This window comes from Dermacentor andersoni, chromosome 9 (genome assembly GCF_023375885.2).
Source record: "Dermacentor andersoni chromosome 9, qqDerAnde1_hic_scaffold, whole genome shotgun sequence".
NCBI lineage: Eukaryota > Metazoa > Arthropoda > Arachnida > Ixodida > Ixodidae > Dermacentor > Dermacentor andersoni.
In genome coordinates, this window is record NC_092822.1 from 85,543,815 (window position 1) to 85,615,752 (window position 71,938).

The window sequence follows — 71,938 nt, forward strand, 5'->3', positions numbered from 1 at the left end:
TGCACACGCGCTCCTGCATGAAAGGGAGGAAGAAGACGAAGTGGTTTTGCACGAGGCGGCATAGAACGCGCGAAACGCGCTCGTGTCACCGCCATCGTTACGACGGAACGGTAGCAGGGCTCTCGGCTTGGAGAAGAACTGCGCACAAGTCCGTTGCTGTAGGCGCCTTTGCCGCGTGTACCCGGTCGTCGCGGCATCAGCCTATACGCCGCGATGAGCCGTCATACCTCCAAGCGACAGCTGACGGGCTTCGGCGAGCTCCTGGACTGGCGGCCGCTGGACTTCGCCGACACGGTGCCCAACGTGTTCTGCTGCACCTTGTGCGGAGTCCTGCCGGCGTTTCCCAAGCGGCTGAAGCCCTGTTGTCACGTGTTCTGCCAGCAGTGCTTCGAGAAGCTCGCCGAACGAGAACGCCGCTGTCCCCTAGACCAAGCCCCTTTCGCGGACGACGGGGTCGAGACGCTGGACTCTGTCCACGGCGGCGTCAATCGACTGCGGGCTCGCTGCCCGAACGCGTCCATCGGATGCCCGTTCGTCGGCGCCCTGCCAGAGCTCAAGGAGCACTTCGCCGGTCGCTGCGACCACAACGAGGTGCAGTGCCCGCGGTGCGGAGCGACCGTCCTCCAGAGCGCGGCACTCCACCACTACCTCGAGAACTGCGCCGGCGGCGCGCGTATGGGTGCATCGCCGGTCACGTCGGAGACTTCTAGTGTGGCATCGGCCGACCTATCCGAGGAGGACAGCTCTCGTAGGTCCCGCCGCAGGTCTCAATCGGCAAAGAATCTGGACAAAATCAAGCGTTCGGGAGGCGTCTCCAGCGGAGCCCGCAAGTCCACTTCGGTGGAGAACGCGGCGGCGGACAAGCAAATCGTGGCCGCCATCAGGTCGTTGCTCCAGGAAAGCCACGGAGGTTCCATTCGCTCGGCGACCCGCAGTGCCAGCCGGTCGCCCTCGGTGGAAACCTCGCTCATAAAAAGCGGCCACAAAGGCGGCGCCTCGTCAAAACGTGACCTCCAGAGCTCAAAGAGCACGACCGAAAAAGTGTCGAAAAGCGCCGAGGGTGTCCAGGAGATTGATAAGGCGCCCCCGGAGAGGCAGCTGCTGGAGAAGGTTGACTCGATGCTCGCGAAGGCGATGGAGACCGCAGATGCGGCAGCGGCAGCATCGACGTCGGCAGCCGAAGGGGAGGCGTCGAAGTCGTCCTCCGGTTCCGATTCCAGCAAGAAGTCGGCGCCATCGCCGTCGGCTCGACACCGCGCGCGCAAGCACGACGGCTCCAGGAGGGCCAAGGGCGTCGCCCGCGTCGGCGCCTCCTCGCCGCCCGGCTTCGCCTGCTGCTACATCACGGGCATCGTCGGGGCCGAGTCGCGGATCGCGTGCGGCGAGGAGCTGGTGCTTCGCAGCGACAGCTCGACGCTGGCCGACTGCACGTTCCGGGTGCACGCCAGGCTGCGGCGCGACGCCGAAGGCAGCGTGCTGGTGTGCTTCACGCTGTGCCTGTGCGGAGGCACGTGGCACCAGGTGGCCGACTGGGCGCTGGCCAACAAGATCAGCCTGCTGCTGGTGCACCCGTGGGACCAGGCGCTGAACAGGCGGCTGCCGCTCTGCCTGAACCCCGACGCCGTGCCCGTGACCAAGGGGGCGGCACAGCAGCCGGGGCGCTGGGACTTCTGGTCGCCCACGACCGAGCTCCAGCTGAAGGAGCTCGCGGCCCGCGGGTTCGTCTCCAGCGGGACCATCTGCATCGCGCTCGAGATCGAGTGACGCTGGCTCGCTGATACCGTTTTTTTCTTTTTCTTATAAAATCACGCCGCTGCATTTAGCGGGTTGCAACGTAATTATGGCACGGAGTCATTTCTTCGCGCAGTATTCTGGGAATCGGAGCGAGCGTTAACGCAATAGTCGTAGTAGTAGTGCTGCCGAAAAGAGGTATAGTATCGGGCAGTGTCTCTTAACGCGAAACCAGGAGTTTGATGGCGCACGGTTACGTAATGAAGCACTGGTGGTTTATCGGGAATAACTGGCACGTGCTGGATGTGTAGGTTATGCAGTATTATTTGATTTTTTTTATCTTTTGCTATAACCATCCTCTCTTTCTATTCGTAGGTTTCCGCGTAATTGTTTTATCTGATAAATGGGCTTAGTTTAGAAGGGACATAGGTGTTTATTTTTTTGTGTACTTGCTCTATTCCAAAATCGTTATAGGTTTATGCATTCGACTCGCACATAGCCGTCCTATACAGACTTGCCGTGATAACAAATACGCATATTTGTATTGTTACATTGTTTCGCCTCATTGCTTTTGTTTCTCGGCGTTTTTTCTTGAGAACTTTCTTTCTTATCGATTTTGTCAGCGACTGACGGGCGCTTGTTGTTTGCTGATGTCAATAAACTGATACGCTTTGAAAAAAAAAAAAAAGCTGAATTCCGTGCCCGGGAATTTTTATCGTATTCTTCGCACGGGCTTCTCTTTTCGAAATGTCCGTGAAAATTTCGGAACTTTTTGCGTTCTTCAGCTGTTATTGGCCCTCTGGCCGGCCAATTGGGCGGGGGGGGGGGGGGGGGGGTGTGACTACGGACGGCGTCTTTGAAAGCGAAGCTATAGGTACCCTAGAGTTACTGTATATAGCAAAAGGGAGCAATATACTCCTCTAAGCCTAATGAAGCTCTTTTGTGGCGTCCGGTGGGAAGGGTTGCCATGTGGCTATGGAAAGCAAAGAAATTGTAAGTAGCGAAAAAGGTCAACGAGAGCTGCAAAGTTATTTTTGCGTCAAAGAAGTATCAGTGACATAGCTGAGACAGTTTCGCGTTAAAAGGAAAGGTCGAAAAAAAAAAGCGCTATGGTTCGACAAGGCCGTTGCCGGTTGGCTATACCATGCGTTTGAAAGGAAAACTGGAATGTAAGAAAAAAGGAAATAATAATAATAATAATAATAATAATAATAACAATAATAATAATAATAATAATAGTAATAATAATAATAATAGAGAGAGAGAGAGAGAGAGAGAGAGAGAGAGAGAGAGAGAACAACTTTAGTGAAAATGCCTGCAGAGTCGGTTAGGCTCCCTCCACGCAGGGAGGACAAGCTTTTACCGCGACGCGGCCACTACGTCAGTCTCGTGCATTGTGCTCCTCGAGTTCTTGGTTCCTCGCTACTTCCGCGGGTCCGAGAGGGCCGCCGCCCCCTTCCTGGGGGTGCTGCCCCCCGTCTCCACGGTTTCGCGCGGTCGCTGCCTCTCTAGAGCTGCCGAGACCTGCTGGACGGCCTTGAGTTGTGTCTCTTTGTCATTAGCTCCTCGTTGCAGCCTCTAGCTGCGGCGGCATCGTCGTCTTCTCGCTGGCTTCTCGCCGATTTATGCTACAGTCCCAAAGGATGTGAGCCGCGGTGGCTCTCTCCTTAGCGCACAGTCTACACACGTCACTCGCGTACACGCTCGGACACACGTGCTTAGCTAGCACCGGGGTGATCAGGGATCCCGTCTGTAATTGCCTATATAACACTGCCTCCTTCCGGGTAAGCCCCGGGTGAGGTGGCGGCATAGTCTGTCTGTTAAGTCTGTACCACTTCACTATTTCGTTGAAGGTGGTCATCTTGTCCTTGGCACTGCACCGCGACCAACACTCCGAGTCGGCCGTGCTTGCAGCTGCGCGGTTGGTTAGTCCTCGCGCGGCCGAGTTGGCCGTCTCGTTGTGGTTCACGTTCCCGCGTTCCGACACGTCACTGCCCATGTGGGCTGGAAACCACTTGATCACCACAGCACTTTTGCGTGCGATGTCTTCGGCCTTGCGCAGTATGCGCGCGGCCTCACTACATACCCTACCCTTGGCGTAGTCCTTCACTGCCGTTCTAGAGTCACACAACACTGTAGTGCATCCTGGGTCGGAGACGGCCAAGGCGATGGCCACCTCCTCCGCCCGGTGCGCCTCTCGAGTCCGGACGCTCGCCGCGGTCTACGTTGCACTCGTCGATGCCCCGACAGCCACCACCGCGTATGCGTCGCTGCTCCCTCGATACTCCGCCGCGTCCACGTAGACGGCGCCTTCTTCTCTGGCGTGGAGGTCCACGAGAGCCCTGGCCCTCGCCAACCTCCGCTCCTTATTGTGCTCCGGGTTCACGTTCCTCGGAATCGGGCAGACCCTGAGCTTTCTGCTGATGCTATCCGGTATAGGTACGTCTTTCTGCTGCTTGCCTTCTCTCGGCTCGAGGCCAAGGTCCCGCAGTATCTGTTTTCCGGTTCTCGTGTCAGAGAGACGCTCGAGTTGCGCCGTTCTCTGTGCTTCGGCTATTTCGTCCAGCGTGTTGTGGACTCCCAGCACCATAAATTTTTCGGTGCTCGTGCTCCCGAGGAGACCGAGTGCCGCCTTATACGCCTTGCGTATGGTGGCGTCTATCTTGTTACGTTCGCTCGGCCTCCAGTTGTGGAAGGCGGCCACGTACGTTATGTGGCTAACTGCGAAGGATTGAACGAGCCTAGTCAGGCTCTCCTCTTCATCCCCGCTCTGCTGTTGGACACCCACTTGATGAGTCTCATTGCCGCGGCCGCTTTGCCCGCGAGCTTGTTGACCGTTTCACCGTTGACTCGGTTTCGCTGGATGAGCAGCCAGAGCACTCGAATCTTCTCGACCTCCGGTATTACTTGTCCTCCAGCTGTCTTGACCGTGATCTTGGGACGCTCGTACTTGACTTCCATATTCTTTCTTTTCCTGCCCGCTCCTGTCGGTGGAATCACCAGCAGTTCTGATTTGGCCGGAGAGCAAACGAGTCCAGACCCGCCCAGCTGCTCCTCGATGGCGTTGACCGCTTCTTGCAGCGTTGTCTCGATGTGTCCGTCGCTACCTCCCGGTACCCATAGCGTAACGTCGTCAGCGTAGATGGTGTGCTGGACTCCCACTACTCTTTCTAGCCGGTTGGGCACCCCGATCATCACGAGGTTGAAGAGTAGCGGGGAGATCACCGAGCCCTGCGGAGTTCCGACGCTGCCCAGCTTCTTCTCTTCGAGCTGCCGGTCTCCCGCGCAGATTTCGGTGGTCCGTTCCGTCAAGAAGTCTTTGATGTACTGGTATATGTCCTTCTGCCCATGTTTAGCCTGGATACATAGCCGAGTGCCTCACTTTATCGAAGGCGCTCTGCAAGTCCAGCCCGAGTATGGCCCTGTTGTCCTTGGTGCCCCTCGTATCGTCGATGATCTAGTTCTTCAGTAAGATCATGGCGTCTTGCGTCCCGAGCTTCTTCCGAAACCCGGTGATGGAATTTGGGTAAAGCTTCGATTCTTCTAGGTAACGCTGCCACCTGTCCATGAGAACATGCTCGAGGACCTTTCCCACGCACGAAATGAGCGAGATCGGCCTGAGGTTCTCTATGTTGGGTGGCTTGCCAGGCTTGGGGATGAGGATCGTCTTGGCTGCTTTCCATTGCTTGGGCAGCCTTCCTTCTTGCCAGCACTTGTAGAAGTTCGTGAGCGTTTCTATGGCCGCTTCGTTGAGGTTCTTGAGCGCTCTGTTGGTCACTCGATCGGGACCCGCGGCGGACCTGCCATTGAGATAATAATAATAATAATAATAATAATAATAATAATAATAATAATAATAATAATAATAATAAAGGTGCCCAATCCATGCTGTGAAGGTAGCTGGACAGAGAATCTGCAGGCGACAACTAGAACGATTACTCATTTCGACGTAGGTTGAAATTATTCACGTGGCGACATTCACATCCACTTTACTTATTAGCCTTAGACGTTTCGACTTCCTGCGACTTGGGCACCTCTACTTCGTGCCCCGACAAATAGTGGACCAGGGAGAAGATAAATTCGGTGCACCTCGTATGCACGCTGCTCTTCAGGAGTCCTCACTGTGCGTGGCCTTCCCATGGCGCTGTCCAACACAAATCATTTGCTAGGCGGGTCCTCCTTTTGTGTACGAAAGCGTTGTTACGTCACTCCCAGCTTCGTATGCTACAGTCAAGCTGCCGTCGCCGCGGCAGCTTGAGCAACAGTAATCTTTACCGGGAAACGTAGGCTGGAAGCGCTACGTGTTTCGCAATGAATGTAGGCGCAGGAGCGCCTTATCATCAATTATGTGGTTCGGACGCTTGTTTTGAGCTCGTTCTTTATTGAAACGTATGCTGTTCTGTATGTTGTATGCGAGATTCCAAAGAATGTATGCGCTCTTCGCTTCACTTTCCTGAGTGCTTATAGACTCTGCCTTAATTACGGGGGTAAGAACCATTGCATTTGGGGGCATGCAGGGCTGTAGGTGTGGGGGGGGGGGGGGGGCTTTTGGGGCTTCAGCCCCCCCCCCCCCCCGAAAATTTTTGTGCTCTCATGCACCGCCAACCAAAACAACCCCCGGCGCCGGAAATAATTCTGGATTTTGTTTTTAATGCTGAAAAAGACATTTCGCCGCGAACATTGCGAACGCGGGCTGGATTTCATGGCAACGCCCATACACCTGGAGTCGCATAACGCAGAGAGCCCCAACCAGACACAAAGTTTCGAGGGCTTTCGATGGCGAGCCGGCTCGTCGCGGTACCTCGCGGAGGCTGTGGAATCTATGGAGCGCATGGATTTCAATTCGGAAACTTTATATGTATAAAGTTATCACAAACGTCTGATGCGAAATGTGCACTGACATTTCCAAAGTCGTGCTTTAGATTTCCCGTTCCAGAACTTTGTGGGTTTAATGTTGTTATAAACATTTGAGTTCGAAGGTGCATTGACTTTTCTAATATCGTAAGTGGGACCGTACAACGTGACAAGCCAAATGAACACACTCAGACAAGTTGACAAAGAACGCAGCGATGAAACGAAGCGTTGTTGTGGTTCATTTGTGCCGTCATGTCGCAGAACAGAATATCAACATATTCTTCAACTGCGCCAACGCATCCATGTGAAGACACTAAACCCAGCAAAGGTAACTACGTTCTTATTTTTCTACTTGAACTTTTATTTGCGACGACTCATTGAGCCTCTCTCTCTCTCTCTCTCTCTCTCTCTCTCTCTCATATTTTTTTTTTTGTTCTCGCTACCCGCGGGCTGCGCATGAATTAGCTGCAGTGAATATAAGTATGGCGGCAAAAGCGGAAGTGGAACAGCGTAAAAGGTGTTTACTTGAGGGCGCTGATTGTATTTACAAGAGTGCTGCGAATTGAAGTTGTGGGGACAAAAAGTGTTCAACTCATCGTATTGTAACCTACTTCAAGTACATCACGCGGGAGGAAAAATTTTCTTCGTTTCTGCGAAGACAACAGCCTATAGAACATGCAAAAAAGTATAGCACAAAGCAAAAATGACTAGCTCGTTGCGTTTTTAGTGCCAAAACGCACAAACGGGATACCCCTTCACGGTCTATCGTTAGTGAACGTGGCACTTGGCAACTCGAGGTTAGTCGATTTTTGTTGAATTGCCTCAAGCAACTCAAAGTCGATGATCCTTTTCTAGTTACTAACTCCGACGTTATTATCAGTTTTTTTTTTTTCGTGTCAACCATAACATTGTTTTTGGCTTTTCTGTGGATATAGAAGAATTATTTTACTCTATTCCTCTTCGCGAGTTGTTTGTTGCCATCAAAGCACGCATCGATGCACGTGGTAAACCGGTATTTCAAAACGCAATTTGTCTTAGCTCTGCCAGTTTTCTGGCCTTATTGGAAGGCTATCTCAAAAGTACTTTTATTCTTTTTGACAACCAACTATAATTACAAAATGAAGGCATCTGTATTGGTTAGTGCCGAGCGCCTTTGTTATGTGACATATTTCTTTCTGAAATGGATGTAACCCATGACAACTGTTTTAGTAACACGCATGTGAGAAAAGCTTTTATATATGTAGACGATTTTTTAATCCTTTTGGACGAACAGCGTTCTGCAACTGACAGTGATGAAATCAGCACGGTTTTAAGCCCTTTTAAACTTCACGGCAATGGCCTATCTTTTACGCACGAGATTCCGGTTGCCAACGTGCCGCAGTTTTTAGATTTATATATGACGTTTTTAAAACATCATGTTGGTGCTATACTCACCAAGCGCTTAATAGGAGCTGTTACCATACGATTCCGCCCACTCGACAATTATAAAACGAGGAATTGCAACAAGCTGGCTACGGTCTAGGCTCAAAAAATTGTGTGATCATATGATCACACAATCAGGTTGAGCGGCTTTTAAAAGCCGGCTGCCCTCGCTCGGTGTTGATGTCAGTGGGGGAAACTTTGCTCCTCAAGCTGAAAGGCAACAAGAAGCCTAAGGAGGGCGATGAAGTCGAGCGTAACGCTCGAAAAAAAAAGGCACAAGTGGTCCCGTACCTTCACATGGTTAGCCACAACTTTAAGAAAGTGGCGAACAGGTATATGGAGTATCAGTGCTCTTCTCCGCCTCGAACAAGCTGGCTAGTCTCTGTCCCCGAATCACGGGTGGCGCTACGAACGGGTGTACAGTACAGCACGTTAAGCGTTGCGTGCATTGCTCCACTGAAGTGGTTTACTTGATTCTTCTCAGCCGTGGCAAGTGCTACATTGGGCAAACTGGGCGCGGCGTCAACGACCGAACGAGAGAGCACGCAAATATTTTAAAGAAGGATACGACTGCGCACTTCTCTGCGCATTGCTGGTCTTGTCCCGACTGTGAGCCACTGTTTTTTTAATGGCAGGATCCTAGGCAGAAGCAAGAACGAAACCGCGCGTGAACTGTTAGAGACCTATCATATCCAAACCTCTGTCTAGCTTGCGTGAGTCAAACTTCTTTTACGCTTTATGATTCAGAATTGAGATTGCTAACCATAAAAAAAAAGTGTTAACCACGCCTTCGTCTGACTGGCGTTCCTTGCGTGTTTTATGCGTTTGCGCATGTGCATGTTTGTGTATATATAGGATGCTCTGTTTTCGGAATCAACAGTTGTAAGTGTAGTGTTTGTCCTTCCTTTCCTTTTACGTCTCTTTGTTTTCTTTTTTCGAGTTTTCGCGCAAAAGATCATGTAAATCATCATGTTAGGTGCCCAAAGTGGGCATTCCATTGTGGCCACCATGCTTTTCTTGCATTCTTTTTTTTTTTTTTCATTTCGGTGCCCCCGCCCCACAATAAAAAAAAGACGACATTGTTGCGGCGCAGCTAATTGTCGCATAGTGAAAGTTCGATTTTGTAACTTCTCCTTTTGCGGAAAGTGATTCGCCACGGTTCGCTTCAGTTGACGGATACTCTTATTATATTACTGCTATAGTAACTATATGGACACTCCAGGCGCATTCCTGCCGTCGCCGTCATGTTCTGTATGAAGTCGAAGGGCGATAAAATCGTGACCACGCGCCGCATGCTGTATGTGCGAATGATAGCGTAGTGAATGGGGGGGGGGGGAGGGGGGCTAGGATTCTGTGATATGTGAATCTTTGGTTGCGCAACATGTTTATTTGCCTCGTATCACGCATTATATATAGTGACTTTTTCTCAGATACGTAGATTTATTGGAGACTTATGCATAATTTAAATATCTTGTTGCGAGGTTCTGTGTATACGTGCAGTGAACTTTGTTTCTAGTGACACTTTTTTGGCCTTTGTCAAGCTCTATATTCGCGTTTGTGTATTCCATTGTATCTTCGCATTGCTAATGTACTCGTACATTTTGCAGAACTCTTGCTTTCTATATGTGCGCTCTGTTGCGACTATTATTTCAGCTGCTCCTACGCAATACATTGGAACAAAAGACAGCGTCATTGTGATTTTTCCTTGGCCATTGCATATCTACAAAAATGTAAACAAGGTTCTTGAATGACAAAGTATGATAAAAATATTTGGCCTCAACTTGTTCATTTCATGGCCTTTACATTTTTCATATCAGCGACATGCGCTGCTTTGCTGGTTTCGAAGTGATACAGTTCTTAAGTTCGTGTGATATTTACTTATTAACTAGACAAAAAAACAAGGAAGTGTTGACATAACTTCGGGCACAATTTTTGGGACATACGATTATATTTTTTTATGACAAAATAAGTAGTTTACTTGTGTTGACAGTGCCTAGCGTTCAAGAATTCGTTTGCAGCATCTTTGGCAATGGCAATGCAGTTATTATTCATGTACTTGATCTCTCGACAAATTCTATCAGGAGGAGGCCGAGCTGCGCGTTAACTTGACGTCACATGCTCGCAGAAATAAGATATTAGCTGCGTTGGCTGTGCCTTCACGGTCTGTATGCCATCGCCTGTATGCGAACGAAACTTCGAAAGCACAGCGCATACCAAGCTACCGGCACTACGCGCACTCTGCAAACATCGGATATCGTTTTGAAGATGAGGCCCGCGCGGGCCCGCACTTTGGCCACGTCGCAGATCGCTTTCGGCGCACCTTCTCAGGCTTTCACTCGCACATACAGCGTACTGCCCGCGGCGACGATTTTATTACCCTTGGACGTTATACAGAACCTCACGGCGACGCCAACGGTAGAAATGCGCCTGGAGTGTGCATATAATTGCTATCACAATAAAAGAACCGCAATAACGTCTCGACCCCTATACACGCACGCACGCACACAGCATATATCACACATCACACAACAAATGACGTCGTTTGCACGTGCATGGACAGAATAAAAAATGAACACTTCTTGCTATTTTTCCTCAATCATCCAATTCGTGGCAGCAGTAACGTGAGGCTTAGCTTGTTTTACCGTATACGGCAATAAAATGCGAAGGACCGATATAATCACGTGCGCCTGCGATCGAATCGGCAGGTTCGCTGCAGAGGCAACGGTATAGGCAGCTATCTGTGTGACGTCACGGCACGAAGTAGGCGTACAAGCGCCGGCTTTCGCATATAATAGCTTTCGCACGCCGCGTCCCACGAGGATCGAGATCGGCGTCGTGGATTTCCCGTTCCTGGCCTCGCAGTAGCGCCCCGGCCAAGTCCTTAGCTCATGGAGATGCGCGAAGCGCAGCCGTATCGCGTGGCCGTCGCGAACGTCTCGGGCGACGTGGAGTACCGCTCCGTCCTGTTCGCCGGCGAGTCGCCGCCCAGACGCCTCGTGTGCTCCGAGTGCCGCACCGTGTCGGCGACCGAGCCCCGCTACGCGATGCGCGGCGACGTGGTGTGTCACGAGTGCGCGCTGAACTCGTCCCGCAGTCCGCGGGGCGACCGCGGCGACGCGGCGGTCGCCGCCAACGAAGCTCAGCCCCCCGGCACTGGAGCATGCCGGCTGCCGCCACCTCAGCCATTCGTCGACGGCGACGTCGAGCTCCTCGGCGATCTCGAGGTCAGCGGGTGACGACGCGTTCGGTGCGCCTTTCGGCTGCTTGGAATGGCCTTGCCCGCGCGCATGCCCTTTTGCCACCGCCGCACGGAAAACTGCCAGGTCGCGCGGAAGCAGTTTCCAATCGCCGTGTTCGCACGCAGGCTGGGTCGACGCATTTTACGGCATTTTCCGCAGAGAGGCTACGCGGCGACGCGACACGTCTAAACTGGAAATTCCGAAGGCGTTGGTGGCGCATTGTGCGATGCTGTGTTCGGCCACTCCGCGTGGACTTGTGGTTGTGTTCTTTTTTTCAACTTCGTACCTAATTGGTTCGCCCATCGACGCAGAGTTCGTAGTGCAGTAGTATACATCCGTGTATTATATTCACGTGACGTCGCGAAGGCAATTTGTAGTGCTATTCACAGCTTCCCACTGTGCTCCGAACAATATTACCAGGTAAAGCGCTCTGCATAAAGAATTTAAGGCATTTTACAGCGTTTTCAGCCTTACTAGTTTCAGATAACCTTCGTCCCGTCCAAGCGCTGTTTGTTCCCGTCCTAGTGATGTACCAACCAGACCAGCACACTGTTATAGTATAATTTGTTTAGCATTGTTACTTTAACCGCCCATGTGGGTTTGAAACGCTCTCGTTCACAGGAACACCCACTTGAGTCCGCAGTCCAGGATGTCTTGAACTAAATTGTAGCGGCTAAATAGATGGTGCGATTACGCTATTCTCAACACGAGCGCGTGTTAATCTGAACTGAGTAGCGAACGATGCGCATCGTCTTAAGCTAAGAAGGCGAGCAGCCGCGCTTTCCTTATCGAAACTTCGTACTGTCAGTTAAGTGCCGCGCTCCTGTTCACTCCTTTCGGTTGGCTTCCGGGTCCGCTTGGCAATGCTCAAGTACTATAGTGCGGTCGCGAAATACGGAGTACTTGCACTAAGCTTGCAAGCCAACACCAAGGCGGCATTACGTGCGTATATGTGAAGCGTGCGCTGCCACGTACGCTACACGACAAACGTGTGTAACTCGCTCATCTGATTTCTCGGCCACCGTGGGTGTGGGTATGCCGTGGGCGCTCGCGAGCGCTCCCCCAATTTTGGAATCGTTCTCCGTGCTCGGAGGCCATTGAATGTGCGAGCTTTGTATTCTGTGTGCCGTGTTACTGAGTGCGTCGGAAATGGTCTGAGCGGGCGCGCAGCTGCAGGCAACTGGAAAGGCTCGGGCGTATTTCAGCGCTGCCAAATGATGTGTAATGAATGAAGCTAACAGACCCTACATGTGCCAAGAGCCACCAACCAGAGCCGGTCTTGGTTGCGCGCGGACTGCAGCTATAACGTACGCCTGCGCACGTTGTTCCATAATTGCGGAATTCACGGTATGCGTATGCACTGCGCAGTGGCTCTCGGAAGTTCGCCGACGAGTGTGTTAAAGCCTCTGCCATGAAAGATAGACGCCACGAAAAGTGTCGAGCAACTAACCCAGCGTAATCGAAATTTCCCCCATTGTTCACTACAGGTGTTGTGCGCCTACGCCGGCCTCAGCTGTGACTTTAGAGGAAAGCTCGGCGTTCTCTCCAACCACCTTTCCTTCACGTGCACCTGCCACACGATCGAGTGTCCGAGGTGCGGCCAGCGAGTCGTGCACAGGGACTTGTGGCGCCACGTCAAGTCGAACGCGTGTTCCGAGAGCACGACGGCGCCGACCACGGAAGACGACCCCGCGCTCGTTTGGGCGCAGGTGTTCCTTAATTGGGAACCAGTTCTCGCGCCGAGGACTAATTCCGACCGCGCTACTCTATCCGTCGTCTCGGAATCGGCCCCGGTCCACCGAAGCTGGTCGGCCGGAGCCCACGGAAAACGAGCCTCCGTGCCACCTCGGGTTGGACAAGGAAGCCAAGCGCTGGCCGGCACACTGTTGGTGAGGTTTCCCGACATCGCCGCGCCCTTCGGTGGTGCCTCGACCGGTGGCGTGGGCCTTGCGAAAGCGAAGCGAGGGGCCTGTTCGGTAGACGCCTCTCGCGGGGTCGAGTTCTTCGGCAGCGACCAGTTGGTGCTGGACGGCTTCCTGCTCAGCATGCAAGCGGCTCTGTTCTACGATTGTGTCAACGTCAGCGGCCTCGCCTCCTTTTCTACTTCGTTGAGGAAGTTTGTCGTCTTCGAGCTGCTGGTTCTGGACGTCGGCGGCGCGAAGGGCGTCCAGCCCGCTGCCTGTTGCAGGTGGCCGCCCACGAGAATAGTTGCACTGACCCTCAACGGTTTTCGCGGGGTCGAGGGCAGCAACCTGGTGCTTCGCGCTGGCGTCCCTTCCGGCGGCCTACGGTGGGCGAAGCGTGGGGACTGGACCAAAATGGCTGTCACCGAATCCATCGATGCGGAAGTCGTCTGCAAGGAGTTCCTGGCTTTCGGTGTCGTTGACGTCACCGTTGAGCTCAAATGATCCTTCTACCCCCCCTCCCCCTTCAACCGTTCTCCCTATACTGCACTGCCGCATTGACATCGCGTCCACCTCTGTGAGACGTGTTTTACTTTTAGTACCCTCAAATACGTGACTTGAATAAAACCTTTTATCCTATGGCTTGTAATGGCCAAGCCGCGACTTACTGTACTTCGTCGTCCAAGCACAGTTCCGCATCTTGGCAAATTAGGACAACTTGTTCGGTTCAATTATGGCCACGTATATCACATTTGTGCAGCATAAAAAAAAGCATCATGTTTTTGCATAAGAACCTGATTAAAGCCGGCCACAACAGAAAACTCACTATATGATTAAGACAATGCCCGGTACAGCGCATTGTCCCAATCATATAGCGAGTGGCTTACATTTTGCGTCGCCTAAACCTGAGGTCCAATACCTGAAGTCCCACTGAACTGGCCAAAAGTGTTCAGCTCTGCAGCGTACAGACCACCACCTGTTGTGGCTTTGTGACTTATCGATAAATGATGTTAAGAACTGGCAAGCTGAGAAAGGGTCGGGCAGACAGTTATAGGCGTATACGCTGGCTGACGGACAAATTCGCTAAGCCACATAGCGCGATTTGTGCAAGCGGAGTGGCTTACCGCTTTTATCTAAAAAGTCTAGCTGCAGGGAAAGCCTCACGAAGGGGCAGTTTCAATGGCAAATTTGAAGGCAGTTACATTTTGATGCTTTAATGCACCGTCATTTAAAAAAGATATCTGGAAAATCGCGCCTAATTCGAGATATTTGTCATCAAATTTCAGCGGTAAATCCAGGCAACATCGACACCGAGCGTCGCGGGAGCGCAGAAAAGTCCACCTCGCTGTCCCATTAGACCGAAACGCCCCTTGACAAGCGCGAGGACGTTTGAAACCGAACGTCTCGGTCCGTCGTGGCAGCTACTGATACGTCACGCTTTGCCTGCATGTGCCAGTGTGTGTCGGGTCACGCTTTGCAGCAGGATCATCATCATCATCATCATCAGCCTGGTTACGCCCACTGCAGGGCAAAGGCCTCTCCCATACTTCTCCAACTACCCCGGTCATGTACTAATTGTGGCCATGTTGTCCCTGCAAACTTCTTAATCTCATCCGCCCACCTAACTTTCTGCCGCCCCCTGCTCCGCTTCCCTTCCCTTGGGATCCAGTCCCTAACCCTTAATGACCATCGGTTATCTTTCCTCCTCATTACATGACCTGCCCATGCCCATTTCTCTTTCTTGATTTCAACTAAGATATTAACTCGCGTTTGTTCCCTCACCCAATCCGAGCAGCAGGGTACTGGTACCCTGCTTCTGGGTACTCAAATGCAGCAGGGTACTATCATTCAAACTTCACCTCGTGTGCACTTCTTTACGGGGCGTTGCCGACTGACGCGCACCGCGAAGCCCTCAGTCCCGATGTTGCCTGGATTTGATCTTTAATTTCGATGAATATCTCGCATTGCGTGCGATTTTTGGGATTTCTGAAGAATTAGCATGGCATAAGTTGTGACGCCCTACAAGTTCTCTATATAAACAACTGCTTTCAAATAATAATGAACATTTAATTTAAAATGTTGTTAGTCTTTTCAGAGTAACTTAATTCTTTCTCTACCATGGAAGAAATAGGTGTTCTTTTGTAGGTTACACCAGATTTTTTCTTAAAGAACTACTGCACTCAATATCTTACGTAATACATAAACAAAAAGCAGAACACTTTTCACGCATGAAAATGTTATTAACGAGATGTATGTCATAAAGAAAGATATAAATTGCCAGAATGAAGATTGTGGGATAAAACTAAATGTTTGTAAAGACACGCTTGTATCTACTAAAAAAGGAAATGTAAAAGAATTTATTAGATACAGAAAATGTATAGCCATCTAATACGCACTATCTGTGAAAAAAAAAATGTAGATGTTTCGTTGGACAGGTATTCCACTACAAAAATATAAGTGCAAGCATTACAGTTTGGCTTCCGGCCTGCGGCCGCCGATGTTCAGGGCTGGCTTGCTTCGTCGTCAATCTCAAAGTCTGACGAAAAGGCAGCATCCTCAGACTCGCTGCTGTTCGATCCATCGATAAAATTAGCCACATACGCAGCGGAATTGCGAGATCTGCGATCTTTCCAAGCACGCGTGCCGCTCCCAGAGGCGGCCATTTTTGCTCTTTACTTTCGTTCAAAATTAACGCGTTCAAAAATCGCTGCCTGTGGTAAAAAAGCGAACTCTTTAGAAGACAAAAGAATAGTTTTTATTCACGACCCATAGCGCAGTGTGCGGTGCGAAAAGTCTCGAAACCGGCGTGTCAAACCATCGTTATCGTGCTAACGATGCCCAATGGGCACGGTACGGAAGGAATTAAGCAGCGGCAAAGTATTCCCGCCTTGCCATAGAGGCTCGTATGCGAAGGCGACAGGTGTCTCATGGTCATTGTCTTTTAACAGCGGGGCTATTTAGGGGCTCGTAAAGTCAGTTGACCGCGGTGGTGGGTGTCAGTGTGCGCGTCTGTCACGCTCGGCGAAGGTTCCCCGCTGGGCCGACAAATGGCGCCAGCGCTACAGCGAGCGTCCGCGAGGGTGCGCGCTGCTCCGGGCGAGCCATTCAGCGCGCGCCAGGAGGTGGGAGAGGAGGAGGGGAGAGGAAAGCGCTATAAAGAAAGAGCGCGCCTAGCAGACTGCATTTCGCGCCATGGACACCGAAGGTTAGGAGAGGTGCCAGGGCACTCGGCGGTGAAATCCCGCCCGTACTCGCTCTGGAAACAGCGGACGCCGAACGGCCGGAACGTCAGCGCTGTCGAAGAGCGAATAATCTCTCGCTTTGCGCTAGGAATAGATGAACTGCATATCCTAGCTCAACGCATCGGTAGAGATGATAATTGACAAGATCGGAGTAGTAAACATGAGCAATAAATTGAGAGGATAATCACAAGATCAGAGCAGAAGATATTATACGGGGCTCTGCGCTCGCAAATACCCGGGACCAGCGGAGCTCGGGGAACTTGAGGCCTCAGAAAAAACAATGCCGTCTTCCTGTGTGGGGGTTTTCCGTTGGGACGGCGCGCCATTTGAGGCGCCCGCCGCAACAGAAGCGATTTGTTGAGATATGCGTGTACACCCGTGTACTTAGATTTAGGTGCACGTTAAAGAACCCCAAGCGGTCGAGATTTCCGGAGTCCTCCACTACGGCGTGCCTCATAATCAGAAAGTGGTTTTGGCACGTAAAACCCCTTTAAAAAAATAACTAGTTGTTGAGGGGAAAATACAAAATAGCCTGAGTAACTCTAGGCCAGTGCCAACATTATGCATTCGGTTCAACTCGCGTCCGGAGTGCCTTTCATTTTTGAAACGTTGGCTCAAGTTATGTGGGACAACCTGTATATATACATACATATGTGTGTATGCATATAGTGACGATTTTTCAATGGGACAAGCGTATTCAGAAAGGTGAAAAGTACAACTTCGCGGTTATCTTCGGTTTGTTTGCAAATAAACCGAAGATCTTTCCACATATATGTCCTGTGGTGCAATTTCCATGAATTGTGGGGAGTGTGGCGTTTTGACGCCACTGCGCACACGATAGCGGTTAGGTAATGCAGAACCGCAGAAAAACTCGCTATAGCGCATCAAGAACTCGTTCAAGTTTCCCGCGCTTAAGGGGACCACGAAAGCAAAACAATAAATAAATTTCGAATGATAACGTATATTGGAAACTCCGTTGTCGTTAATATGAATTTCGCCATAATAGGTCACTTATCAGAAGACAAAATGAAGCTCAACGTATCATTTCTTTTTTAAATTTCGTGCCGACTCCCCAACGTAGCTACATCAGTGTGACGTCACGAGTATAAAAGTTATTATTTTTTTTTCGTATTTTGGCCAAGTTAGCGATACTTGCCATGTTCAGTCTTTGGCCCCTTTAGAACACAATTTAGTCAATCTTTACCACTCAGGGATTAACTGGTCCCTAGCGTACGCTGTCAAAATTCATGACGTCATGGGGAGCTGGTGCGGGAACTTTAAGGCGGCGTCGCCACTCGTATTGTGTTTCTGATATTTTTTTTTTTTTTGGCTTATCAAGCGAGTTATCGCGGTGAGAGGGGTGTTTTTGGTGTAGCGGGAGAGTAATTATTTTACTGATACAGAACAAACCATTTTTCCCCCTTTGTAGCGTCCCTTTAAATCAGAATTCGGAACGATCAAGTTCGGCACAGCATAGACGGTGCGTTGGCCACTACAGGGTCAACCTGTGACGTACGATCAACATGAAAGTTGATTGGTGACGCCGCCTTGAAATTCCCGGGCCAACTCGTCGTGACGTCGTAGATTTTGACGCTGTCTGCTCGGGCACGTAAATTTTTTTTATCGGATAAGGTGGACAAAACTGCGCTCACAAAGAGCGAAAGACTGAACTCGGCGAGTTTCGAAAATTTGTACTGCCCGAATGCGAAAATGTTCTTTCCATTTCGTGACGTCACACTGACGTATCCGGGGTGTCGGTCAAGGTATAGAACTTTGGCCCTAATTTTCTTTTCTAGTAGTTAACGTGTTACCGCGATATTAATGGTGACAAGGAACTGACTTTGTGCTCCTCATTAGTGTACATTTAAATACTTAAACGGGCTCGTATGCACAAACTGAACTCACCTAACCTAAATTTTGAGGAGATATACTTGCGTTGCACACTTATACCCCTGACACACACAGAGAGAGAGTGTGTGCATGTGAAGAGGCGCGATTTTCCTGCAATTGTTTAGGGAGCACGGCTCTGCGCCTTGTGGAAGGACACGAACCCCTAACACACGGGTCAGCTAAAATGCTCCCAAGTAAACCCTTTGTACTTACGCGTAACCCCCGTATTCAGAAATGAATCTTATAAGTTGAAGCCCATGCATGACTTGATATAAATGACGCCTGGTGCGAATGCGCCCAAGACGCTCATTGCGTTTCCTTTGGTGCGTTCACGACAGGCGTCGTTTAAATCAAGTCAAGCCTGGGCTTCGAGTTAATATGAATTTCTGCATACGGGGGTAAGGGGTCCCAAACGAAGTGTCGCCGCTGACACATTGTGCGGCGCTCTCTCTTTTGCATACGTTTTCTGTAAGCGACGCAGGAATACACGTGTCTCTACTTTTTTAGGTTTAACCCGAAGTCTTTGAAGCTAGGACTCTGTTAAACTCACAGTACGTTTTAAAAAAAATTTGTGCATATATGTGCAGCGGTAACGCAAGCGTTTAAAACAGTGAACCAATGTTAGTCTCGTCGCAGTGTTGCAGGCAGGTGGGCGTCGTGTTACGTATGCGTACGGTGCGTTCCGCTCACATTTCACTCGCCCGCGCATTGCGGAACTGCCGTTGATTTCACCATTCCCCTAAGCGTGTCCACGGAATGAACGTTGTGCCAACGCTCACTAAGCGTCCGGCTGCCAGCAGTTGAGTTGTACGGATGGGCTTGTCTGAACGAAAATTAAAGTCGAGCCAGAAAAAAAAAAAAGAAAGAACGCGGTGCCTTCCAAATATTGAAAAAAAAAAAAAAAACAGAATCACGCGAATCGTGCTGCCCTGTGCGACTCGCATTTGGACAAAGCCAGAGGGGCGACGGCCTTTACGATTCGATGGTGCCGATCATAATTGTGGCAACGGCTATACGTCGTACGACAGCTCGACAATATCGCTGCAGTATTTGTTCTGTGCCAGACGTATTGCGTCACTGCTAAGTATAAAATTGTTTTTGAAAGCAATAGTGTTGCTGGGGCAATCGCCGTTTCTTCTGCAGTCTCAGGGTTCTGTGCGCGGACTGTGGCATACGCTAGCTCTCTACCCTGAGATTCTACGACGCTCAGGGCGCGCAAGCGTTTCTTTGCGGGTGTTTGGCTGCACGTGCGTGGAAGCAGCCGTCGTCTTTTCCGATTCTGAAGCAGCTGTCAGGAACTACGCTAAGGGTCGCGTGTCGACGGAAGCACTAAAGATACTGAAGCACCGCAGCACTCCGATCCCCTATACCTGCGTGACATGGTTTCCTGGGCACGAGGGGCTGGAGGGGAACAACGCCGCGGCCCGAGGCCACACCTGCCGGCCAACCCTTCCTACTCTCGAGGCGCCCGGTCTGCGTCAGCGGGGGCAGAGACCGTACCCATCACCTATCGGCGATCCTTCAACATCACATGCTGGAACGCAGGGTGTACCCACCACCTCGCTCAAAGCTCATCAAAGAAGAAAGTACCACACTCATAGTAACACTTACACCCACGGAATACTCAAGCACAGACTCTATCCAACGCTACAAGGATACCACTACCCAATGTGCGGCGTGTAGGACACCTTGGCGCACCTGATCATCGAGTGTTCATGGCACCTAGATACAGAAGCATCGCCTTCACGGAAAGACTAACGCCAGACAACAAAGCGAAGACCTCATCGAAACGTGGGAGGCCAAGCTCGTATCCGAGGACCTGGAACAACAACGACTCGTTGCCAGGGCCAAGGAGGAATTGAAGGCCAGAGGGTTCCTGGAATGAAGACACCTCCCACCTAGAGTAGAACTGGGGTTTACCTTGGGGGTACTGTTTCGAAAATAAACGTTCATTCCGCCTCCTCCTCCAAGCAGTACAGTTCTTAAGCCACCATCAGGTTTCGGCAAGATTTCTGTTGAACTTCTGCGCGCAAGGTTGCCGTTGTAAGCCCGTAAACGAGTTCGCGAGTCTCTTACAAAAAAAAAAAAAAAAGAGATACTTGTTTGTCCTGTGTCACTCCGCGTCGACTTTTCTCCGGTAGATTTGCCCTGGTCCAAAGGCCTCTGGAATGCCCTTCACTAAATTAGGAAATTTTCTCACACGCGAGAGTTTCTTCGTGGTCCTGAATTCTTGCAGCCGCCATGCATTCATGATAACGATCGGCGTGATGGCTATAGAACGCCGCGACGTGAACAGTCGCGTAATGCACTGAAGTTTCGGAGCGCAGTGCTACTCCCCGTGGTTGCTTAGTAGCCATGGTGTTGGGCTGCTGAGCACGAGATCGTGGGATCGGATCCCGGCCACGGCAGCCGCATTTCCATGGGGGCGAAATGCGAAAACACCCGTATGTACATTGATTTGGGTGCACGGTTAAGAACTCTTGGTGGTAGAAATCGTTCTGGAGCCCCCTCCCCACACAGCGTGTCTCGTAATCAGATCGTGGTTTTGGCACGTGAAACCCCATAATTTAATTTTAACGCAGTGCTTGAGTTTTGCACATATCGGTGCTGAAAACTAAAATGAAAGTCAACACATCGCGAATTTATATACGAAGGCAAATCAGAAAGTTTGTGCCCCTATATTTTATTAGCCAAATTAAGGTCCCTACAGGTTACAAATATCCCCACTATTCCACGTCCCTTACACTGTTTTTCCACATAGTGCCCACGCCAGTTCAGGCCCCCGTTTGTCCCACCGCAGCACTAAATTTGAGGTGCCCCTGTCGTCAGTCAGCGACGCACGCGGCCTCCCTGAACGCTCATTGTCATGCAAGTCTTCACGGCCCTTTTGGGAACTCGCAACACCACCACCTCGCACTTCTCAACGTGAGACACCCTTCCCCACACGTGGGCTGCATTTCCCCCAGGAATTCGATGGGCGTTCGTCCCTTGCTCCATAGAAAACGAATCGTACTTCGTCGCTCGGACGACCTGAACGTGTGAAGCACAACGGCCATCTTCAACAACTCACAGCGGCACCATACCGTGGAGCTACCGGCAGATGAGGCCGGGCCGGTCCAAGAAAGGTCCACCGCTGAGAATGGATATTGTCATTTCGCATTTACAGCCGTAATTAGGCTAAAAAAATAAAAAAATAGGGGCAAATGCTTTCTGATTCGCCCTCGTAGGTGACCCGGGACTTGCCCGAACCACGCATGCGCTTCTCGAGAATGACAAGTGCGCTACATGACTCGGCAGGGCGCCATGTCATCGTCGCACTGTCTCCCGATACCCGCCACCGCTTTCCTGCCGAAAGCTCTTATCAGAACTGCGATGCCGCCGCAGCGCCATCTATACAAGGCACGCGCTGCTTCTTCCACCGTGTGTATAAAAGCCTTAGCTATGGTAGCGTCCTCGGATACTGGTGTCTAGACCGGCGCCTGTAGTTCACGCTCACGGTTTCCGGCCGGCCGTAGCCAAGGTGCCTCACCAACTCTCGCCATGGATCTGAGTGAAGCGCTGCCGTACCGCGTCGCCGTCGGGAATATCTTGGGCGTGTCGGAGTACCGTTCCGTCCTGTTCGTCGAAGCGCTGCCGCCCAAGCGCCTGGTGTGCTCCGTGTGCCGCACCGTGTCTGCGACTGAGCCCCGGTACTCGAGCCCCGCGTCCGGCGACGTCATGTGCTGGGCGTGCGCGCAGGACCTGTGCCTCACCGCTCTCGGCGAGGTAGTTGCCGGTTCCGCCAGCGGTCCGTCCGCGGACCATCCGGAGTGGCCGAAGCCGTCGTTGGCCCTGCGCGAGCCAGCCGTCGAAGGCGACGTCGAACTCCTCAAAGATCTCGAGGTCAGTTCTGGCAAACGGGGTGTCCTTTTCTTTTTTTATTCTCTTTAGCTGCTCAAAATTTTTAAAAATTGCCTGTCGCGGATAGGATAGTTCTAACCTTTCATCTAAATTCCTCGATGAGGCGGTCATTCCTTCTACGAGAAATCAAAATACCGAATTGAATAATTAACTTTTAATTAATGGTTTTACAGCGCATATATTTTTATATGCGTCTTCTTGCCAGCGAGTTCGAAAGGCGTATGTTCACTTGGAACGCATTCTCAGGACTGCACCAGTTTGGAGATTCTAATTTTCCAAGTGTGCGGCCAATTGCATTGGCGTTCCAATTACTTCGCAACGACAACGCTGTTCTATGCACTGGAGCACGAGTACATTTCGCTGGCGCTAAATATTAATTTCTCAAAAGTTGTGCGCTCCCGACAATCCGTTCCAAATAGGTCCGCCCTGCGAATTTGCCGGCTATGTTTGGAACCGCAGGGTCGCTAGCGCCTTTCGTTTGCCGTACCTTGCGATTAATATCGGTTTAACCATACAAGACGCGCACCCCCTTGGCTCACTATTTTCGAATTGGTAGACATTGTTTCGTATTTCTGTGAGGCATCCGGAGCGCCGATGTTTGTATGGGGGCAGATCGCGCCGCGCTTCGCCGCGTACGATCTGTCCTGCGCGTGCACTGTAATATAATTTACACCCTTAAAAGTGAAAAAGAGTGTAAATGTGTCTATAAATCACACCCTAAGGGTGCGAGTTACACATTTACACCTTTTTTCGTTTTTAAGGGTGTAACTCATTTTAGTGTGGGCGCGAGCATTCCCGCGCAGGCAATCGTACGTGTAATTTGGCCTTTCGAGTTGGCGCTTGCCGAATGCTCAACGCGCTCGGCGAGAAGGTGAAATACCAGTCTCGCCGCCCACTCTGTCGCATCCTGCTGCCAGTCCATCTTGCGTGCAATTCGGCACACTGCCAGTCCCTATTGGTTGGTCCCTTAACTTGCAATGTGCAGGCTGTCATGGGCGTTATCTCGCATCTCGGACGGATCGACGAGTCCAGTCTTGAACCCACATGCTCCGTTTACCACGCCCCCTGATCGGTTGCACGTAACAAAATGCCGTTTGTGGTTTGCATTTAGCTTGTTTCTGTCTGTCCTCGCGACTAGCCTCGCTGCGCAGCGAACGCGTTTGACATCCGAAATTGGAACATTTTTCGCGCTTGATTCGCGCTCTGCCTTTTCCTTTTAATCTCGTTCCTGCGGATTGAGTGAAGTCCTTAAAGCAGTGTCGAATTCAATCGGTATAGGAATGACTCAAGCGTATGGCTATTCGTCTGTACAAGCTCCAAGTGCTGTCGCAATGGCACGAGCATGTTTGCGCAGCCCTGTGCCCTTAATCAGCTAGGTGCAATTGACGAATGCCAATTTCGCTTTTTTTTCCGCCGCAGGTTCTATGCCCCAACGCCGACCTTGAGTGCGGTTTTCGAGGAAAGTTCCGCGTCCTTCCGATTCACCTGTCGTCCACGTGCGCCCACGACTTCATCCTGTGCCGAGGCTGCGGCGATCGCGTCCTGCACCGCGACTTCTACGAGCACCTCGAGCTGCGCGGTTGTCTCAAGAGTGCAGCAGCAGCGGTCACGGGTGACGGCTTCCAGCTTACTTGGGGACCGTCGTCCCTTCTTTACAGGGAGGCGAACGCAACACAGAAGGAAAACGGATCTGCTTCGAATGGCGCTGCCGCAGAAAATTCGGCCTTCATCCGAGAAGTAGGCGAACCCGCGTCGTCAGGCCCTAAAACTCCTGTCGGCAGCAACGGGGCCGCAGCGACTGCGGAAGACAACGGTGGGCGTATTTTGAGACTACCGATCCTTCTTTGGGAAGCGGTGTTGGACACGGATCCGGTCCGCCCCGATGTCGAGTCGCATGATGACCCCGACAGTTCACCAGTCATCCTGGAAGTACCGTCTGATGACTCAGACTCGTCGACAAATGCGGTCAAGAATGGAACGGGCGCAAAGAGCGACGAGTTCGTGGTACTCGATAAACCACGATCGCCGACAGATCCGAGCAAGAGCGGAACGGCAGAGGTCGATGACGACCCCCCTGTTTGGATACCCACGCCCCTACGTTTCGAGCCGGTGTTCGGCAAGAGTGAGGAATGGGACGACTCGAAGGCAGCCGCATACCGCAAGGACCTGGCCCAACGCCAGTGTCTGTTCACCGGCAAGCTTCTCGTTCGGTTTCCAGATCGGTCGTCTTACCGGGCGCGAAGCGCACGTACCGGCACATTGCATCCGCGAGCGCCGGCAGAAGCGAATGCAGCAGTCGAGAACCGTGGTGAGGACGAGTTGGCGCTGGACGGCTTCCGGCTCAAGGGGCTCGCACACTTGTTCGATTACGACCCGCGTGGTCGCGGGGCGTCGTCGTCCGCGTCTGGCACGGAGCTTGCGACCTTCGAGCTGCTGGCACGCGATGCCGGTGAAGTTGGGGAGCGCAGCGGTGGCCTCAAATGGCCGGCCGCGAGGTCGGTCGCCCTGACCCTCAACGGCTTCTGCAGCGGCAACAGCAGACTGAGGCTCCGCACTCGCCACTGTGGCGAGATGCAGGACATCCCAGTCGGAGAAGAGTGGACCAAGGTGGCCGTCACTTACCCCGTCGATGCGGCGACAGTTTGGAAAGAGTTCGCGGTATTGGACATCGTTGAACTAACCGTAGAGCTGAAGTGAGGCTCTTTTCACTCGGTTACCGCATGCATATATTCACTTCACGCGATGCATATACTTCGCTTTTAGCCTTACGATACTTCTCTTTAAATAAAACATTTTACTCCAATAAACCTGCGTATTCCGCTTTTTATGGGCAGGCGCCCCACGCACTCGCACCGGTTGCTTCCCCCCCCCCTTTTTTTTTCTTGCGTGCGTGGCGTTCTGCTCCTGCTCCTGCTCGTGAGGGGTGCGGGGCTTTGCAGATGCGCTCTTTGAAACTCAAAGGGACCCTGAAACGGTTTTGAAGATTTTCGCACAAACGTGTTGAGTCGTTAGGGTTGGCTCCTCGATCATTGACGCATTAACGCGCTCCGTGTAATTTGTTTTAAAGCTGTACATTGCTGTCGATCGCAGCACGCCACTCGCCCGTTTTCAGCCGCCTCTGTCCAAGTGACGCGAGGTGACCCTATGACGCCAGTAGGGCGAGCATATCCGATATGCTGCCCAGGGCGCGTCATCGATTTCTCGTACTTTATGGTGAACAGTTCGCAATAGTTGGACTGTTAATTTGTTTCTATATAAAAAAAAAAGCGCAGAAGGAATGCGCACGGACAATTCATCTCTACTCTGAAAGACTTTCGGCGCACGGAAAGTGTCGTCTGCTTATGTTACAACGTGCTCGGTGTTAATGCGAGCTGCGATGTCTGTTGGTCTCAATCTGTCTTTTCGCGAGCACCGTGCTTCGCCCGAGGTCGATTCTGGAAGATCGATTCTGGTCGTGAAGTCGATGCTCAATGGCTCATACCCCCGTGAGCAATGGCTTATACCCCCGTAAGTAAGCAAAAATGACTCGTAGTCCCGCAACGTTCATGGCTACTCGCTTTGCGTGAATTAACTGCGGTGACACTACCCCTGTTGTCGTTGATTTCAATGTGGGTGTGTCGGTACCGAAACGGGAGCGGTTTACGCGTTCCGTGTTGCATACGTATCCCTTGCGATGCCACCCCGATCCGGCCCAACCACCCTGCGGCGTACGCGTATCGATTTGACATTATCAAATAATGCGATTGCAGTTGAGAGTGAAATAATGACCACCGATCAAGACAATGAGTGCGTACATTTCGTCGCGATGACCACCCGTTAAGGCACTAAATGAGTTCGTACCTTCGTTCAAAATTATGTGTCGCCTCCGTGTCCTGTGCTTAACAGCTTCGCTGGTCAACCACCTTCACAGAGCGGAAGGGCTTATGATTTTTTCTCACTTGCGTTAAATTTGTACTGTTGTGTGCTTTGTATATGCGATGTGAGGTTAGCTGGCGCGATAGACAACTTGGCGCAACAAGTCTCGTACCGCAAGCCGTTTTTTTTCTTTTCCGCGCAGTAGTTAGCCCTGTGAAATGTAAATGACGCGGCCGTGCCTCCACAAGTCTAGGGAAACAATCGACGGAGCATGTTTTTTCGAAGATATCTGCCCAGCGGTCGATTTAGGCACTAATGGACCCCTTGAAGCCCTTGGGTTCAGCGAGAGGGGGAAATTAAACATGTCCGCAATAGCGATTAGTAAGAGACGATTGGAAGATTGGTGGAAGAAAAGTAGGGAAACGACAAAACACGGAGACGTACAAAAACAAGGTTCGCAATAGGGGGGCCAGAAAATTTGGTTAGGGAATTTATCGCGCGTTTTTTTTTCTTCTTTACTTAGGTAGGACATTAGGCAGTATAATAGCAAGAGCTTGGTGGTGCAACCCACCGCTCCGTTCCAAAGGGGACGCTCATAACATCCATCCAAGCCACCATTGCAGGACGTATGGGCTTCTATGGCACCTTCACTACCATGTGTACACATACCTTGTTTCGCCCTTGCGTTGACCGATCCCCATACGTGGGCCGATCCCGAAGATAGTGCAATGCCGGGGCGACCCGCGGCAGAGGTGAAGCAGGCGTTAAGCACTCGCCATACGTGGGCCGATCCCGAAGGTAGTACAATACTGGGCTGACCTGCGGCGGAGGTGACGCAGGCGTTAAGCACTCCTCGCACGTGGGCCGATCCCGTAGATGGTGCAATGCCGGCCCGACCCGCGGCGGAGGTGAAGCAGGCGTTAAGCACTCCATACGTGCGCCGATTCCGAAGATGGTGCAATGCCTGGCTGACCCGCGGTGGAGGTGTAGTTCGCCATTAAAGGCCCCACATACACACCTTCACTGGTCACCTTCTTCACAGAGTGGAAGGGCACTGAGTTTTAAGCATTTTTTTTTAAGATTGCTAATGTTGCAAGGTAATGAAATATACAACGCTGATCGGAACCACACTCGGAATCTTGCACGTTGTGGGGACATCCGACTTGTCGCCATATTAGCCTGGATTTATGATTTCGAGCTTTACTGCGAAAGGCGTATTCTGCCGCTTGATCACGGCAACAATGCGGGAGAAGGCCCACAAGGCACACACACAATGAATCGGAAAAGCAGTGAGACAACTCGCAAACACGCACTTGCACCATCTTGCACGACGAGGGCACAAGAGCGTGATTGGCTCTCTGAGCAAGCACTGCGGGTGGGCCAGGATCATTTCTTGCAGGCGGGTGTCGACGGCTCACTTGACGCTGCTCGGTCACGGTAGAGAGAGCGGTTGGATGGAGTCGCGCCGCCGTGAGGGAAAGCCAACTTCTGGGGGCACTTTCGCACCGCTTCACGTTCAAAATATCGGGAGGCGCTGCTATTTTTGTTCAATGTAAGCGTAATTTTTGCTATATATACTCACTGTAACTATACCATGTTCAGAAATTGTTCAGTATACAGAATAATTCTGTGTAAATGGGTTAGATATACAGTCTAGCCCGATTATAACGAAGTCGGCGGGAATCGGAAATCACTTCGCTATATCCGCTATTTCGTTATATGTCGACTATGAAAAAAAAATGCTAACATGGACATACCGATTTATTGCCGCTGAAAGAAGTGGTCCAGCGTCCCCTGAACACGTTTCGCGAGTGCGGACTTCAGGATTGCGGCTTCCATACCATCCAACTTCGAACCAAAGATCTGGCCGAACTCCGGACTCCCGAGTTACATCCGTAGCGTGTCAACAGCTGCGGTGGCCGCTGCGGAGGTGACCGGCGTAGGGGCACAACTAGCATCGTCGCATTCGCTGTCGGAGGCGCTGTCCGCCAAGGTCTCTTCCATGACACTCCCGGCAACTTCTTCAGTCGTGAAGTCCTCGGTGGCAACAAGGTCTTCGTCGGTGAAAACGAAGTTCATGTGGCTTAGACCCGCAGGCACAAGGTTCAAGTCGCTAGCGGAATTCCAAAGCTGCATGCTGCATCGATGCTGCCATGCGATGCAGTGAAGCAACCTCTCGCTCCGCGGGAGAGCAGACGACGCCATGAAAGGACGCCGTCAGCCGAATTTTGCTCTTATTTTCGCGGAAAAAATCACCTCAACGACGCAAAAATGTGTTGATTGACAGATTATTTTTCGGTTCGTATTAAATCTCTTCGTTATATCCGCTGACGCGCTCTTATTCACTTCGTTAAAACCGGACCCAAAATGTATTGAAAATGCAAAGATGGGAATGGGAAATTGAAATCCCTTCATTATAACCGCTATTTCGCTATAAGTGGCTTCGTTATAATCGGGCTAGACTGTACTCGGGTGCGCCTGTGTTTAAATTACCTAGCATGGTGTCAGTGCGCACAGGCGAACGGCAAGTGTCCGCACTTGATGACCACGGACGTTCACTGTCAAAACGCTGGCATGAGGAATCGCGGCAGCAGCAGTGAGCGAAGTGACCTTGGTGGTCCATCGCTATAGCAGACTCGGCTGTAAGAACACAGTGCACGCAAAGCTACGAGCTGTTGGCCCACCTGGACGGCCTCCAAAGCAGATCGCTTTCAGGATAAAGCGCATGCGACCGAAATACAATGTCCCCGCTCCATCCCGTCTCCCGGTGATATGGTGCAATGCACACAACAGAATATGGCGCACTTCCACCCCTTGCGCACGCGAAATTGAGTCGTCAACGTCGGCTCACCATCGCGTGCTTTTCACTCGCACACAACGTATGGTGCACCAGGGCGGCGTTACCACAAAACGAACCCATTACGTGTGTATTGCAAACAAAACCAGTAGCAACTGCCAGAACAGGTCAATCCAGTGCGCATCCACCTGCCTACTCCTCTGTGAGGCTTTGCCTGGTTTCTCCATCTCCACTTGGCTCAACGTTACATACATTCCTCTAGGTGGCAGTACTTTGCTGCACGCTGTAAAATCCCTCAATTAATAAAAGCAGCGCCACCTATGCCGCCCTCCCCCACTTTGCGGTCATTTCTCGTCGCACGCTCTCGCCCCTCAACAGTGGCACGCCCTTGTCCAATGCAGCATAGCAGACGACGGCATGCATTAATTCGAGCATGATGACATACATTTAGTTTGGCACTTTTGTGTTAGCTACAATTTATTTCCTGTTGTGCTGAAATTACATGCGAGAGCCTTATTTCAACCCTGGGAAGAAGGAAATGCGGCGCAAATGAAATTTTTGGGGGAAAAGACATGTAAAAAAATGTATGCTTTGGAGTCGCGACAGGAGTAGCATGGGCGCACACATTTGCGTCTCTGTACAGGTTTTTGCTGCGTACGATTTGTGAATCGTCACTAGTAGCTGTGAGGCGCGGCTGCCTCAAAGCATTCATCAGAAATAGAAGCTACAAATCTGTTTTGAGCACCACCGACTGTAACTGCTCAGTTATACAGCTATGTCGTTAAGGTGAAGGGAAGCCGTGACTGAAGCCACATCAGCCATTAGAGCATGATGGCTTCACCTAGAGCCTTAAATTAAATTAAATTTACGCTGGCACTGACTGTGTGTTCTGGTTGATAACCTTAAGCATGCTGGGTAATAGCATCCAGCTCCAGCTTCCTTGTGCTGAAATCAGGCATAATCAATGGTTCAAATTGGGCATCTGAAGAATGATCCTAAATAATAAACAAAATAAAAAAAATGTCTTACGTGAATAAACATCAAATTCCCCAAAAACAATTCGTCGCAGACAAACATTAGCAAAAAAAAAAAAAAACTCTGTAAGGATATAACAAATTTTGAGCGAATGAGCAGTGTTTCCCACAGAATTTTCAAAGCTGAGACACTATTTTATTGCTAAAGTATTATCGCATGCAAGTCTGGTCTGTTTCTTGAGGACTCTGTGTAACAGTTTGTTTCACGCTGCATTTTTTTTCACATGCTTAAAAATGCAAATTTTAGTCTTTGAGTATTCCTTTGTTTTTCTTATATCAAAAAGCATGCAGGAACTCAACTGGAGTTATCTAAGTATACGTAAGCACACCTTCAAATTTCAGTTGTTGCACTGCCAAAGTTTAAATTGGGCCACCCCCAAATTTCAAGTTGGTCCACCCCAAATTTCATTTCATCATCATCATCATCAGCCTGGTTACGCCCACTGCAGGGCAAAGGCCTCTCCCATACTTCTCCAACTGCCCCGGTCATGTGCTAATTGTGGCCATGTTGACCCTCCAAACTTCCTAATCTCATCTGCCCACCTAACTTTCTGTCGCCCCCTGCTACGCTTCCCTTCCCTCGGAATCCAGTCCGTAACCCTTAATGACCATCGGTTATCTTCCCTCCTCATTACATGTCCTGCCCATGCCCATTTCTTTTTCTTGATTTCAACTAAGATGTCATTAACGCGCGTTTGTTCCCTCACCCAATCTGCTCTTTTCTTATCCCTTAATGTTACACCTATCATTCTTCTTTCCATAGCCCGTTGCGTCGTCCTCAATTTAAGTAGAACCCTTTTCGTAAGCCTCCAGGTTTCTGCCCCGTACGTGAGTACTGGTAAGACACAGCTGTTATAAACTTTTCTCTTGAGGGATAATGGCAACCTGCTGTTCATGATCTCAGAATGCCTGCCAAACGCACCCCAGCCCATTCTTATTCTTCTGATTATTTCACTCTCATGATCCGGATCAGCAGTCACTACCTGTCCTAAGTAGATGTATTCCCTTACCACTTCCAGTGCCTCGCTACCTATCGTAAACTGCTGTTCCCTTCCGAGACTGTTAAACATTACTTTAGTTTTCTGCAGATTAATTTTTAGTCCCACCCTTCTGCTCTGCCTCTCCAGGTCAGTGAGCATGCATTGCAGTTGGTCCCCTGAGTTACTAAGCAAGGCAATATCATCAGCGAAGCGCAAGTTACTAAGGTATTCTCCATTTACTCTTATCCCCAATTCTTCCCAATCCAGGTCTCTGAATACCTCCTGTAAACATGCTGTGAATAGCATTGGAGAGATCGTATCTCCCTGCCTGACGCCTTTCTTTATAGGGATTTTGTTGCTTTCTTTATGGAGGACTACAGTGGCTGTGGAGCCGCTATAGATATCTTTCAGTATTTTTACGTACGGCTCGTCTACACCCTGATTCCGCAATGCCTCCATGACTGCTGAGGTTTCGACTGAATCAAACGCTTTCTCATAATCAATGAAAGCTACATATAGTGGTTGGTTATATTCCGCACATTTCTCTATCACCTGATTGATAGTGTGAATATGATCTATTGTTGAGTAGCCTTTACGGAATCCTGCCTGGTCCTTTGGTTGACGGAAGTCTAAGGTGTTCCTGATTCTATTTGCAATTACCTTAGTAAATACTTTGTAGGCAACGGACAGTAAGCTGATCGGTCTATAATTTTTCAAGTCTTTGGCATCCCCTTTCTTATGGATTAGGATTATGTTAGCGTTCTTCCAAGATTCCGGTACGCTCGAGGTCATGAGGCATTGTGTATACAGGGTGGCCAGTTTTTCTAGAACAATCTGCCCACCGTCCTTCAACAAATCTGCTGTTACCTGATCCTCCCCAGCTGCCTTCCCCCTTTGCATAGCTCCCAAGGCTTTCCTTACTTCTTCCGGCGTTACTTGTGGGATTTCGAATTCCTCTAGACTATTCTCTCTGCTATTATCATCGTGGGTTCCACTCGTACTGTATAAATCTCTATAGAACTCCTCAGCCACCTGAACTATCTCATCCATATTAGTAATGATATTGCCGGCTTTGTCTCTTAACGCATACATCTGATTCTTGCCAATTCCTAGTTTCTTCTTCACTGCTTTTAGGCTTCGGACAGGCCGCCATTGGAATATGAACCTGGCAACGTTTAACGCTAGAACGTTATCTAGTGAGGCGAGTCTAGCAGTGCTACTGGAAGAATTAGAGGGCAGTAAATGGGATATAATAGGGCTCAGTGAAGTTAGGAGGCCAAAAGAAGCATATACAGTGCTCAGAAGCGGGCACGTCCTGTGCTACCGGGGCTTAGCGGAGAGACGAGAACTAGGAGTCGGATTCCTGATTAATAAAAATATAGCTGGTAACATACAGGAATTCTATAGCATTAACGAGAGGGTGGCATGTCTTGTTCTGAAACTTAATAAGAGGTACAAAATGAAGGTTGTACAGGTCTACGCCCCTACATCCAGTCATGATGACCAGGAAGTCGAAAGCTTCTATGAAGACGTGGAATCGGCGATGGGTAGAGTGAAAACAAAATACACTATACTGATGGGCGATTTCAATGCCAAAGTAGGCAAGAAGCAGGCTGGAGACAAGGCAGTGGGGGAATACGGCATAGGCACTAGGAATAGCAGGGGAGAGTTACTAGTAGAGTTTGCGGAACAGAATAATATGCGGATAATGAATACCTTCTTCCGCAAGCGGGATAGCCGAAAGTGGACGTGGAGGAGCCCGAACGGCGAGACTAGAAATGAAATAGACTTCATACTCTGCGCTAACCCTGGCATCATACAAGATGTGGACGTGCTCGGTAAGGTGCGCTGCAGTGACCACAGGATGGTAAGAAGTCGAATTAGCCTAGACTTGAGGAGGGAACGAAAGAAACTGGTACATAAGAAGCCGATCAATGAGTTAGCGGTAAGAGGGAAAATAGAGGACTTCCAGATCAAGCTACAGAACAGGTATTCGGCTTTAACTCAGGAAGAGGAAATTAGTGTTGAAGCAATGAACGACAATCTTGTGGGCATCATTAAGGAATGTGCAATAGAAGTCGGCGGTAACTCTGTTAGACAGGATACCAGTAAGCTGTCGCAGGAGACGAAAGATCTGATCAAGAAACGCCAATGTATGAAAGCCTCTAACCCTACAGCCAGAATAGAACTGGCAGAACTTTCGAAGTTAATCAACAAGCGTAAGACAGCTGACATAAGGAAGTATAATATGGATAGAATTGAACATGCTCTCAGGAACGGAGGAAGCCTAAAAGCAGTGAAGAAGAAATTTCATTTGGCACATCCCTACTTTTAGCTTCCCCATATATTTTTTATGAAACCCCATGTGTCCTATGGGTATTCCCTCTGATTATTTTTATTTTTTGGTTTCAATTCTTTTTTATCGTCATAAAGCTACCAATTCTACATTTACACTATTATAATGATGAAATGCCTTAACTTCGCAGATTACACATTTTTGTGCAGAGACAATGAATTAGTTGTGACATATAAATTTTCCTGTGGTATTCGCATTACTGCTCTATGAAGAAAAACTTTTGGCATAGAGCACAATGAAGGAACGCACGACATTCACGGTAACATCACGCGGTGTGAAACCTCGAGAACAAATAACTCGGGTGCACTGTGTCATATAGAAACCTCCCACTCACATCACAAAGGTGCATGGACGGCGGCCTGTTGAAATTTTTGCGATCTATTCATTGTATCCATATCTTTCTTCGTTCCACATCATGTTTGCCGGACCGCAGCGTAAAACGCTTTTTCCTTCACTGAAGCGATTACAGCTGTCTGTGTCGGGTGACTGTTTTGCTCCAGGACCTATAAACGCTGCTCGACGTCTTACTGATCCTGGCGGGCGCGATACGAACCGGGCATTTGGGCGACAGGGGCCTCGCGAGCTGGCCCATGCTTTGTTGAGACGAGCTTCACGTGCGTTGGCATTGGCGCATCAGCACGTGCAGCCTCGGCGTGCTTGTGTTTCCTCTCTTCAGCGTCGATAGCTGTCTTGCGATGTGGCGGCATGTTGCTGTTACGACCTCGTCACGCACTCTTGAGTTCCTGCACCACGCTAAGGCTACGTCAAGGCCGACTTGGCGCTTTCATGTCTGCACGCGCTCAAGGATGACAGCACGCATGCGCCCCTGAGATGCACTTCTCCGACACAGCTCTTCTTCGTCCCGAATCCCAAGGTGCCTCGATGCTTGCACACCGCTGCTTAGTATTTTCTAGTACAATCTACCACTGCCCCTGGTGGGCGGGAGGGCGGGCGCATTGAGGCACACTACCAAATATTATGCTAGAGAGGCTGTGCTCTATCTCACAAGTGGTTTGCAGAACTGCCGAAGGTACGAGGTGTACACGGTCAACATCTTTCCACAAAAGTTCTTGTGTTCTCTTCACAAGAAAGAGAGGCCTGGTCCCAGATCCTTGTGTAGAACTGGGCAGACAACAAATTCCTGTAAACAAAGATCACAAATTTCTTGGTGTTATACTTGACTCCAGGCTTACTTTCATTCCGCACATAAAACATCTGAAAGAAAAATGTCTTAGAACAATGAACTTACTTAAAATCCTATCCCACACAACGTGGGGTAGCGACAGACAGTGTTTGTTGAATATTTACAAGAGCCTTGTTCGATCACGGTTAGATTATGGTGCCGTAGCATATCACTCTGCTGCACCGAGCGCACTTAAGATGTTAGACCCCGTTCACCATCTGGGTATCCGTTTGGCCACTGGCGCATTTAGGACAAGCCCTGTTGAAAGCCTATATGTAGAGTCAGATGAGTGGCCACTCCATCTTCAAAGAACAAACACCAGCTTAACATATTTTCTCAAGGTTCGCTCTAATAAGGAACATCCGTGTTTCACAACCGCTAACGACTTGACGTGTGAAACACTTTTTCATAACAGACCCTCTATGAGACTTCCTTTCTCACTGCGTGCAAGAGAACTTTGCACGGAAATGGATGTCCCAGTTCTCGAGCAACGCTTAATGCCTCCAGCTAAGCTAGTACCACCCTGGGAGTGGCAGCTGATAGAGTGTGACACATCCTTTATAGAGGTTACTAAACATGCGCCAGAGCCACATATCAAAATGCATTTCTTGGAGCTCCAGCACAAGTACTCGTGCGCAGAGTTTTACACAGACGCTTCTAAGTCGCATGCCGGGGTGTCCTACGCAGCCATTGGTCCATCCTTCTCGGAATCCGGTGTACTGCACCCTGAAACAAGTATATTTACGGCTGAGGCGCATGCACTATTGTTGGCTGTGAAACATATCAGAAAATCAAATATTCAAAAGACAATTTTATTTACAGACTCCCTAAGTGTCGTAAAAGCCTTGAAGTCACACTGTAAACACAGAAACCCCGTAATAACTGAGCTCTATTCCATTCTCTGTAGAGCGTATATGTCTAACCAGCATGTCATTATATGCTGGGTGCCCGGACATAGGGGCATTGAGGGTAACGTTCTAGCGGACCAGATGGCCACATCCATTTCATTGCATGCAGTTAGTCCTACTGCTTCGGTCCCTGTCACAGATCTGAAACCTTTCTTAAGAAGAAAACTGCGAAACCACTGGCAACGTATGTGGGACGCAGAAGTAAATAACAAACTGCACGTGATAAAACCACAGTTAGGTTCTTGGCCCCCCGTAACAAAATCACGGCGAACAGATGTCCTATTCTGTCGCCTGAGAATAGGACACACATTTGGCACGCATAACTTTCTACTCACTGAAAATGATCCTCCAACCTGCGGTAGATGCGGGGAGAGGCTGACCGTCCTCCACGTCCTCCTGGAGTGTCGGGCAGCCGAATCTGAAAGAAGAAAACATTTTTCCCTAGCATACCGGCAGCACATCCCCCTACATCCCGTAATGCTACTCGGTCCAGAACCTTTATTTGACACCAACACAGTCCTAAGTTTTCTGAAAGATGTTGTCTTGCATGTTTTTAGCCCCACGTGTTCGTAGCGGGTCCTCTCTTCAGAGGATGCCGCTGTGATAGCTCTTTCGTATAGCACGTGCCTCTAGGCCCTTGTGTTTCAAGGGCTCCGGTGAGGCAGCAGTGCTCCAGGTAATTTTACTATCTCATATATCTTTTATTCTGCATCATTCTTTTACGATGGATTTTAATGTTCAAAGTATTCGTCATGAGTCATCGCCATAATTTTATAGCACGTAGATTTTACGCACTTTACAGCGACAATTTTTAGGCCAGTTTACAGCCAAGTCACATCTCCATAATACATCGTCAGCATCACCACTTGTCATGGCGCTCTTTGGCCACACCTGGCCCTTGCGCCATTAAACACCACATATCATCATTATCATCATCAAGATCTTTGCGCTGCAGAATATAGTTGCTGGCTTAACTGTCTGATTACTTGCGGGATTATAGAGATTTATTTTTGACTGTCTCTTGAATGGCTCTTGCACCCTGTGTCACAGTTGGCCACTGGCTCCGAAGACATGGCCCTGAGGGCCACAAGTGCAGGCAGCACAGGACCAGTAATTTGGAATGCTCAAATTTTATTATTTTTCTAACAATAATACGGATGCTCGAGGCACGTTCGCTCCATCAGCGTTGTGGGGCTGTCATGCTATCGATGGTACATGCACCACTCGCATGCGGAGGGTTACAGCTAGGGAGTGCATTTGGCTGCAAAAGTGATGAATGCTCTGCTCAACTGGCCCATAGGCAGAGCCAGGACAGTGTTCTCCCTTCCACTACTGGCATTATGGTTGTGTGTATGCATACCATGTAAGCACACTAGTGTTCCTGCTGAGTTGGGGGAGTATGTATTCTGTAAGTTGTTACGTTTCGCCTACAACGCGCGGTAATGCCGGCGCGGATGCAACGGACGCCGGGGCTTTGTTCAAAGCGGCGGACATTTTGGCCCGTCCGACGCCGCCGCGACGCCTACCCGCCAAGCGTGTCCAGGCGTGTTTCAGTGCCACGTGTCTTCGTGTGTGCGTGTGTGTGTGTGTGCCCTCGCTTGTCAAAGCGCGGCAGCCGGGGAGCGGAGTTCCCCGAATGAGGGGCCTGGAGGTCTCTCGGCTCAACCGCTCGCGCCGTCGTGGGCCCCTGCTGCGCCGTCCCGTGACCTTCATCCCGTGACCTTCCCTCCTTCCCTTTTGGACCGCGACGCCGAGAGTATAAGAGCAGCTGCCCCCGGACGCCAGGGAGAGGCTCCGATTTGTACTGTTGAGTTACGTGCTCTCCCGTCTCTCCACTTCGGTCGACCTGACCGGCCGCTCTTTTGCTATGTTAGAATAAACAAGTTGTTCTGTTACCAGTCTTCTCATGCTTTGCCGGGACCTTCGGATGCTTCCAGTGCCCCAGGCCGCCAGGCCAACGCTACCCTTGGGGCTTGCGACCCATTGGCAATAACGGGCGTCAGCACCGAGACCCCAACAACTCGGGCCAGCGGTGCGATTACAACAAAGTGTACACTGAGTGGGTTGTTCATTTCGGCGCACGTTGATTGAATAGAGCTTGAGAGCCGACAGTGGTGATTGGCTCCCAGCTGCCCTACTGGCTTTGAGCTATAGTTAGAATTGGAATGCATCATGTAACCGCACAAAAACAAGGGACAAAGAAGGAACACACAAAACAGGCGCGGAACTTCATGTGTGGTTACATGACGCATTCCAATAACGACCACCAACTAGCCCGCTTATCCCTGTCAACTATAGTTAGAAGTTTGAACACCGTCCGAGGAGTTCACGTACAACGCGAAACCTTACTATTGCTGTGAACGTTTCGTGCTGCAAGTGGAACTGCGAGATTTCTTTTTTATTTTATGTGGCATGCAGTGAGAAGCACTGATACTATTATTGCAGCTCCAGCAAGCTGCTAAACGGAAGTGTGGTGGTGTGTGAGTCATCTCCGAGCCAGTGGCGAAGAGCGCAAAGGAAAAAATTAAGAAGGAAGAAAAAAGAGGTCTAAGGTATAGCCTTCTATAGGCTACATGTAATCGCATGCTTGTGAAGCATGTTTACATGAACCCGATAAGAAGTGGGTTGAGCTGGCTTGTCGAGTTCATGTAAACACTAGCTGGATGGGCTGAACGAGCATTGGATTGGGTTGAGTTAGCATGATCGCATGGAGTAGGTTGACCTAGCCTGACCTGTTCGTAACATGCATATAAATGCAGTCAGGTCAGGCCAGCCAGCACTGATACTTGCATGGGACTAGAGTTACTGTGTATGCTACCTTTGGTGGCATATACAGTGACCCTTTGCAGAACCACTGAGACCTGCCGGTGTTTTATGTGCCGACAGCTGCAATGGTATCGGGACAAGGCAAAAAAAGCACTTTGTAGCGCAACCTTATTGTAATAAGAGCCATAAAACAGAGCTGTTGTAAATGGCAGACAGATGCACGAACTAGAAGCCCCATTTGAATACGGTGGTGCCTTTGGTCGACGCTGGGCGCCACCATTGTCCATATGCGTCAGAGGCAAATTCATGCGAATGTGTGACCACATCAGGCTTGGTCAGCTCAATTTCTGACTTGACCCGCTTGTGTCGGGTTCATGTAAATGTAACCGCACAGGAACACAACACTTGACTAATGCTAAGGTCACCGAGGGAGCTCAGATATCGGTGAACTGAGCCAAACTAACTGGGAAAATGCATGCCTGCCATACCGTACAACCTTCATTGATGTTCTGGTGTACTCTCACTTCTCTGTTCCATTTTTACAAGTCTTTTAAGCAAGCAGGAAAGGCATTCATACATTCTATACCGAAAATGTCAGTTGTTTATGTGCATAATCTAATATGTTATTTAGACACTGAAAAAACAGTAATGCGGGTGAACCTTTTCATGTTGTCCAGGAATTTACAGATTTTTCATTCACGATGAACTTCTCTCGAACGTTTTCCCTTAATGATTGGTAGTTTTCTTTGTGATCACATGAGATTCTCCAAACATGTCCAGGATATGGGGGCTCAATATTTGCTCTTTACAGATATTGAGTTAAGAGAAAATTGAGTTAAGAGAATTGATTCACTGGGGTCTGGGTGTCCTTTGTTTCATGCTGTACAGAATCGTAAGTGTATCTTTTAAATTTTATGCATTCTGTTATTAGCTATTTTGAGCTGTTGAATTTTAGGAAACAAGATGCAAAGTGTTTTTTGGGAGATACTCTAGTACAACCAATGGTTTTGAAATGTTTGGAGGGGCTTGCCTAGTACTGAAGCAAATGTTATTTTTCGAGTACTTTATGGAAAACACAGTCTAACCATTTTATAACAGTCGCATATGACATCAAAATACTCTCGTTATATAGGATATTTATTACACCCAGGTCCAGCTGTCGTGGATGCTGGTTGGTTCTGTGTTCTTCCTAGCACGTTCCCGAAAAGCAAGCGGTAGGCTTTTTGCTGGCTAACAGGTGTTTGTGTTTTGGTTGTTTGTGCAGGTGCTCTTGTTGTGCTGTGCAGTGAGTGGCTGTGCAGAAATTTTGGCACAGCAGTATCACACGAGCCATGCACCATTGAGTCAACTCCCAGGCATGGCAGAATTTGCGTAAGCTGATCGTCAGCTGGTACTCGCCGCTATGTTCGCAGTTACTGTCGCCGTCATGTGGCCCAAACAGGAGGTCACTGAAGACTGGCAGATCCTCCTTCTGTCAGCTGTAGCTTCAAAAGAACATGTTGTGCGAGGTAATTGACTTAATGAAGTCATTGTAGCACAAGTAAGATGGGCACGTAGTACAGAAAACAGGAGAGTATGGGTGCTTTGCTCACATTTGAGTTATTACACTATCCAATGGACTGTTGTTTTAAGTTTAACGTTGTGCTGAATGCTACGGATAAAGGGAGTCTGTGGATAGCTTCATGATTTTCGAAATGACCCTTTCTTTATTCTGTTTTGTAGTCTTGTCTTGGATTGCTATAACGTCCAAAAAAGCATGTACAATTCATCATGGCACAGAACATAAATACAAAAACTGAATCTCTTTTTCAAATAGAGGTACAGAAGTGTTGTTGATGCACTCCTTGCTTTGTTTCCTGATTAGAAGTACCTCTAAAAGCTTGCCTGCAGTAGTAAGTTTGCTTTTCGGAAAGCTTTTAGTTGCGTAAAGCTGTGATTCACACTTGCAAGCCATGTAATGTGCAGGCAGACGCCCATGGCCATTATTCGTAATGGAAAGTTTGCACTCTTGTGTCTGGTCATTTATGCATTGTCCAGTTTGACTTATATAGGCTCTGACTTACTTTGCTCAGCGAAGTACGTGCAAGTACTTCACTGAGCAAAAGTATATGAATCAAGGACTGTGGGATAAAGCTAGTTTTCTTTTCGTCTTATGAATGTAAATTAAAATTGAGGACTGCACTCCAACCTTATTCATTTGAATTTTCTAGTGAACTCGTTGATGTCAGTCAGTGCATCTGAATTTCAAAGAAATTAAGGTCTTTTGGCAAACCTGCGATCCTATACATTTGTGCATGAGTGCACATGACAGCACCGACGTACCTTTCCTGGCGACATGACGCACGATCAACGAACTCGTCGAGCTACCACCACGAATCGGAATTCGGAAGATCGCGTTTATTATTCGCAGCATCCCAAGATGGCGTCCCGAGGCTGCACCAGCTAACTTCTTCTTTCTCTTCTGCTCGCCCAGCTCATGCCGTAGCAATATATAAGTGAACAGCTTTCTCTGGCTGCCATGAATGTTGGGCACTGGCCAGGTGTCTTGCCGAGAGAAATGGCAGCATGTGAGCGCATGAGTCACGGATTTGTGTCCACCACCGAATGCCAACTAGCTTGTTGAGATGCCTCTGCTGTTGTGCAACATTGTCGCTATTCAGTCGAGGTCACATTGTCATTATTCATTGTGCAGCTGTCGCTGTCACGCTCTCATGCCGTCTGCTAAAACCTGTCGATAATTTGCGCTACCATCATCAAATGCCATTATCGATGTCAGCAGTATACTTCAGAAGTACTTGCTTTTGTGACCATACGACTTCTGCATTATGCGTAAGCTGTTCGCTTACTTGGGACAAGAATTTTTCATGGTTTTTGCGTAATTTTGTAGTGTTCTAGATAATAATAAATTACTTTTGAGCGTAGCGCCCATGCTGTCCTGCCTTCTGTTCTTTGTTTCTATTTTATTTGTGCTACAATGACTTCCCCAATACCATATTTTAGCCTGAAAAGGTGCAGCATTTGTGATCAATGGTGTCTGATGTCATTCACTGAAAAGTTGATGACCTCAGTTCTGTGTCAATCCTGGGCACTCAACAAATTGAGTATAACTTAAATATAAACATTGCAGAAGTGGAAACGAAACACAAAAGCAGGAAAGGTGGGAAAAAAAAGTTTGCTGTGTTTATTTAATTTCTTTTTTTTAATGATTTCCCAATATAGCATTTGTACACTATGACTTAATACATTACTTTCATTTTAAAGAAGAATCGTTAGATATTTTAGCATCCCCTAACAGTCACCACTATATTTATCATATGTGGCTCTTTATAAAAGTACACATGTTGCTGGTGGGTAATTCTTGGTAAGTGGGCAATAACAGAGACTTGGTAACACTTGGTAAGCACATTTGGCATGCTAGATATTCGTAGGACTTGCAGTTGTCAAAGTGAGGACACAGGTGGGCTTAATAAGGCATTAGGATCCTGTTCTTAAGCACACTTCTGGTGTATAACCTCTCAGACTACTTGGTGGTTGGGATGACATTAACGTGCTGCAAGTTTGTGATTCTTGAACTTCTAGTCATGATGAAGCCGTTGATCTGTTCACAGTTCCTCGAGGGTTCTTTTTTGAGAACTTCATCTCCAGGAAAAAACATTCACTGAAGAACAGACACCACGCAAAGGCAACTGCAGTTAAAATACACTAGACTTGCAATAGCCACAACTGGGGCTTCAGGCCGTCTGCATTAGTATAGCCTATCAATTCTGCAGAAATCCGTAATGTGGAGGATTGTGGCTGACAATTATTTTCTTTCAGGCCTTCCGAATGTCATTAACAGTCTGTGGTCATTGAGGGTGCCCATGTGCTCAGGAAGTGAGGCAGCTGTGATCACTGTCAAAACGACCGGTTTGGTTGAACACTAGTCCTGCTGCTCCTTTTCCTAATTTTCTGTTTTGCCTTTGTCAAGTGGAAAACACAGCTTCAAAAAGATAAGTTACTGGAAGTGTTGTTAGGTTTAACATCCGAAAGCTACCCACAGGTTTCACTATCACTTTATATCTTTGAGGATCCCTTGCAGGACATTTCATAAGGGGTGGGAACAAAAGAAATTGAAGAAGCCAATGCCCACAATGTTATTTACAAGTTATTCTCGTCTAGGGCAAATGAATGGGTGATGGCAGCATTCTTGTAGGGAAGACTGCTCTGCTCCTGTGCAAGGAAAAGAATGATGACAAGAGGGCAACAGTACATGGACGTTTTCGTGAGCAGCATTTGGGGGATGGCCTGTGTGCATTGATATGCATGAAGGTGACAGATATAAATCGCGTGGTGAGGAGAACCATTATAGAATTTGGGAAATAATGATAAGTGTGCGATACAGTCGCTATAGAAAAAGGGGACCAAACTTGACTGCTTTTAATGAGGACACGCTAACATTACATGAATATGATGAGTGAATTAGCCTTATGGCACGGGCCTGTATAGATACTTGTGTGTTGATGAGGTGGATCTGGCGAGAATTGCATATGGGAGATTCATATTGAATCTCTGCCTAACCAATCCCTTTATGCTAGCAGCTTTACACGATGAAGGGTGTTATGCAGGTTACTTAGAAATCCTAAGGTTTTATTAGCAGGCTATGTGATGTAAGCTACATGTGTGTGTGTGCAACCGTTTAGGTAATACGTGACAGTAATGCCTAGATACTTGAGCATGTCAGTGGTGTCAATGGTGATGTTAGAAATTGCGACCTGCCATAGTAGCCCAAGTGTTATAGTGTTGCACTGCTGACTTGAGGTTGGGGATTCAATAGTGGCAGCATTTCAATGGGGGTGAAATGCAAAAACGATCTTGTACTTAGATTTAGGTGCACATTAAAAAATTATTCCAGACTTCTCGAAGAGAGCAAGGCCTCATAATGAGCTTGTGGTTTTGCCGTGTAAAGTCCCAGAATTTGGTTATTTCTAAGGGTGTGCGAATATCAAAATTTTCGCTTATTAATACAATATGAATGTTGAACTTCAGATATCGAATCATGATTCGCACATGATTTTATTAGCAGGCTTGGTCATTTTAACATGTTGGAACATTGCAAAAACATTAATGGTAAAAAATTAGACTAGTAAGCTGTTGTGCAAAAATATTGTGCTCGTGTTAACTTGGAAAATTGAATTTCCCGCTAGCTGTCTGTTCTCGCACGACCTGTGCCTTATTATGCAACATCAAATGCCCATAAACTCGGAGGCATTTGATCCTGTGCCAGCCATCACTCATCGCATTTGCCGTCAAGCAATAAGCTCTGACTGGGGGTGGCACTGCAAAAGAGTGCACCCTCGCTAACCGCAAAGCCGGCAACTTGCTACTGAGAGGCTTGCTTTCCTGCAAAGCTTGTTTGTTTAACAGCCAAGCATGTTTTACAAGCGAAATTTCACCAGCAGCTTGAAGTTATCACGAAATTCAGCGCAAACTTAACCAAATATTCTTAGATTAGATAGAAGCAAACACTGAGAACTGCACACCCACACAGCCAGCAATATATGAGAGCAAATCAGAAAGCTTTTGGCCCCATATTTTTTAGCCAAATTATGGCTATAAACGTGAAGTCAACATATCTATTCCCAGCCGTGGATCTTTCTTGGATGGCGCTGTTGTCAGTTGTTGAAGATGGCGGTTGTGCTTCACACATCCACGACGTACGAGCAACAAAGTGTGATTTGTTTTCTGTGGAGCAAGGGACAAACGTCCATTGAAATCCACAGGGAAATACAGCCCACGTATGGGGAAAGGTGCCTCGCTTTGAGAAGTGTGAGGTGGCGGTGTTGCGAGCTCGCTGAAAGGCTGTGAAGACTTGCATGACTATGAACGTTCGGGGAGGCTGCGTGCGTCGCTGACATCATTTGCCACGTGGATCTCAAATTTAGTGCTAGGATGGGACAAATGTTTGAACCGGTGTGGAGACTGTGTGGAAAAATAGTGTAAGGTATGTGGAATAGTATGTATATTTGTAATTACCTGCATGCGCCTTATTTTGGTAAATAAAAAATAGGGACAAAGACTTTCTGATTGACCCTCATATTCGATTTATTTTGAATATTCGTATACAACTGAATATTAGAAAATTTTCGAATACCTAGTTTTCAAATCGAATACGAATATTAAAAAAATGCATTTTTGTGTATTTGTGTAAATTTTCGTGTATTTGCACACCCCTAACTATATCATATTTAATTTAATCCTTTCTTCAATTCGACTTTTATTTTCTTGGCTGTGTCTTATCCTTCCCATTGAATTGTAATTATTCAAACTTATTGACCTCTGGGTATTTCATTTATGTATGTTTTTCTTTTGGTTTTTGTACGAGGCTTAGGTATGTGCCTCCTGCTTGGCTAAGGTTACTGTTTGGGCATGTTGGTAGGACATGAAAGCAGCTTCTTGCACACAAGACAAGGGCAAAGAAGAGGCTAATATACACGAGCACTCATGTGTTTTGGCCTCTTCTTTGTCCTTGTCTTGTGCACAAAAAGCAGCCTTCATCTCCTGCTTGGGCCTTTTCTACAAGGGCCTGCAGTATGTAATAAATAACATAAAATAACTAAAACATATTCAAGGTCCTGTGGAGGGGCTTAGAGCACAGTTTAAGAACAATTGCTAGGGTTCCTTGAAGTGTTGTTTCTTAAATGGTACTTTCACTCCTCCAGAGTTGTTCTTAAGCATAAAATATGTGCAGGTACGAGCAAACGTAGGCAGACTGCCTTGGATATGTTTCATGTATGCTGCGATGTGCAACTGAGTCATAGTTATATCTTACCTCTCGCATCTTCTGAACTTATCTTTACTGCAGAACTATGACAAGCATGCAACCGGAAATGTTTTTTCACACTTTGTGGAGGCATTTTATGCGTAACAAATTTCATATGCCTGATGAAGGCCATGTTTGTATTGTAGTAACAACTCATGCCCGTGTAACAATTTTTGATAAGCCTTGTCAGAGCCAACCAAATCAAAGTCAGCACTGTGCATTTATTAATATACATCAGAGCAAATATGATTCCTTCTACAGTGATAGACTTGTGTGATTTTAGTATATCAATCCGTATTTGTGTGATTATGATGCATTTAAAGTACAGTCGACTTTCATTACAACGGACCCTTACAGTGCGACAAAAAGTGTCCGTTTTATCCGAAGTCCGCAATAGCCTAAGCACCTCACTTCTGAAACTTTGGCCGCGATGTGTAACAGCGTTATTGCAAAGAGTGAGTGACGAATGTCCAAAGTAAAAAAATAAAATAAATAAAAACAAGAAAAGTCACAGTTTCACCCAAGAGACGAAGCCTCGACTGCGATAGTAAATTCACCGACAGCTTTGCGAAGTAAGGATAGTAGTTTTATTGGCCGTATAAAGTTGTAAACATTCGCCTACAAACTAAATTAACAAGCACGGTGTCAACGCACACAGGTAAACATGAACACTTTTCGCCCCGCGCCGGAAGCAGCAGCCGCCAGAGTAAACCCCCCACGCGCGAGATACTGAGCCACGATTGTTGGCTGACCCTAACAAGTCAGTTGTCAGCGTGTGTCGACACGGCATAAGTAAGTTTTATACGCCTGATTTTGACAAAAATTACCACCAATTTCGTCTGCTATAGCTGATAGTCGTTTTAGCGTGGTCCGTTAAAAGCAAACTTCATTGCATTAATAAAATAGGTAGAGCAAACTAAGGTTGAAATATGGTCCGTTATATCCGAAAGTCAGTTGTACAGGAGTTCGTTGTAACGAGCGTAGACTGTATAACGATGCACTTGTAAAACAAAATTGTCGTCAACACATTTATCTCTCTTTTCTCTCATTATAAAGACAGTTTTCACTGAAACCACCATCAACTTTCTTTTTTCTTTTCAGATGTTTGGGGCAATCAGCATTATGCTTTTCATTCTCCGGGTAGCCAGCGTTATTTTCTGTCAATGAAGAGTGGAAGAGCTTACAAGATCATGCTGTCACAGAACTCTGCATATGCATATGGTGTTTAAAGATTGTAATTGCTTGCTAATGCTGCAGTCATGTTACAGTCATGTTTTCAAATGTCCATTATAAATTTGCTTCGATTGCACATTGTCAGTAACGGTTCTTGTCCATACTGTAAATATTTCATGAAAGATTGAATATACCTCTGTTGAAGGTACTTCCCTAATGTACCTTTACTGGGTGTGCGAGGTATTTGAGGGCATGATGACGACTTAAGGAATGGCAACAATATTTCAGGTCAGATTAAATATATGTGTGCCAAGTTTCGTACATTGTTTCTGTTACCACTGTTTTGTAAGGTTGTCGAGTAAAGTGGCCTTAAGCCTCAGTTATTGACTGAATATGGCCTTGATAATGGCTGGATGCTAAGATGAGATAGTGCATATTGATCTTGGGCATTGCTTTCACAATAGTAGTGTTTTTAAAAACATTGCGTGGAGTCTCTCAGTGATTCCCCCCTAGCAAGAATTTTCAATGTATCGATTAGGGTGATTTAGCATAGCGGAATCCGGTTATCATAATGCCATTGACTGTACTGGATTGTACGTGGGGTCCGCCTTCATGACAAGGAGGAGGGCACTCCTGTCAAATCAAGTTGGTCTTGTATGAAACTGCTAGATTCTCAGCACATGAGTTCTGTGACCACCACCGTATGTCGTATTCTTTTACATGCCTTTTCCCGAGTTTTACAGTGAAGTGAATTGGGAAATTACGCTGCTAGTATGTGCGCTTTCCGCTCCAGTTCTTATCGGCCAACAAGAAATAGAAAAGCAAGTAGCTCCTGCCTATCGAACTATATTGATATCGATACGAAACTTTCTATTGTATTCTTTTACATGCCTTTTCTGAGTTGTACAGTGACGTAATTTGGGAAATTGCGCTGCTATGTGCACTCCCCGCTCTAGTACTTATCGGTCCAACAGGAAACAAAAAGGCAACAAGTAGTTCCTGCTTATCGAACTATATTGGTATTGATATGAACCTATTGGTCAAATAACAGTCACTTATTGTACCCTATTGGTGTGATACAAACTCTGTTGGTCTAATATGCAACAAATAGATATCACTTATTTGAGCCTATTTATACTAATACAATCATTTAGGCTCTAAAATAATCCAAATAAAGCCCATGGAGTTCTAATACATTACCAATACAACCCATAGGACAGTCCTCTTGAACCAGTAGAAAATTTTATTGGTATATTTGCGAGGGTCTCCATACATAGCACTGTGGCAGGTTAAAATATGGGGAACTAGGTTGGCACATTGAGGCTTAGACGACCAAAGAAGGTCACAGCCAGCCATTCTTATGTTGCGCTGGCCCTGGGGGAGCAAGTGAATCTGTTATAATGACATTGTGCACACAAAGCTTGGGTGTTGACTCTGCCATGTGAAATTTCTTGGCAATGACCCTAATTGGCTTTCCCGAGCTCTCGTTTCATGATAAGCTCTACCTAGGGGAAAAACTCGATATTCTGGATTGTGTTTGGCCACTGGTAGCACTTATTTCTGTTTCTCACAGATGTAAGGTGGCCATGAACTCTTCTGTCCTCATGAAAGCAAAGGATTTTGTAACATTCAAGCAGGTGGAAGTCTCGGAAGTCGATGTGGTCGGCATGTAAGGTGACCAGGACAACATATAGCTTCATCTGTATGAGACTGAAAGCTGCTACCCCAGAATAAATGTGCTAGGTAGGTAACAGAGGAGTTGTTATTAAGCGCATAGACAGATAGAATGAGAATGTTAATTTTGAAGATGTGTCCTCCAATACCTCGTGCACCCAGTATACATGGAAGAACACTATTTACGCACGGAAACTAACATGACACTCTTGCCATATAACAAGAAGTGAGATAGTGTTAGGTTCTTGTCTTTCAGCTGTGTGTGTTCTGCAAAATGTACTCGGAATGACTTTTAGAAGTCAGCTGTGATCGGAGTGTTGTATGCTCAAGAATTTTTTATTGCGATGTCAAGGACTAAGGCTTTTATTTTTATCAAGACAAGCATGATTCTGTATTCTTTGTAACATGCAGCATTGCAGAATAGCTCATGCACCATGCTTATGTGTTTTGACGGAATTGCTTTGTAGAAATATTAGTGTGCTGATGAGCTGTACTTGTTGTCTTCCCAGAAAGGACTAAGCCGATTTCTCGCCTGTTCATATTTGGTGCACTGGTACTTTAGCAAGTTGATTTTTGCTTTTAGGTAATTAAAATGTGGAGCCTTCTTTTCTTTTTTTCTATTGGATATCACTGTGGTATAATGAACTGCAAGCCAAGAGCCAATAGCTACATTTTTTTCTTTCTTGAAGTGCATAATCATGCTTTCCTGGTGTGCAACTACAATTCTATAGCTCGGTCTTTCACATCATTTGGTTGTTTTTTACATTGCATGGCTGTAAATCTGGTAATTACATGCTTATATTTGCTACCATGATTTATACGTTGCAACTCTGGCTATGCGCTTGTGCTCGTAATTATTTTGCTATATATTGCTAGTATGTCTTGTGTTTAGTAATTTACATAAGTGTTATAGTGCTAAAAGGTGTTGCTCATATACATTCAAGAGTTATGGTGTTGTATGTATTGTTTATACAGTGGACTTTTGTTTATGTCGAGGTATTTCAAAGAACTTATGCAGGAGTCATTTTTACTGCACCTGCCAACATCTGAATGACGTGATCCTCTAATTGTGTATTGTTTTCAGTGCATCTAATCAAAGGAAATGTGGTGATATGCATGGTAATGCATTTACGGTGTGTATAGTGCATGGCCTTTCTAGGTGAGCACGGAAGAAGCGTGGACATAAATTTTTCTAATCGTGTAAATTGCAGCATATGCTATAATATTTCACCATCTAACAAGCAATGTGCTCAGCAAACGCAGCTGGTGAGAAACAGCTGAAGCGCAAGTTAAATGTCTGCAAAAGTGACCTGAATGATAAAATGACAAAATTTAGTGTCTGAAACTTTGTTGAGCAATAAGTTGTTAGATTAACAAAGAAGTTGCAGTCACTGACCATGTCAAAATAAAGGTTTCGGTTCTCAGAATCCATCTTTAATCATCTGAAAAAGGTAAGCTTATGTTATTTATATGCCAAGATGTGGTATACAAAGAAGTGCAGGTAGGTCAAACGAAATGGGCAGGTTCCCCTTATTCTTGTTAAGGTTAAGTGTCAATTGAATTGTGAGTGATTGTGTTCTTCTTTTCTTTTCTTTTTCTTTTTTTTTTTGTAATTGTTGATGCTTCATCCCACTCTCTGCAATAATTAAGCATGTGTGGATTATCTGCAATGGCATGGTATTTTCACGTGGTCACTGACTGAAAATCATTCTGTAATGTTTGGTGTAAGATGCTTCCCAACCAAGCAAAATTGTGTCAAATGCTGAACCAAATTACCAGATGTTTATTGAGCATATTATTAAGGATGTTATACTGAGATTGGAGTGGGGAGAGATGGATTTCTTCTTACATGCATCATCAGAAGCATAAATGTAAAACCCTTGAGCGCAGCATTGAATAAAAATCAACTGTCATAATCTTCTCTTCAGGTAACCCTCACCAGGCCAGCTCTGTCTTGCCTGTGGACAAAGGCAACGGCTTGATTGAGTACCAGTGTTCGCTGTGTCCCTATAAGACCACATGGAAAGGCAATGTCCGCTTGCACCAAGTGACTCATTCAGACAAGTGTCCGTTCATCTGCTCGCAATGCTTCAAGGCCTTCAAGAGGAATCACCACCTCAAACGGCACCTGTTGCGTGTCCATGATGTGAACCCAAATTTTGCCATTGAAAACATTGAGTAGTACATTCTAACAAAACGAGGAGCGTAAAAGTAAGTAGTCAGTGCTGGAAAAACGTTTATCTGGTGCCTGAGATCTTGAGATTGCTTGTTTCCTTTCTCGAGGTTTTATTTTTTTTAATAGTGAGTTTATCACTCCGAATATAGTGAAACATGGCACCATTGCCTGGAGTCACGGTGATACCAAGATCGTGATCATTCATATGGCTGCTCTCTTTGCTAACATGAATTGGTGAAAGCTCTTGGAAGATGTATCTACAGTCATATGCTTCATGAGCAAAGCTCGTGTGCAAGTACCAAATGTTTACGTTTAGTTTAGATTTCTCTGCCAGGATTTCTCGTTTTGTGTCTGTGTGTTCCCAGGACTGTTTCACTTTGACCACACCCCTTTTTATCAGAACTGTTACCCTCCTTGCACTGATACGCAATGCAGGCACCAAGTGCAAGTTCTTGTTGTGCAACTGTTTTGAAAAGAAATTTGTATTCCGTTGATTGCACCTTTGTCATCTGTTCTGTTGCCATGACCAGTTCAGAGTTCCTGATACTGTTATACTTGGGCAGGAAATGGTTGAAATGTAAGCCTTGATGGTGTGTTTCTACAAGTTGTATTGTGCAAGTTTAGCATTGGATTGCTGCACAATGAACAATGTGTGTGATTAATTACTAGAATTGTGGCGAAGCGAAAGACGAGGAACAACAGAATCCTATCTATGTTACTTTCGTCTTTTGCTGTGCCGCAATTCTGGTAATTAACCCGTCACTTGTGTTCACCAGAACTTGGCGCAGCTGACGTCTGTCACTTGTCGTGTTTCCAAAATGCTACTATTTGCCTTCTGTACAACATCAGCTGTTTTCAAGTGCATCTCCGTGCCAGTATACACAAGCAAGAGAGACCAGCTACTGTACTGGCTGCAGTCTCTTGCTGATACACTTGCAAAGGCCAACTGCAACAAAAACTGGGAGCCCATAAAATCCCTAAAGTGTAGACATCGAGGAGTTTCGATGCCAAATTTTACGTTTGAAATATGAGTAGATGCATCACGAAAAGCTCGCAAAAATAGTCGTTTTTGATACTGAAACGGACAATAACGCTGCCACTACCACTTGCCAGAAATGATGCATAACCTTCAATGTGTGGCTTCTCGACATGACCTGCAAGCTTATGCGGTGCCTGCAGTGTGCTGCAAAAGCTTGGAAACTGAGCCGTCGTATGTGCTCGCCATAAGGTACATGTGTCGTCTGCATAGGTGCTATTTAAAAGCTTCTAATAAGAAAATTGCCAGGCCTGCAGCTTTACCAAGATTGTTTCAATAGTGTATATATACTACCCTTTCGTAACCTATTTTGCCAAAGTGAAATTTCACTGCAGTTGTCTTTTGAGAGCATACTGCAGTGTTGCTTTTATGAGTAATGTATGTTAGGAGCACAGGGCAGGGCCCTGTAGATTGGTTTGAGGTCGCCTGGTAGACTCCTTTGTGAAAACTAAAGTTTCTTTCTTGTGTGAAAACATGTTTACTTGACATCTATCCTGGTATATATCTTTTTATTTCTTTAAATGCTGTGCACACATAGAGCCTTACGCAGAAGCACAGTGTAAGGTGGTTGACTTGGCACATTCCAGCGCTTGTAGTGGCAACAAACGTGTTGCTACGTTGCAATGGCTACACACAGTCTCTATGCGATTTGTGTTTGACCATCTCATGTACAAGTGCAATTGGAAAAACCTTGTTCTAGGGTGGGCGAATATTAGAAGTTTTGAATACGAATATGAATAGTCAGTTGAATTCTAGGGTTTTACGTGCCAAAACCACAATTTCATTATGAGGCATGCCGTGGTGGAGGACTCCCAATTTTGACCAGCTGGGGAACCTTAATGTGCACCGAGTGCGTGGAACACGGGCGTTTTTCATTTCACCCCCCATTGAGATGCGGCTGCCATTGCCGGGATTTGATCCTGCGACCTCATGCTTAGCAGCACAACACCGTAGCCGCTAAACCACTGCAGCGGGTATGAATAGTTGTAGTGAAATAGTGAATTAGTATTCGAAAAAGGACTATTTGTTTTTTTCGAATGTTTGAAACTTACCAGATATTTTACAACAAGCGACTGCTTACGTCTGGTTACTTCTTTTCCATGTGCTTAACAAAGTATCATTAATTATCAGAAGTGTGACAATAACAACAGTTTTTAAGGCAATGCAGAAACAAATGGGTAATGTAACTTTTCTTTTCGGTTTCATGCCAGAATCCTACATGACAATTTGTGATTTTTGCTTTTAGTCTATGTTTAGTATTTTTGGCAGTCTAGCATATTTTTCTTGCAACGAGCCCCTTTACATGTGTCTGTAGCATACAGGTCCTTCAGCAGCATTTTTCTTTCCCCCTAAACTTCTGATGTTTTTTCAGCAACCATTTATTTAGTGTTTTTGCAGAGCTAGTCATACAACAGCCATTCTTTCTTCAACTGTTTGCAACCAGCCTTTAATCTTATTGAGAGGCCATTCTATCAGTTTTTCTAATGACGATTGGGGATCCTGTGTTTAAAACGGATCATGTGTCCCTGATTGTAATCTGTCCTTTTTGCACTAGTCAGAACATGCGTGATACCTAATTATACCAAAATAAATATTCCTGTTGTAAATATATACATTCACATTTGACTAATCGAGAATTAGTTTGATATGTCATATTTACTATTCATATTTGAAAAAGTTGATACTCGCCCACCTCTACATTTTTTCTCATAAACCGCTTGTTTATATTTTTACCCTGTGTCAATAGCCTTCACAGTTCTAGAACATTTGACAGGTGTCCTAAATAGCATGCTCTTGGCAGCATGCATTGTTTGACTAAGGTTTGGCAATGCAGGCTTGGCCTTCTTAGCTTTGTGTGTTTATTTTTTTATGTATAATTTCCATTGCAAGATGATCTTGTAGCCACATTACATATACAATGATTTATGATCTTGATCGTGACTGCTTTCTTTAAAGAGTGCTAGCCTGATAATTTATGGAAAAGCATTTTCTTTTATGTGTGTGCAATGGTCTTATTGTGCAATCATGAGCCTAAATAATAAAAATAGGGAATTCATGAAGTTGAGTGACAGTCTACTGTCTTCAATCTTGTTTCCCGTATTCGCTGATTGAAAAGTACTGTTCCTAGGTTTAAGGAAATTGATTCTTGCTTTGTTGATAGGCTTGAACGTGTTGTAAACTTCTTTTATTGTGTTTCAATGTTAGTTAGTTAATCGAGGCATAAGGTTATGTGCGAAACATTACTCACAGCCAACAAGAAAGCTACAACTGAACTCATGTGGTGGCAACATTAATACCAAACATGCTGCACCACCTGAACATTTGCTGCTTGCTTACGGTTGCATCATCTGTTGGCACTATTAATTCTGCAGTAGCATAGCCGTTCACTTACAGTATAAAGCTACAATAAAGCTGCTCCGAGGAATAAGACTGGACCACTCAAATGGTTGGTTGTTGCTGCTTGGCCACAGCTGCACAGGCAGTTGTTGGTTGCGCAAATTTTTGTTGCCACAGTTGTATACTAACGAACCTCATTATGAGTTGCATTCAACAGAAAATTACCTTTGTTATATCTGACAATATAAACATATATTTTGTTACATGCTGATATTAGCATGAAAAATATGTTTGTCATATCCATTTTCTTTGAATGGACGTTTGGCTGTGTCAGGCCTATGGTTAAGCTAGGGTGGGCAGAGGGGGAGGGGGTATTTCGTAAGAGTCCATCTAGTGGGCTGTCTGTTTCTACCACTTCTGACTGGCTGGACCTGTAAGAGCGAGAAGGAGGTAGGTGCCATACAGCTCCAACCAATTAGAGGCGGCCAATATGGACAGTTCACTAGGTGGAGTCGCACGGAGTACCTCCTCAAGATAATTGCAGAAGAGGATGACAAAAACTCTTGTATTCCTGCCGTTAAAATTTTCTTCCTGAAGCATTTCTAGAACATAGTTTGCAGTGCATGTTTTGTCTGGCTTTGAACTACTGCACTTTTGGTCCAAAATATCGATTGTTGCTCGGAACGAATCGGAGAGACAAAAATTTGTTTGCGGTGTTGGGTTTAACATTTCGAAAAAAAAATGTGCTGTGAATGTTTGTATGCCAGTTTACCCTGCTTTATGTGCCCTAAAGCATGGACTGACACCTTTGGATTCAGCCGTTTTGTGTTCTGCAGCCCAATTTCATTAATCCCTCTGGTGTACGAAGAAATTTAACAGTTCCTTGAAAAACTATAGTTAGCATCAAGAAGCTGAACTGTGTACAACAGCCAAGACATAGTTAGCACTTGGTATACTTGTCATTTTGATGTGTTTTTCGGTTGATGCCAAGTTGCTGTTTTGCCATACATTGTGTGAATTGCCAATATTTCTGATGTAAGCTGTCTTTAGTGTTTACAGTGAATTGCTCATGGCGTGTTCATTTTTGCTTTAGTTTTAGCAAGTGTAAGTAAACTAGGGTGCACTTCACATTAATTTTCATTGCCGCAATTCTGCTGCTACCACAGCTATTAGAAATTTTCTCTGTGTCATATAACGTGAACAATCATAGCTGAAGACAAATACTTATAAAAATGAAAGAAATATTTGGAGATGCATGGGGCCTGGTGGGCATTTCAGCACAGAAGCAATGAAGAACGACTAAGACAGACTTTTAAAATGGCACTTTCGCCCTCTATGCTGGTCAATGTCAGTGGCAGGTCAAGCAATGTTTAGCAATATACATCTAACACTTCATTGAGCATTTGTTGCAGTGGATAGTAGTTGGTCACTGTAGCTTAACATTGCGGCTTCACTCCTCTTTATAAGTCGGGCGTTGCATACAGCCCATGCACTGAATGCTGTGGAGGTTTGGTTGAAGACTGTTCCATTCTAGGCACAAAACACAGCCTTGGGGTGTACGAGACACACAGGCTTGTCTGGGTATTTTCACGAGCTTAATGAAGGGGAACACAAAACATGCTGGACACTATGGACTAGTGTCCATAGTGTGTGTACATCAGTGATGTGTTAGCAGGGCAGCCACTTGGTACGTGACATCTTTAAGGACAAGTTGTAAGTGGTTATGCTGCCTTCTTTTCTTCAGGCCTTCTTTATTGTAAGCATGGTAGTATCTTCATACAGGAACCTCTGTTTAAACAGAACTCGAAGTGACAGAAAAAAAAAACATTTTCCATTCAATTAAAGTTTCATTCAGACAAGACTGAAAAATTATTAAGCATTTTGTAAAGTGAAAGACTCCTGATGATTTAATTTTACCGTGGGTGAAAGAAAAGCTTTATTGTGTAGTGCTTTGAACACCGCAGCTCATTTCGCACAAGGCATGTGTACATGTGCAAACGCTTTCCCACGAGTTCTGCGCAGCCATCACATTCAGATAGGGTAGCAGACTTACACCTGCACTTCTTTTCATCGAGTCCAAGACAGTAATGCACATAGGAATGGCAATAACTATGTCATCGTTACTAGCATGGGGGTCTTTGCCACAAGATTCTGCAAATACATTGTTACGGAGCAATCAGGAGTGGTGCAACAGGTAACAAGTTATGCCCTCATTCTTCACGTTTGAACAAAGGAGTCACTCATATTTCAATGGCATGAAAGAATCATTAGTGGCAACGTGACTTTAAAGTCACGTGCCGCCTGTCATGCCACCTTCCTCCTCGGGAATAACTTTTTGCCTAGGCATGAAGGAACAAATGAACTAGGCAACCTGAGCATCCCAGAGCAGCCACTCATGCTGCACGCAGCAGCCCAAATGCCTGTTACACTTTGTTTTCTTAACTATTTAGCATTGCTGTGTGACATAGTGCTTGGATTGCAACCATTTCAGGTGTATCATAATGACTGATGGCTAGGGTGTAATCGAGGTACCACTTCTGATTGATTGGAGCTTACAAAAAGAAGCGTTTTCTTTAGTCAAAGTTTGTTAACGTTGCGCCTGTGGGCAGTCAACCAACATTGGCTTGCTCCATCCATTTATTCAGCATTTCTGCTTAAATGAGTGCTGGTTATCTGGAGTCCACTGTGTCTACGACAAAGCTACTAGAATGTGACATACAGCGGGAACAATGACCTACACGACTGCCATGATTGCATAGAAAGTCTCCGCAATGGGGATTTATGCAGTACATGTGCATTATTAAGTTCTTTTTTTCACCTTTGTTGCTATGTTGCCACTTTAGCTTCCATTGTGATTGGAGACTGCGCACGCTAGGTGACTGAGGCACTAGTTCTGCAGTAGATGAATGTGTTGGCGTGATATTGGTAGAAAAAATAAAAGACTGCAGCCATATTTCAGCAGATTTTTCCTGCATCTCCTTGTTACATCTTCTCCTTCCAGCGCTTGGTGCGAGCTTGTCGGATATCTCCTGTGCGCCAGAATTGACAATGGTGACGGGAGTGGCAGCGAGTGCCACCAGGCCACACCCCGACCCATCACACTCGGTGGCGCCGCTGCCGCCACTTGGAGAAGCTAGGCACGTAGAGGCTGCACCGGCGGGGTCGCAGCATAGCGGCGGTTGCTACAAGTGCCCGTTCTGCAGCAAGTTATTTGAGAAACGGTGGTTCCTCCAGCGGCACGTACGCATCCACACGGGTGACAAGCCTTTCCGGTGCCAGCTCTGCCCAGCGACCTTCAACCAAAAGGGCAATCTAGTGGTGCACACCCGTCGCCACACAGGCGAGAAGCGGTACCAGTGCCACTTGTGCCCAATGGCCTTTTCTTGGCGGAGCTCATTCGCAAACCACTTGCAAAAGCACGGCGTGCAGGCGCCGCCTCAGTGAGGGTAAATATTTGTGGTAGAACCGTGCTAGCAAAATGTTTTAGGCACTATTTTGCACTAGTATAATGGAATGCTGGCACTAGCAATGCCGACGGCATTGCTGGTGGTGGCATTTGTTCATGCTTGCGCTCAACCAAACCACATAGGCTTCCTAATGTGTTGCGACATTGTGTGCTTCGATCCACTGTTGCAAAAGTTTTCAAAATGATGCAAGCTCCCAAACGCTGCAAATTTCTTTTGTCAAGAAGTGTTGCATAAAAGAAGAATGCTTTGGTGATTTCCGGTTTCAACCCCAGTTGTCACAATAGGCTCGTGCAGATATAATTTTTGGTTTGTTTGAAGCAAAGTCGAAGCAAATAGTCATAGTGTCGAATAATTTCAAAGCAAATAGTTCGAATAGTTGTGGGATTTGTATGAAGCCTTAACATAAGGGTCATATGCTGACCAATCTAAGAAAGGCTGCTTCTTAGCATGCAAGAAAGGAAGCATTTTATCTCTTGAGTCACCATTTTCAAAGTGCCGTTGTTCAGATATTTTCGCGCAAAAATGCATGCTCATCATTTCCTGCAACTCCAGCTACACGGAACATTTGTTTACGGGCTCTTTCTCACCATTGTGTGTCAGTTTACTTAAAATATTATGTGGTTATCGCCGCAGAAGCATTTGGCGTTTACCCGTAGTGCGTCATCGCAATTTTGTGAAGTCAGGACCTTGACTATGCAATGGCGGCATTTTATGCTGCTTTGTGCCAATTCAGTTCGGTGCTTTCCATCTGCACATGAGCTTAAGGCATTTCGTTCTGCATGTGCACGGATGAAAAAAAGAAAATAACAATAAGGTCGGGTTTATATGAGAATTTTGACTTCACTATAGGCTTCATGACAATGCGAACTTTGCCTCAACATGTGGTTTCACGGCGGCGTATGTCATGCTGCAGTGAAACCACATTTAGGGCAAAGTTCTCTGCCATCTATGTCGGCGAAAATGGTGGGAAATGGAGCATCTGGCTGAAGATAAGACGGGGACGACTCGTGCATACGTGAATGGAGACTGTTTTTATGAAGATTTGGGCATAATGCAGCTATTTCTGCAGGTTATACGCGTCGTTGTGTTTCCTTTCTAGTACTGTGTGGTTGTCAAATGCGCCTTTCTGTTGTCCATGTCGTTCAACTTGTGCTGGAACAAAGTAAAAGATGCCATACCAACAAGATATCAGCAACCCTCATTCCTTTCTAGATTGTAGGTTGTATACACGAAAAAATATGTATATTCGTTCGTTTCGAATACTTCGAAAGCTTTAAAAACTGAAATTCAAGCCGAAGTGAAAATAGAATTGCCTAATATTCAACTGAATAGTTGAAAATATTGAATATTAACGCAAGCCTAGTTAATACCAGTGTAGCTGTTTGTGTTTCTGTCCCGGTATTTCATTAATGGTTATGTGCTGGCTAAAACTCTTAAGAAGCTTTAGCTCAGGCCCAACTCCGATGCCGACTATTGAAATGCATGTAAAATGCGGAAACACTTTTTGAGATGACCACTGGGCCGATCTTAAATGAAATTTGTTGCATTTGAAAGAGAAAGTAAAATTCTAGGGACTGTTGGAATTGGAATTTTGATCTAGGGCTTAAATTGGAATTTTCAAAAATAGCTAAGTCCATTAGAGCATACAAAGAGCACAAATTTGATATGTCAATTTTTGTCTTATGTGAATTTGTTACATTGTTTACAAGGATTTTGCAATAGTGCTATTCACCATTTAGTGACCTATTTGAGAGCCAAGTATAATATCAGTTTTGTCTGCTTTAGATGTTATGGTAAGTGCAATTCACAGAATTGTGATATCATTTTTCATTGCTGAGTTACAGAGTCGTCAACTTGATAGTTTCGTTATATGAAAATCAATTTTTGTCAACTTGTATTAAGAAATTGGCGGCCTAACTCAAAAAGACACAACCAACAATCACTAGATTTTAACTTCTTCTTTTAAATGCAACAAGCCTCATAAAATTTGGTGCAGTAGTTACGAGAAAAACAATTTCTCCCTTGGTATTGACACGTGTACTTGTTTATCTTTTCCGGGTGACTGCTTGTCACCGCCTAACAAATGTTATCGCACAGCGCAGAACGTGCTTGCATTTATCGGAAGTTTCTGGAATGTTATTGATGGTTCCATCCGCTGTCTGTCACCGAACCTTGTGTAATCTGATTGCATGTATGCGTGATGCGAATAGTGTAGAACTTTGTGGACGACACGCGGGTCCCAGCGATTACTCTGGAACATTCGACGACTGATGTATAAAAGCCGACGCGCTTGACCTGCTGATCAGATTTTCGCTGATCGCATTCGCCGCTATCATTGTGCTTTGAGTGTAGCCTATTTTTGAGGGCACAGGTTCGCCAAATAAAACACTAGTCTCGCCATTCACGGTTTTGCTGCTTTCTTCACCGTCACTATCACGTGACAGTATGTATTTGGATAGGAGGACCTGGAGCTAAGGTTTCCTCTTAGCGTGTTCCACAGTTGTGCTTTGCCGCTTATAACATCATTAAAGTCTGGCCCTGTGGCGCTAACTGTGTGTTTGCATAACACTAGGTTTGAACACAAAGGAAGCAGTGGCCATCCTAAGAGAGAGAGGGGGGGGAGAAAAGCTTAATGATACGAAATGCAGAGAGGTCGGCCTGAGGTATATTCCTCTAGCCAGCTACTTGGCTTTGGGGGAGGGGGAAGAGGGAAAGAAAGAGGGAAGAAAGAGGTGCATGATGGGTTATGATGACGAGAGAAGGAGGATGTAAAACATATGGCAAGCAATTTGGCATGCTCAAAGCCTACAGTCCAGGCCCGTACTTTTTAAAAAGTTCAGTAATGCCTGGATGGCCTTGAAACTCGATTGAGCATCTGGCCAAAGGCCTAATATAACGCCCTCCGACAATGGTGGGCTGTTGAGACGCGTAAGGTCATTGTTCAACTTTTGACGCTCTTCTGTGTACATAGGGCAGTCAGAAAGCACATTACCTATAGTTTCATTCACATTGCACAACTCACAGTCTGGAGACTCGGTGCGTCGCATGAGGTGCACGTATCCGCCTGTAAACGCTACCCCCAGCCTTAGTCTGTGCAGAAGACTGGCACAGCTGCATTGAATTTTTGGTGGTAGCCTAAGTTTCATAGTAGGGTCCAATCTCTGAGCTTGTTGCAAATCTGCCTCTTATGCTATCGTTCCCAACACAGTTCACAGGTAACTTTCAAAGAAGAGTTACCTATGTAGAATAGGGTCATGTGCATGAATGAAGTTAGAGGCACTGAATCAGAAGGTGTTTCCTGTTCCTTCACTTTTGACGAAATATTCATGCACGGCTCTATTGAAAGGTGTCTGGCAACTTAGCAGCTGACTAGTATGAAGTGAACATGTGCCGGTGGCAAAATCACCAAGGAAACATGTAGAAAGTATATTTTAACAGTTGTACTGCTTGTATTTCTCCTTGTATGAATGGAAAACTTGTTGAATCCCACCAAAATTTTTAGTCACTTTTTAGAGCACAGCTTTTGGGCATCCCTTCCTGCATTTAGTGACGGCGTCCCTCGGTAGCTCAACCGAGCGAACGAGCAGCGCGAAGAATGAAAGAGCGGACGCAGCGGGGGATCAAAGATGGTGATGGCGAATAGAGCGCGAGGAGGAAAGCAGAGGAGGAGGAGGATGCAGCAGAACCATGAGGCGGAAAGTGGAGGAAGAGGGTATGGAAAAAGTGTGAGAAGAAAAGCATAGTGTCATGCAAGACAGCCTCTGTGGTGACAACCGCCACCAAATGGCGCCAGGGCAGCGCACCATTGTCTGTTCACCAATGACATACGGTGAGCACATCCGCTGATACCATATATGGAAAGAGGTCTTTCTGCAGCGGCTGCTGTGAATCGCACCCACGCGTCACCCATGTACTGCCTCTCGCAACCTCCCGATTAGCGAGGGAGTTGTGCCACACTTCGCTCCATCTGCAATGTGCCATGTGAGACAAATTGTCCGTGCCAGCCAATATATCGTGCAATGAAAACGTGTATAGAGCCATGCTTAAATTTTGCATCAGGGAGTATCATAATTGTGAGCGAATTTTTTTGTTTTGTTTGATTACATCTTGAGTGCTTTTGGAAGTGTGTCTATTAAGCAAAGTTTCCGGTCGCTTCAGGATTTTCCCCATTTCACAGACTTGAATAAGGGGCATCATGCTAAAATTTATTGAGATCTCCTAACTTAACACAATTTAAAGCTGAACAAATGTAACTGTATGTGCATGTAGCTTGATGCAATGTAAGAAATAAATGCAGTTCGTGGCTTTCAAAGGCTGCAAAGTCACTGAAATAATTAACAAAAGCGAAGTGCTCAAGGGTTATTGGCCAGCTTTCACGCTCCTGAATTTAAGACAAATGGTACAAACATAAACAGTGTAGAAAGTGGTTCAAGAGAAATCATCTGTAGCATTACTTCTAACCCTTAGTAATGTGGAAGAATGCTTCTGGGAGGCATCTAGTTATTTATATTTCATTAGTTACGTTAAAGTGTAGATAATGCTTTTCTCTGAAAAACGTATGATATGTGATGAATATTGCGATATTGAATTTTTTTTTTTCAGTCCTTTGGCCTACAGGCCAACATGGTTAAATCTACATGTCTGCACAAGTCTTGTCACGTGACTCTTGCCTTAAAGGAAGCAAAGGCTAAGACAAGCATTTTTCAGAGCCAAGGCAGGGTCTGAACTTGCTTCTGCTACTTGTAGTACTTGTTTCCTACAGTGCACACAACCGGCACAGCTAGCAGGAAAGCTGGGCACTATGCATAGCTCACTAAATTCAAGCAATGCAATTGAAGCTACGGATTGTGCCAGTCTGTCAGGAATAAGAGCTGGGAGAAATGCTCGTCCACTGACCGCTGATAATCCCATGCGTGACGCCAGTTGGATGGCAGATTCGCGGAAGGATTAGTGATGTAAAACCAGTGCAGTAATGTAAGCAATAATGTTGGCACAACACTGCACCAGCCCATTTCCTCAGTCTCTTAACCTTTTGGCAGGCCCAAACTCTGCCTTTGACTACACTGCTTGAAACTGTGAGATAGAGCTTATGGAGTACAGAAGGAATGAATGCAGGCATGCTTCATTGTTGCTTGAACGTTTTCCAAGTTCGGTGCATTCAATATTCAGTGCAGTAGTGGCTGGTTCACAGGAAATCAGTTGTGCTTTTGTGATTAGCTGACATCAAAGATGCTTTGCTGTACCTGTTTTCATTTTTCTCAGTCTTCATGGTAGTTTCTGCATCTTGATTTTGAGAGCTGTTTTGTTACATAGTTTGTCACCATTCATTAATGTGCAGCAGCTTTGCACCTTTAAGAAAAACTTTAAGCACGTTGCAAGGAATGACTCGCACTACACTAATTACATTTGCTCCTGTAAGGCATCCAGATTTTATCTCTGGTGGCATAGATAGATAAGAACAATTCTCTAATAAAGTCTATGAGGCAGCTGTGACAGGCCCGATGCCTTTTGCCACTTTTCTCTGGGCAGATATTCATTGCAATCAATTCTTTCTTTTTTGTTTTGCTTGTGCAGCTAGTCTTAGCGCACAGATCACATCTGAATCTCACTTATCAAAATTAAGGAAGCTGCCTGTTTTTTGTGTGCCACACTTGGAGTTCAACATTGGGTACACACATTTTTATCTGATGTGAATATTGACAGGCCAATGTTTACATTTCTAGAAGGTACACATTATCAACCAGTATAATGATCCGCTATTTAGCTTTAAGCATGTCGGCCTTGTACAAAGCATGTGCTGCTAGGAAATGTAAATACACTTGTATAGTCAAACGGTGAGGAGTGCTTATCTTTAACTGTGCACATTTTTGTCTTTTGCTGTGTTGTTTACATGATCAAATAAATTCTTTGTTCCGAGAAGAGAATTTGCATGCACTGACTTTTTTATCAGTGTCAACTTTGACGTCAAAGCTAATTCTCAACAGTTGCTCAAGTGTAGCATGAGAAACCATAAGTTTCTAATGTAACATCAGAAAATGATTCTGGTGCAGTATGGGAAGTTGCGAGTCCGATTCCCCATCGGAGTGGCCGCATTTCGATGGGGGCAGAATGGAATAACGCTTGTAAATTTACGTGCTCGTTAAAAAACACAAGGTAGTCTAAATTAATGAGCTCCCGCTTAAAATGTGACAGGGCAGTGACAGGGCGTTCTAATTATCACTACGGGAACCGCCACAAGAGAAGTCTATCACCAGCCTAAATCACGTAGCCAACACTTGTGTCGTTGCCCTTTTCCTTGTTGAGCAGCAGTAGACCAAGCTAAAGGTGCGGTTCATTCAGATGCAACAGCCTTGAGAGCACACAATTCGGGGCACGCATGCAGGCACGTTGCATGCTTTTAATATTTTTCGCAGCTGTCTTTTAGAATGCAGAAAAAAAAATGATTGCATAACAAGTAGAAAGTTGGAAGCTGCTGAATTAGTTGTTTCCTAGAATACTATTTAACATGCCCATTGAAAGTCTCACACTAGAGTTAGTACTTGCGTAGTTGGTTAAACAACCTTGACTGGTTATGCATGTAAGCAGAACACAATAATTAGTGTGACATGCTACAGGCAATATCCAATGACATGCATCTCCATCCTCCTATAGTGCTTTGGTACACTTTTTAACCTTGACTAAAATTAGCTGGAACACCCTGCATGTAAATGAATCATCACACTCCTTCATTTTACCATAAGGAATATGTATCAACATAGGCTGCAGGCCTGTGCTCAATAATACATTACAAAATATTGCAAATGTGTGCATTCAGCTTCTAGTAAAAACTGTGAAACGTAACGTGGACAAAGAGAAGCATGGAAACGAAAGAGAGGGGCACAGTATACTCTCTCCTGAGTCATTTTCATGCCAACCGTCATCCACTGTTCATTTCACAGTTTTCTGCTTGAAGCTAAAAGGTGCCAACTACAATGTTTTAATGTTTTATAATTTATGTTATAGTTCTGCATTGTTTTATAAACCTTGCCATCATTATGATTGTACGAAGGACGTCGTTATTACTGTGCCTGTCAACATGTTAAAGTTATGATCCTTTGACTGGCGTAGTGCTTTTATGTGTCCAAGCTAAAGTGAGTCTACTGATAGGCACAATACTGCATTTATGCTGTTTGTGGTGTAGAGGCTGAGTAGGTAAGCAGTGAATGAGTGTAGTCGCAAATTTTTATGATTGCGTAAACTGTAGCATATGTAATATTTCGCAGTCTAAGAAACATTGGCCTCACTAAACATTGCTAGTGAGAAACACCTAAACCTAGCTTTTATTTTGTCTGCAGTAACGACCCGACTGATTATGGCAAGTTTTTCAATGTTGCCATCATTGTGATGTCATCGATAAGATCAAAAATATTGCGATTGTGCCTTACTTATGTGTGTCGTTATGGCACCACCATGCAAAGTGCACAACTTATAAGTCCCTGAGGTAAACATATATGAAATAGGCAGCCTAAAAGAGGCTTGAATGAGTGTATAAGCTCTTACTGCTGGATTTGGCTGTTTTGAGCAGCCAACTCTTATCGCTACTACATAGAAAAATTTGGAGGACGCTTAAGCTTCGCCTGTAAAAGCAGAACGCGATAGCATTCAAAGATCCCTGACTGATCTTCACGCTTCCTGGCAACTGCAGCTTTCTTGCGGATGTGAACGCAAAGGTGTTGCAAGGAACCGAATGGGTCGCGCCGCTCTATTAATGGTAGGAACGCTAGAAAAGTGGTTTGTGTTTGACTTTCCGCGTAACAGAATTATGTTTTCTGGCATATTCAAATTAAACTCTGACGCTATCGTGTCTGTAGGTTGTGTTTACATCGTACTTTACGATTTTTTCTGACGCATTTTACTTTGAGGAATCCAATTAATTCAATAACGCCTCTGGGCCATGTGCGTCAAGCCTGCGTGGTTCTGGTTCGGAATGATTTTTTGTGAAACAATGTCCGATGCCGACAATAGATTTTTTGTGACACGGGGCCCTTAATGCTAGCGTCGAAATGGTGCGTGGGACAGGTGGACAGATGGAAGGAGTGAACAAAGCGGTTTTCTAAACTGAGTCTTATTGCACACCATGCAGCATATAAAGGTCCTGGAAAAAAGAGAAGGAAACTGTAGTATAAAATGCAAGGGAAAAAAAGAAAGAATAGGTGCCATTCATAGGCATGAAAGAAACTCGACTTCTTTGAAGTGCAGCAACACCAGTAATAGGCTCTTGTGCATGTGTCACTTTTTCTGTTGATGTGCACAGATCCTCATTTCACATGCACACTGTTCCTGATGATGCCCTAATATCTTGCATTTTTAAAGCCTCACAACCACTTTGGGAGTGACCTGCTGCAATGTGGCTGTCTACACTCCCCTTCAATAAATTGGTGTGAGGGGCGGACACGACGATCAGCGTACACCGGCATTAGAGAGATATGCACCAGTTTTGATGCCTTTCGTGTATGCCTGTTGTACTTATGCTACAAACTTAATGAATGCTCTTAGTATGTTCCCCCATATGGTCATTGATAGGTGGTTGTTTCGTCCACATGTCCTTTCCTACACCCTCTTACTTGAGCTTTGACTCATACAAACCAACCCCAAGTCACTGCTATTGTATGAGACTAAGTGGTGAATGTTAGATGGCTTGTGGCATGCTACTACATATGAAAGTCATCTTTGTGGTAACCCAAAGAGGTCCATGTTGCATTTTAAGAATGCAGCAAATTAAGCTTATTCAAAGGAAATGCTTTAGTACATAAACTACTGCATTAAGCAAGAAGACATTGCAGTCACTGAGTGGGTCATAATTGGTGTTTCAGAATTCACAAGGGTTCCTTAATCACCTGACGTTGGTAAGCTGGCATTGTTAATTGTATTCCAAGACATGGCTTCGTGAGTGCGAGTAGGCCAGTGGTATGTGTTTCCCTTTGTCTTATTAACGTTGGGTGTCAGTAGTAATTCTGGCAAAAGGCAGGTATCGGACTTCTTTATTTTGCAATGATCAATGCTCTGTCATGTTCTATGCGATAGTCAAGCACGTGAACGTGGTCTTCAGTAGCATTCTGTTTCGATATGGTCAGTGACTGCAGCTTCTTTTCATAACCTGTTTTCTGATCAGTTGAAATTAGGTCAAATGCTGCACTAAGTTACTGGATGCTTTTGAAGCATATGCCATTCTTTCTGACTGAGGTGGGAGTAGAAAAAATGGATTGCTTGCTGCATGGCAGCATCAGAAGCATAAATGTAACACTGAGTCCTACACTGAATACAAATCACCTGTTGCATACTTTTCTTTTAAGGTACCATCACGAGGCTGGCTCTTGGGTACATATGCACAAAGGCAACGACTTGATTGATTACCGATGTTGACTATGTCCCTATAAGACCACCTGGAACTTCGACTTGCACCAAGAGACACATTCAGAATGCCCTTTTCTTTGCCCATGATGCTACAAGGCAGGCTGTCAAGTGGAAACATGTCCTCAAACGGCACATAAATGTGCACGTTGCGTGGACGTGGATCTCACTGTTGTGAAACATTGTGTAGTGGGTCCTACTAGAGTACGACGTACAAGTGTGCAGTCAGTAGCAGAAATATATTTCTCATTCAGTGTCCATGTAGTGTTTCTATTGTTTTAATTGTTATTCAGATTTTTTTAATATATATTTGCAAAGAGCTTATATCCATGTGTCAAAATATGTGCCCTGAGATCTGCATCAAAGTGAATTTCCCGAACAAGCTTTTTTTGAGAAGTGTACAAGGTATTAACAGCCTTTTATATGCTTCCCGTGGTATGCTTCTGGCTAAAAACTGCATTTTCTTACTGTGTGCTTCCTAAACCAGTCCATCTTCTGACCTTTGTGATAGAATGGTGCAATAATTGTAACAGTGCTGTGGGAGTGCTGTCTTGTACATCGTTTGCTTACCTCATGGTTTGCTTTTTCGGCGGGTGATGTGACGCGTCAGTTGCTGTCAGTGATGTGTGTTACCTACCCTGCCGCTACAATGAAGTGAACGGGGGGGGGGGGGCAGGTGCTTGTTGCTTTGAACAAATAATGCATCCAGGAGCTCTTTATCCTAGCAACCCATACCACCAGACATATCTCTGCAAAATTCTTCCTGTAGGGGTGAAGGTGCTGTGTTAGCTGGGTCAATTTACTGCACGCGTGCTGTGGAGCTGATGTTATTGGCTGGTGTTGAGTTGGCTGGACCTTGTGGCTGCCGAAATGAGCGCATGGTTGTTCAACTCCAGTGAAGATGACGGTATCTGTGTAGGCTTGCAAGATGAGTGCCTTGATGCTGTGCAGGTCCTGCGTGATGCTTGTTCTCCTGTAGTGCGTTTAGGATGCCATATTTTCAGAGCACATGCAAACATTCCTTCCTTTTGTTTTTTTTTTACACCAAAGCAGTAATTACTACTAGAAACTCCGAAAAATGTGAACTGAGAGCGACAATGTGAAGATCGCGACATGTGGAAGTGTCCGCATCTGTTTCAGGAACTCAGAGCCATAGGATACTTAAAGGGACAGTAAAGCGAAACAATAAATCAGTTTAGACTAATGACGCACTGTTTGAGAACCCTGCAGGCAGTCATTTCAAAAATATAGTTTGATTATTAGATGAGAAAATGAAGGTCCAAGTATCAGTATTTGAATTTCGCGCCAAAACCCCAGCGCCTGTACGTCAGCGTGACGTCAGGGATTCCAAAGTATGTTTTCACATTTGGGCCGCGTTGGCTGAGTAAAGATTCCCGACACTTACCATGTTTAATATCTGGTTCCTTTAGAACACAATGTGGTCAATCTGTACCACTATATATAATTAGTAGGCCCTAGAAGATGCCATCAAAATGCAAGGCGTCACAGCCCCCAGGTGCGGGAACTCAAGTAGGCGTCGCCACCCGTATTTCGTTCTTGCGCTTTTTCTGGCTTACCAAATGCCTTATCGTTGTAGGAGTGGTGTTTTTGGTGTTGTAGAACGGTAATTTACTGATGCAGAAGAAATCATTTTTCCCTTTAGTGTCCCTTTAAATTGTGATGATGGATGTGACAATGTCAAGCCTTTACCTAGCATGTTGTCGGTGCCTCCTGGGAGCAGAAATAGTCAGCAGCGATGAAAACAACATGGCGATGGCTATGAAATGTAGGGTGCTAAACTTGAGCTGGTAATTTGTACCACATGGAAAGAAAACAGAGAGGACCCGGTAAAAGAAACTGGGCTCATGACGTCAACATGTATTGCACCTTTGGCCCTGATCTGCTAGAAGGCAGGGAGGGAATGCTTGTGGACAGTGGATGAGGTAATGAGAGAGAGAGAGAGAGACTGCTGCGGGAGAGCTGGCTCCCCTCCTTGCATCTTTGCCTTGCAGCACTTCGCTTCTTTGCTAGCACTGAGTCCTCCTCCAGAACTTTTGCAGTGGAATGTCCTGTGGACAACATTCTACAAGGCACGTTTTACAACTTCCTATGTACGACCATAGTTTAGGAAGGGGCTTTGTGACGGCTCCTTTAATAAAGGACTGTGTGGAACGTGTGGCTTCAGAAGTTCCTACTGCCCGCATTGTGGTTCTGATACCTGTCATGAGTTCATTAGAGAGTTTTTTCGATGTATGAAGGGATATGCCATCATAATACCACCTCACTCTTTGTATCATGACACTCTTCTCTGAACTATTCAGCACTATATGTCGCGTCCTCACTGATGTTAAGCCAGAATGTTGGTTGGTCTCTTTGTTACCCTGTTGTCCAGCTTGTGAAGATGTGGAGCGTGAGAAATGGTCCACATAGAGGTGTCCTATTATTCATGATAAGCATTCTAAACTTTGGATGCATTGTGTAAGCTTTATGTGCTGTTAAAAAGGAAGGCAGATCCAGGTTATTGAGGTCGAGGTTTGTGACACTGATCACATAGCCAACAATGAGAATCTGGTACTTTAATTGTGACTCTAGGTCGCCCTTATTTTTTGTTGACGTACTGTTCAAAGATGCCTATGTTCCTTTAGATTATTTTTTTAGATTAGATTATAAAGCACTTTTGCACACATGATTGAACCTTTAAACCATTTTAAGAAAAGGCATGATGCATATATGTAATGTGCATTTGCGTGTGCATGTGACAAAAGTGGGTAATCTTTAGACAATGTGCTATCTAAATGGGTAGTTTCAATATTGGGCTCCATGAATATATAAGCCACAAAATTTATCAAGTGGCTAGAATTTATCAAGAGGCTAGTTTCCAAGTAAGCAGCTTCTGGTTGGGCAAGAGACTACACTTTATTGCAGAGAGTCTGCTGTTTTATGCCAATCTTGTGGAAACTTTGTGGTGTAGTGTGCTATATATAAAAGTTAACAGCTGCATGTTCAAGTTCTTGCGTTCAATGCTCCGCTAGCAGATGGTGAGCAAAAAAAAAAAAAGGACCCTTATTTTTATTTCTAAAATATGCCTGTCACAGATGTTGGGTTGAAGTTGATTGCACGGAAAACTTCACAGTGCTGTCATTCCTGCTGTGAACATATAAAGTTTTTTGCTTTTTATGTCGAAATAATTGTCAAACATTGTGCGCTCTTTCTTTTTGTAGTTGTGACTGTGTGGTCATAGTGTGTGCTTGTAATGTGAAAACTAAAAATTAATGTAAGGTCACAGTGCACAATGCTTTACTCCGTAAATGGGTTTTTGCGTACATATGATAAAGTTATCTGAACTTTTAATTACATATTATGTTTATCACATCAGTGTCATGTAAACCTGTAGGCTTGTGTACAGATTTGTCATTGCACACAGCGAAGTTGCAGACAGCTTTTAATTAGGCTTACTCTATGTTTGCAAGTAAATTTCATTGTTGATCCCTCAGTTAAATATTCGTGCATTATTTCAATGCTTATAGTGATAAGTTTCTCTCACACCACACTAAGTATGCATGTATGTTATTGGTGAATGTTCTGTCAGCGGTGGATATTGGTGTTATGATGTCACTTTTAGTGTTGCATTGCTATGGTTAGAATTGATTTGTGTGATTTAACATAGTACTCTTCTTAGTGCAAAAGTGTGAGGTTTTGACACAATGCAATAGAGCCATCCTATGATGAAACAGCAGGTGTAAAAAGGGTAATTCAACATTTCCAGTAGTTTGGTGTTGCTCCCCCAATGTTAATTGTTAATGACTTGTTAATTGTAAATTATACATTTCTGTTTCTACATGTATTTCACAAAACTCATGCAGATTATTCAGAGTTTCGAAACTATAAGAACAGCTTGTCCCATGCAAATCATGACCTTCCTCTACGTGACACCAGTTGGACAGAAGGATCGCAGAAGGATTACTGGTGCAAACTGTGCATAATAGACTGGGTACAAAAGCTGGCACGACAGTGAACTAGCCCATTTCCTAACTCCCTCAACTCATCTACGGACCCAAATCGTGCCTTTCGCTACACTGCACGAATTTATGAAGTAAAATTTGAATACAGAAGGAATAAATGCAGGCATGCTTTGCTGTTGCTCATAAGCATTCCAAGTTCAGTGCATTCAATATCCAGTGCAGTGGAGGCTGGTTTCCTGGGAAGCTGTTGTGGTATTGCACTTGGTTGATGCAGAGCATGTTTTGCTGCACCTTCTTTCATTTTTATCAGTCTTCGTGCTAGTTTCTGCCTTTTAATTTTGAGAGCTGTCTTGTTGTGTAGTTTGTTATGATTGTTATTGTGTAGCAGCTTTGGACTTTCAGAAAAACTTAGCATGTTAGCGAAGCGTGTATCAAGGAACACATGGGACTATATCAAATGCATTTGTTCCTGCTTGATGCCGAGTCTTTGCCGTTGGCTTAGCTACGTAAACTTCATGTCACTTAGTGCACGAGGCAGCTGTGTGAGTCGTCTGACACCTTTTACCATCATCAGTGAAGGCCCCGTCCTTGTACTAACTTTTTTTTGCTTGTGTCATTTGTTTTTGTGCGCAAGTCATTTGTGAATCTCACTTATCAAAAAATAAGGAAAATGTCTGTTATTCATTGATCACACTTGGAGTTGAGCACCATGCATCTTTGCATATGCATTGCATGCATGCATATATATATATATATATATATATTTGCTGCATTCACGCAGTGAAATAAACTTGTTGAAGAATTTATAGGCAAAGAACTTATATTTTTTGTCAGTGTGTCAGGTATTATTTCAATGTGAATACATACATTACAGTGCAGCAAGTGTAGGGTGAGGACTTGCAAGTTTAAATGCGATTCCAAAAGAGGTGGCCATTTCCTTTAGAAAAGCAGGCAGGGTTTTGCATTCTCTGTGATGTGTGACAGTGCAGGATTGCTTGTGCATTGAATTTGTATGTTCTGATAAAACTGTTGTGTGGCATCGTGTTTTGTTGCTCAGGACTGTAAGCCTTTAGACAATTGCAGAAGCTCGGATATTTTACATACAATATGCCATTTCTATTGAAGACTGACAGGGCCAACAGCAATGGGAAGGAAAGCTGTTTTTACAAGTGCCGTTTTAATAGCCTTCCTACGTCTTTTAGTGCACATATAAAAACACTGAAAGCTGCAGGCAAGCAATGAATACGTTTTTGGATTGCATAAAAAGTGAAAAATTCCATGCTGAGCTAGATAGAGTCTTCTTAGCTTTTCTTATCATCCTCATAGAGAAAGGATTAGCCCCTTTCTCATCTGGTTCTGTTCAGGACACTGTTGCTTTAGGAAGTCCATTTTATTTTGTATTGTGGTCATCAGAATGCAGAGCCTTTCTTTATGTTCAGAATTCTTCTGACGGTAATGAGCTATCAGCCAAGATACAGGACCTAAATTTTCACTTTCGTTGATCTTTCTTGAAAGCAAAAGAAGAAGAAGCATGCCATCATCATGCTTATGGGCCAGGGGACACGGGTCTCTAATAAAGTAGTCGCACCGAGCAACTGTAACTGACGGATGCACAGTCATTCCATCCTCTACATTACGGTTCCATGAAACCAGGGAAGGAGACTGCCATCCACACAACTGATCATGGACTGACTACACTCTCAGCGTGGTGTCATTTGAAGTGCTGCTACCTGAATTATCACCGCCGCAGCCCAAGCCTTGTGCAAAACCCAACCGACGCCTATTGACCTGCATGGGCTTTTAACTGAACTCGATGACAAGGACCATTGCCGCGCTGAAATCAATAGCAAAAGTCAAAGAGCT

The 71,938-nt window shown here is 46.1% G+C and overlaps 2 protein-coding genes and 1 long non-coding RNA gene across 3 annotated transcripts; all 3 read left to right on the top strand.

Moving 5' to 3' along the window:
- Positions 1–10,790: 10,790 nt before the first annotated feature.
- LOC126528344 (uncharacterized) lies at positions 10,791–13,813 on the top strand. The gene is made up of 2 exons (XM_050176244.3): positions 10,791–11,231; positions 12,734–13,813. The coding sequence occupies exons 1-2, from the start codon at positions 10,896–10,898 to the stop codon at positions 13,652–13,654; spliced, it is 1,257 nt and encodes a 418-aa protein (XP_050032201.1). The 5' UTR covers positions 10,791–10,895; the 3' UTR covers positions 13,655–13,813.
- Positions 13,814–21,731: 7,918 nt separating this feature from the next.
- On the top strand, positions 21,732–24,989 carry LOC126528341 (uncharacterized). The gene is made up of 2 exons (XM_050176240.3): positions 21,732–22,164; positions 23,602–24,989. The coding sequence occupies exons 1-2, from the start codon at positions 21,823–21,825 to the stop codon at positions 24,877–24,879; spliced, it is 1,620 nt and encodes a 539-aa protein (XP_050032197.1). The 5' UTR covers positions 21,732–21,822; the 3' UTR covers positions 24,880–24,989.
- A 14,342-nt stretch (positions 24,990–39,331) lies between these two features.
- LOC129384126 (uncharacterized) lies at positions 39,332–48,325 on the top strand. The gene is made up of 2 exons (XR_008611914.1): positions 39,332–39,569; positions 45,962–48,325. It is a non-coding gene; the product is annotated as an uncharacterized lncRNA (long non-coding RNA).
- The last annotated feature ends 23,613 nt before the right edge of the window (positions 48,326–71,938 follow it).

What these genes read in the sequence shown, in the direction of transcription:
- LOC126528344 (XM_050176244.3), top strand. Translation starts at nt 10,896, where the DNA reads ATGGAGATGCGCGAAGCGCAGCCGTATCGCGTGGCCGTCGCGAACGTC. An exon ending in AGCTCCTCGGCGATCTCGAG is followed by an intron (nt 11,232 to 12,733) that starts GTCAGCGGGTGA and finishes TGTTCACTACAG; the next exon opens with GTGTTGTGCGCCTACGCCGG.
- LOC126528341 (XM_050176240.3), top strand. Translation starts at nt 21,823, where the DNA reads ATGGATCTGAGTGAAGCGCTGCCGTACCGCGTCGCCGTCGGGAATATC. An exon ending in AACTCCTCAAAGATCTCGAG is followed by an intron (nt 22,165 to 23,601) that starts GTCAGTTCTGGC and finishes TTTCCGCCGCAG; the next exon opens with GTTCTATGCCCCAACGCCGA.